The following is a 72089-nucleotide window of genomic DNA, read 5'->3' on the forward strand; positions in this document are numbered from 1 at the left end:
TCTGTCCATAAAGCGGTGGAACCTCACCACTACAGCCCTTGGCGGCCCGTTGGCTTTGGGTCTCCTTGCCAGGACCCGATGAGCCACATCCAGCTCCAGGGGCCTCGAGAAAGCTCCAGCGCCCATCAGCGAATTGAGCATCGTGCTCACGTATGCCCCGGTATCGGACTCCTCAACTCCTTCAGGGAGACCCAGAATCCGAAGATTCTTCCTCCTCGACCTATTCTCCAGGTCCTCGAATTTTTCCACCCACCTCTTGTGCAGCGCCTCGTGCGCCTCCACCTTCACTGCCAGGCCCAAGATCTCGTACTCGTTCTCCGAGGCTTCTCAGATCACTGCCCCTTGGGCCTTCTGGGTCTCCACAAGCATCTCAATCGCCGCATTCATTGGCGCCAGAATTTCTGTCCTCAGCTCCTCAAAGCAGCGTTTAAGAAACTCCTGCTGCTCCTGCCCCCACTGCGCCCACGCTGCTTGGTCTCCACCCGCCGCCATCTTGCTTTTCCTCCCTCGCACTTTTCGCTGCACCAGGATCACTTTTTTAACCGCTCCACTCCTGGTCCAATCCATATAATGTCGGGGGGACCTCGCTGTCACCTTCCCACACTGGAAGCCGTCAAACAATTGCCATTGGGGCCCCTCTGAAGAGCCCAAAAGTCCGTTCCCGGCGGGATCTGCCGAACGTGCGACCTACCTAGGCATAGCCGCAACCGAAGTCCACAGAGCATCTAGTTCTTTAACAAGTAGAATGATTTGTTAACAAATATGTGGAAAGATAACTAACAAACTATAATACATACAACAACAAATAAATTAATTCAGTGAATTCTCCTCGCGCTGCTTCTCGTGCAACTATCCTCTTGTATGACTTACTATCAACTGGCGGGTGTCTTGCGTCACATGGTAGATATCTATCGCCACCAACTGGTTGGAAGTTGCACCGCTAATTATGTACCCTGATAGGCAACCATAATCAAAACTGTGCACAGGCATATCACCACAGTCAACAATAACTGATATGTTGGGAGAGTCAGTAAGAGAAGCAAAACAGTAGCAGTGAATAAGGGAAGTATAAATTAATAAAAGCCATTGGTGTTTATTGTGCCAATTGGGTATTTTTTATTGCCTATATATAAACAATCTATATTGATTTACAGTGGTGTACTTAAAATGCTTGTAGTTCAGTTGCATTTTAAACAATTGCACTTTATCCTGTTGAAAAATTGTTGTAAAACTGTTTCAGAGGTCCTCAGGATTTGAAGAATCAAATTTTTTAAAAAGTAAGTCTTCTGACAGCTTTTAAGATCGAGTTGGGTAGGGCTTATTGACAATGGTGGAGATGTGGTGGAAGGAAAATGGCAGGAAACAACAACAAATCATATGCAGTATGATGATGTAGCTGAAGAGATGCAAAAATAAATACTTTCATTTATATAGTGCCTTTCATATCCTCTAGTTGTTCCCGAACACTTCCTATAAATAAAAGACAGAAAATGCTGGAAATACTCAGCAGTTCAGACAGCACCAGTGGAGAACAGAAGCTTTCAGGTCAGTATTCTTCCATCGAACTGGAAAAAGCTAAAGATACAGCCGGTTTTATCCAAGTGCAGAGGCAGGGAAAGGACAAAAGCGAAAGTCTGTGATCGGGTGGGATTAAACGAGAACAGTGGTGATGGTGCAAGGCGAAAAGAGATGGCAGAGGGAGAAGAAGTAAGATGGTTCTGGAAAGGTGTTGTCTAATATACCTGTCACTCACCACCCATGGCGAATCAGCCACAGACATGGTGAATTGATGCCTTCATTTTTAGAGCCACACAGTACTGAGTTACATTCAAGTCATAGCAATGGGTATGGGTGTCACTCACTAGACTGTGATTTGTCATCCATTCCGAATTGAGCAAGGAAGAATCAACCATGCTGCTGTTCAATAAGAGTCAAAAATTAGTCAGACCATGATTATAGTGACCTGAAGGCTGAAGGGCCACTCGCCCAATGAAACAAGAAAAGTAGTCTCTGCCGTTTGCTGCCTTGTCTGTCCCTGTTCTTTCTCATTGCTTCTAAATGATGATAGATCTGCAGTACCACTGTGTGAAGTGATGTGAAAGCAAAGCCAGCCTTCAGAAGGACAGTAGTCCAAATTGCTCTCAGAATTTTCTTGGGGAGCTAGTGCAGAGTGGGAACTAACTCAAGGGGCGGAATTCTCCGTTTCTGAGACTAAGGGCGGGGTTCTCCTTTTGCCGATGCTGAAATCACGAAACGCGATTGGGCGCAGAACAGTTTACGACGCCAAAATTGCGGTAAGCGCCGGTTTGACTCAGATTTGGGATGCTCTGGCACCCCGAAAATGGAGTAAATGCATCGCTCACCACGCGGGGTAAAGGTACAGTAGGCATATCATTAGCGGGCCTGACACCCTATTTTCCGGGGCCTCCGGATTCACTGCCGCCGATGGGCCGAGTTCCTGATGGCGTGGTTCACTTGTGCTCTCAAAGGACATGAATCTGGTGTTATGGCTGCTGAGCGAGAGAGAGAGGAGGTAGGAAATGGCATGGAGTGACTGCGGGCTGCGTTGGGAGCCCCCCCGCCAGGGCCGGGGAGGGGGGGAACAGACCGAGCAGTCGGGGTGCTCCCCCCCCACAGGACTGGGCGGTGCCCAGGCACCGACTGCCATTACGGCAGCCATCTTGCTGCGCACCCACTGACAACCAACCTCGGCCCCTAGTTCTACATAGTGACACCGGCCATATGGGTGCGCCCAGCCCTCCACCTTTCCACAGTGCCCCCCCCCAAACACCCCGCCCACCCGGCCACCACGCATGGCAGCTCCCAGTGAGGGCACTGCCAGCCAACGGTACCCCTGGTAACAGGATCAGGCGCCAGGACCGGGGGCTGCGACGGTGCCGGATACCGACGGGGCAAGGTGCAGGTGTTGGGGAGGGACATACATTATCGGGGCCCACAGTGCCAACCGGGGCCACCGTGTAGCCCATGGAACCTGGCTGGGCACGGGAGCGTGCGCCATGCTAACATGTTGGCCTTCCCCACCCTGCAGACAATGGCGTTTGCCGTTCAACGAGCAATGCTGGCCACCATGGCGATGGTCGCAGCATTGCGAGATGCCCTTTGGACGCCTGAGCGGGGGACACTCGGAAAGGAGGGGGAAGCTGCAGCAGCGGAATGGACAGCAGCAGAGCGGCCAGCAGTGGAATGGCCAGCAGAGGACCGTGCTGCAGAGGAATGGCTGCAGACGGACAGGCTGCAGAGGGGCAGGTGGCGGCCGCACAGGCCGGAGAGCTGGCCGCCCAACAGGCCGAGGCGGAGGAGGTGCCAAGGAGGCACCGCATGAGGCCTCGTGTGTACTATGACCGCCTGTAATTTGAGGACCTGCCGGACCGGGCATGCTGTCGGAGACTCCGGTTGAGCAGAGATACATATCTGCCAGATGATGGCACACCTGCCACCCTGGAGGTATGGGGGAGGACACCTGCTCCCGGTGACCGTCAAAGTGACAGTCGCACTGAACTTCTTTGCAACGGGGTCCTTCCATCTGGAATCTCACAGACCGTGGCGCACAGGTGCATCCACGCTGCCACGGAGGTCCTATATGCCCAGCCTCAATATGTCCAGTTCCATGTGGACCGAGCCCACCAGGATGCCCAGGCAGGGGGGTTCGCTGCCATCGCCGGGATGCTCAATGTCCAGAGGGCGATAGACGGGATGCGTGTCGCCCTACGGGCACCTGCGGATAACAGGCCGTTCTACACTAACCGAAGGGGGCACCACTCAATGAACCTCCAACTGGTCTATGACCATCAGGTGCGCATCGTGCACCTCTGCGTCCAATATCTGGGTAGTGTGCATGATTCGTTCATCCTGGCACACTAGGTGATTCCTGTCATGTTTGATGGACCCCCCCCTCACCCCTAGCATCATACTGGAGGGCTCTTCCAGAGCGCTCCAGGCTCCTGAACCACATCTTCAGGAGGCCGAAGCACTGCTCGGTTGCCATATGGGCGTCGTTGTAAGAGGTCTCGGGTCGGTCTGTGGCCTCTGGATAGTTGTCATCAGCCATGACCGCAGTGGGTAACCCCTGTTGCCGAGGAGCCAACCCCCCAGGGTCCTTTCAAACATGTCAGGGATCGTCGAGTGTGCCAGGACAAAGGCGTTGTGCACATTGCCCGTGTATTGGGCACAAGAGGTGAATAATGCACGCCTGATGGTCACATAGCAGCTGCAAGTTCATCGAGTGGAACCCCGTGGTTTGTGTAGAGAAGCTTGTCATCTGCATGTGCTCGTAGGGAGACATGCATCCCGTCAATCACCCCCTGGACCAGGGCATGTCGATGATGGCGGCAAACCCTGCCGCCCGGGCAGCCTGGTGGGCTCGGTCCACATTGAAGTGGCTGTATTGTGCCAACTTTGCATATAGGGCCTCCATATTGGTCACCGGCCTCCGTATTGGTGTCATCAGCCGGGACCTTTATCCCCCAAGAGCCAACCTGGTCACTCTGGGGTGTCCCTCAAAGACACTGGGGATCTCCAACATCCCCAGGATGTAACTGTCATGCACACTCCCTGGGAAGTATGCACACACGTGCATTATCTTGACATGGTGGTCGCACATGAGTTGGACGTTTAGGGAGTGGAATCCCTTCCTGTTAATGAAGGGTGCTCCCGGACCGCCCGTGCGTGAAAGGCGACATGCATGTCATCTATTACACCCTGGACCAGGGGCACACCGGCGACGGAAGAGAATCCTGCTGCCTGGTTACCTTGTTGGGCTTGATCGAGGTCAAAGTTTATGTAGCCGGCTGCCCCGATAAACTGGGCATTCACGACTGATGCACCCTGTGGGCTACAGGTTGGGAGATATCACACAGGTCCCTGCTCGAGCCCTGGAATGATCATGAGGCGTAAATGTTCAGGGCTGCAGTGACCTTGATTGCCACCGGGAGGGGCTATCCTCCTCCTCCATGTGGTGCCAGGTCCGCAAGAACATGTGGACAGGTGACATGCCGACTCCTTGTTGAAGCAGAGTCTCCTGAGGCACATGCTGTCCATCGTCTGTTCGAAAGACCAGTGCTGCCTGTACACCTTGGGCCATCGCCGACCACCCCCTCTGGGTCTCTCCCTGGCCTGATGGGTGGCCGGGTCCTCAGGGTGTGGGGCAGAGCCCTGCACATGAGCCAACATCCTGAGCCCCTGTCAACACTGCTGCTGCCGCCTTCTCTGATGTCTGGCTGCCTGGACTGCCAGCAGCACCGCAATGGCAGCTTCCGAGGGGTTCACAGTATCATCCATAATGTGATATCTGTAAGCAATTGGAGAATGTGTGAGACCGACGAACATCTATGGCTCCACCCTGGGTCCCTCAGAACCCTCAGGCATCCTCCAACCTCACATCCCTTGCCAACCCTCGGGCTGCCATTCAAACCACCCTGCACACGCACCCCCAACCGCAGCAGAGTCCTCTGGGCACCGGACCCCAAACCACAGACCTTTGCTGGGATTGTTACCTGTACCAGGCACTGCTTCCCTTCCTGGTTGACAGACCCACCCTCTGGTTGCAGGAGTGCCCCCAGTGCTGTGGCCCAGCTCCTGGCTGTTGGAATGTTGGCTCTGTGATGCTGATGCTTCCGGAGTTCAGGCAAAGTTTGATTGGGCTGCTAGGCAGTAACAACCATCTGCGACATGGCACGTGTACTCACGGGCATCCACTTGGGAGCTATGAAGTTCTCGCATTATGAGAATTGTCAATTCCCCATTAACAATGGCCTTCAGCTGTGCAGCAGAGGCCGCCAGGGTCAATGGGAGTTAAAGTGACCATCACCATATTATCACGGACAAGGCTCTGTCCCGGGTGTGCTCCGTGGTAGTTGGACGTGCTCCCGTTATGGGTCCACCCGATCCAGGGGGGTGAGGTGGCATGATGGGCCCACAGGAGCTGGACACTCATCCCCCCCCCCCGCCCCCGCTCAGGGGCAACTCCCCCACCGATGGCGGCCGCCATGTCAACCAAACCCTCCCCCCCCCCCAGAGGCTCAACCAACACCCCTCTCATCGCACACCGCCTCCAGTGCCCCAGGTTGACTGCCCGATTACAAACATTGCTGCTCACCTCCTAGGATGCCCACAGCAGTTACTCCACCAGCTTCATGTTTTTAAAAGTGCCTGGGTGACTGCTCGATGGGGAGGTGGTTAGATTACGGGGTTCCATGCAATAGGAGCTCCTTCCCGTTAATGGGATGGAGATTGGTCTGAATTGGTGATTATTGGTTTCTCACCATGTCGCGGGGCGACCCTGATCTTGCCAACGGGAGAGGGCTGGTTAGATCAGAAATTGACGCGCCCTGTGCTTGAGTTAACAGTTTCCACCACCCTTTGAGATTGTATACTGCAGGCTTGCTTTGTGATACAATTGGATTGTAAAACCCTTTTGAAGGTCTTCTCCTGGTTTTGGCCGTGAGTGTATCGGGCTTGATGACCTATTTTCAAAAGATTGCACATTTGTTTTATTAATATTGCATATATTTTGTATCATGTGGCAAAACACAGTGACCCGATCCACACAAGCTTGGTTAGCATTAAAATCCTCTGGTCTAGAGGTGGTGTTAGTGGGAATAGCAGAATAAATACCAATAGCTGCTTTCTGATAAAAAAATGTGGCTGAGTTTATAAACTAAAGTTGCTGGGTTCATTGTTGAGTCCAGAGGACTGCAGGTGCCTACTCGAAATATGAGATTCTGGGCTGGGTTCTCCGGTCGCGTTCGCCCGGCGACCGGAGAATCCCGCTCGAGGTCAATGGATTTTTCCATTGCCGGCGTCTCGCCCGTGGCGTTCTTGCGGCGGGAGAATCCAGCCCTTCTCAGGCTTGTGTCGAGTTTTATTTGAACAGTTTGGGAAGCTGAGGATAGAGGGGTCAGAATGGGAGACTTCAAATGACAGGCAACGGGAGCTTGCAGTCACATTTATTGACTGATTGATGATGTTCCAATTTGCAGTCAGTCTTCCCAATGTCGAGGATCCCGCATCATGAGCAGCAATTACAGTCTCTAAAATTGAATGGAGTACAAGTAAATAGCTGTCGCACCCTGGAAGGCGAGTTTGGGATCTGGCCCAGTGGAAAGGAAGAAAGGAAAAGAGTAGCCATTGTATCTCTTGCTTTTTTGCAGGACGATGCCATGGGAAAGGGAAGGGGTGATTGAGGAGTAGACCTGGATGTTTCTTCACTTGGATTAATTTTCAGCAATTGGTACTTTTGTAGGGAAATTCCATTCCATGCGTCCTCTGCCTGAAGGCCAGTCCTCATCTCATTGTGTGCTGATGCTTCATCCTGAGCCACTGTTCTTGGCGGTTTTTGTCAGTGCTGGTTTGCCATTGCCTTGCCCTCTCAGAGGTTGGTTGAGGAGGCAGCTGCCAAGCCTAGCCCAGCCGGAGCTGAAATTGAAACCCACGCTGTTGGTATTGTTCTGAATCACCCTCGAGCCATGCAGTCAACTGAGTTAACTGAGAACTGATTGCTCTCTTCTATCCCCCTTGTAGGGAAATATGGCGGCCAACTAATGCACAGCACAGTCTGACAAATTGATGAATGAATTACAAATTTGTTTTCGTGGTGTGCCTGGAAGGTTGGTCATTGGGCAGACTACAAGGAAAACTCTGCTCATTTTGGAAATAATACCGCACATCTCTTGCACCTGAGAAAACACAGATGACCCGGTTTGACATCTCTGATCTCAAAGATGGCACCAAATAATGTAGTAATCACATAGCACTGCCCTGAGGTCTCAGCCTAGCTTTTGTGCTGCATTCATGGAGTAGAGGTAGAAACTACAACTTTCTGATTCTGAAGAGAGCTACCACTGAACCAAACTGACACTGCAAAAAGGTATATATCTTCCTTTGTTGCAGCTGATCTTCTGTATATAGTCACATAGTGCTTCATATTATTCGACTATTTGTACATTCTGGAATGAGTTTAAATATCTCTTCCAGCATCTTGATTTGAACCAACTCTGATCCTAAAGGACTCTGGGATAGGAAGACATAAACAAAATTGTAAATTTTGTATTGTGGTGATTTGGAATAGGCCATGTATGTTTACAGCCCGTACCTCCCAATAAAGAAAGCAAGCTTAATGTTTGTTATTTTTGTGGATTGCTCGCTTCTATCCTTTTATGTACAGTACGTCTGAGCAGTTGCCTTCTTACTATGATGTATTAGGCTAGAATCTGCCAGAAAGGGAAAATAAAAGACCTGGTGCAAGATTGAAGACTAAATATACATGATTCCTCGGGTCATGATGGATTGGAGGACTTCAAATGCAGTTCAGTGAAGTCTATAAGTAAATTGCAGAGAGGCAGACAGCCTTGACAGAGCCCTTGATGGCTGGCAGCCTTGACTTTATCACCAGTTTTATTACCTCAGACAAAGTGAAAATACTACTTACTTTACCATCTTCCAGAGTCTGACATCATTTGATTTAACAGAGACAACAACCTTCCATCAAAGTGCAAAGAAAATGGAATCTAAAAATGTTTACTTTGGGTTGTCCTTTGTTTGAAAAACAAGGATAAACACCTGCATTTTATTTTTCACTGTCCCTTCACTGTCAAATGCCATTTACCCTCCATATCATCTTTCTCAAAGCAGGAAATGGACCATTTATTTTTGTGTTCATTATAGTCCAGCTCCAAGGTTTGCCCAGTCAGAGAGACATGCTTTAATGCTTGAGATGAGAAGATCATATGTCTTTCCCTATGCAGCTAATCTCACCGCACTTATAATTAATAGCTACGGTTAACACTCTGCGCCAAAATTTGAAGCACTGTTGGCAGAGATAGTATTAATTACATATTTTTAAAATGTGAGAATTGACCGGAATTTATCATTCCAAGAGTGGCCTTATGAATTATTTTAGATGATTTCAGATTGTTTTGTTCTGGAAGGTTGAATGAGCCACTGGGAATCCTGTGAGTGTAGCTGGCTATTATAACAACAAATTGGAATTATATAGTATCTAATGCAATAAAACATTTCAATCTGCTTCAGAGAGGCATTATAAAGTAAAATACGACACCGAGCCATACAAAAGAGATATTAGGGCAGATGATCAAGAGCTTGGCCTTGTAGGTTTTACAGAATGTTCTGAAGGAGACACATGAGGTGGAGTGGCAGAGAGGTTCAAGGAGGGAATTTTAAAGCTCAGAGTCTTGGGAGCTGAAGGCATGACCACCAATAGTGGAGTGCAGCATGGTAGCATGGTGGTTAGCACAATTGCTTCACAGCTCCAGGGTCCCAGGTTCGATTCCCAGCTTGGGTCACTGTCTGTGTGGAGTCTGCACGTTCTCCCCGTGTGTGTGGGTTTCCTCTGGGTGCTCCGGTTTCCTCCCACAGTCCAAAGATGTGCAGGTTAGGTGGATTGGCCATGCTAAATTGCCCTTAGTGTCCAAAATTGCCCTTAGTGTTGGGTGGGGTTACTGGGTTATGGGGATAGGGTGGGGGTGTGGGCTTGGGTAGGGTGCTCTTTCCAAGAGCCGGCGCAGACTCGATGGGCCGAATGGCCTCCTTCTGCACTGTAAGTTCTATGAGTGCTTAAAATCAGGGATGATCAATGGGTTGGAATTCAAGGACTGTAGATAAATTGGAGTGTTTTGGGGCTTTGGATGGTACAGATGTGGGTATGTTTAAGGCCGTGGATTGATTTGAAAACAAGGATGACAATATTTTGATTCAAAATATTGGTTACCGAGGAGCCAGTGTAAGTCAGCAAGCATAGGAGTGAGGATTGAATGGCATTTGGTATGAGTTAGCAGATTTCTGGGTGATCTCAAGTTTAAGGAGGATAAAATCTGGGGAAATTGGTGATAGATGGACTTTTGGCAGGATCTTTCATTGACAGCATAAAGCTGAACCTCCCCTAACTGAAAATTGGGCATCCTGGAGATAAGAATTTTTTAACTAATGGTGTACATAGCGTCTAAGTAGAAAGTCAGAAAAAGTCTTGATTAATACATTTGTATACTGCTTTGGTAAACTTGCTGAAGAAGTAATCCTAATGCAGTGCATTGCTGAATCCTCAACCAGCATTGATTAAATATTAAAAGCCTTTGACGGATATTTTAATCTTCACGTTATAGAGCTTACAAAGAAGCACAGAGTCCTTGCCATAAAACACCAAAAGGAAACAGATAATACTCAAGTAAACCACACAAGAGCACCAGAGAGATAGGAAACTTTACAGAAGACTCAAAAATATTTTTTTCAGATGTCACGACACATTACCTGAATTGTAACAGCAAGTGACAATGCGGAGCAAACAGCTGGCTGTAAATGGAGGAAAGCTATCTGACAAAACCGAAAATAAACAAACCCTGTAAAAGGAAAATTAAATAATATTGGAAAATGTTTGTATCACAATTGAATTGGAAGATGTGGAACTCAAGTTTCAAGCTGAGTGTATACTCTTGAAATTGCATGAGTTACCAAAGCCGCCAAAGAAACAAACTGTTCAAAATCTGCAATAGTAAAAATGTTGAGATGTCCAAGAGGTACAAGAAAGAGACTGTAGAGCTGAATGGTTGGACATTTGGAAGAAAATGTGATAAATCAACAACTACCTATCACCACAACTGTTGAATCAACAAAGAGCAGTTCAATATGAAAGAATGGGAAAAGAGGATAAGAAGATACCCAGATATCAGAACAACTTCCAAACCAGAAGTTTACAATGGCAGACCCTGCCACTCCTCTAACAGTGATGTGAACAAGATATGGGAGGGCGAGAAGGCCTCCAAGCCACCAGAACCTATGACTTCAGAGACTTGAAGGGGGGAAGATGGGGTAGGAATAATGTTGTAAATACACGGGGTAAACTAGAATAGCAAAATACATTGGATAAAGACTTGGGGGAGGTGTAGTATAAGAGTCTGGCACATATAGGGTTAAAGTGGGACTCAGTACATTACTGCCCACACAGTAATGTAAGTGAATACATGACTTGCTCCTAGGGTCAGTCTAGTGTCGGACAGAGCTGTGTGCAAAAGCAAGCATGGAGACAGATCCTAGCTTAAACCCATTACTACATATATGCACATAGTTCTTGTAGTTAATAAATACATACAGTTAACCTACTTAAGACTACAAAAACTTCATGAAGACCTACTGAACGGGATCCAACACCCTACAATAAGTTCATTCATCAAAATTAGCATTGATGGTGGTGGGTGTTCCCAATTCCTGTAACTTTTGCACTCCTATCTATCAAGGATAATTTAGAATTAAATAAAAGAGATGTACCTGCTGTGTGTGTGTTGCTACCAGAGGGAATTGATTTACTTTGAATCTTACAGTCAGAAGGAACTTTGGAGAGAGGTTGGTGGAGTTAATGAAGAGCCTTTGAGATATGGATTTCTTTTGCCTAACTTCTGGATTGATCTGAACATGTCTCTGGCAGACCGAGGACCTGTGGGATTTTCAAGAAGTATTTGCCAAGATGGATTTTGAAAAAGAAGTGAGGGAACTCTTGGAAATCTGTGAGGGCAACGTTGAAATTCCTTTTTTAAGGAACCTTTTGATGGCAGGGAGAGTGATAATCCAATGCGATGATTCTGGTAGAGAATACTAGGGAGCAGAGTAATTGCGTGCAAAGTGTGCGCTGGGCCTTTTGAGTGCAAATGATATATCAGATATGGTAAATTGAGAGTATGGGATAAGGATCTTGAAGTTGACGTATTGGGACACAGTGAACCATTGGAGCTTGGGAAGAATAGATATCAAACATTTTTTATCAATTCACCCCATAATCTGTAAATTGAAACTGTTTACAATATTAATAAATAAATGGTATCCAAAAGGTTTAATTACTGCATCATGATTTGAAAACAACAGTTAATGCATTGTCTCAGACAACTTACTATAATTGTAAAGAAATAAATTAATCTAAAATCATTGAGCACCTCGTCTTTCTTTAACTGGTTTTCCATTTGATTACAGCAGCAGGAACAAACAGCTTGCTTGATTTAATCACAATTACCACCTGCTAGATCATTACACACTGAGGGTTATGTCAAAGGAAACCTAAGTCACATATTCATGATTTAGATTAAAATAAAAAATTGTTAAAATGTACATGTTACTTTGCCAAAATGGACATTTTTAACCTGGGAGCTATATTTCATAGGCTGGGAGTCCCTGCCTCCACCACCAGTGAGCAGTGGATCCATCCTTGCAGGCATTTAATGCTTGGAGGGGTTCTAATTGGTTTAAGGCGGGACTTCCACGAACCCATATGGGGACAAAGCCCCACCTCTAAGAGCTACTGGCCAATTAAATGGCTGGCAGCTCTTTGATCCCAATAGTGCCACCAGGAGCTGGTGAGGGGACCAGGATGGGATGAAGGGGGGGGGGGGGGAACTAGAATAGGGCCTGCAAATGGGCCTAGAGGCCTGTGAAGGAAGCATCTCCCTGCCCCTTTCATTTCTTGAGCAGTGAAAGCTGCCAGGCTGGGTGCTTGGTGTGGGTCTCTCCTGCTTCCAGTTAAATCCCAGCGGGGGTGGAATGAGGCCCTTAAATGGCATTTAATTATGTGGTGGACATCTCCCAGCCGCTGCCCATAGGGAAAAAAGAGTTCGGATCGGCACTCTTATTGCTCCGTTTTACTGGTGTTCCATTTTAAAGTATGCAAGACCACTTCAGACTTGTATTCGTATTTCCCCATTTTAATTTTTTTTCCTACTGGGTGGTAAAATTCTCGCAGGGGCAGGAGTGGAGGGGTAGGTGGTGGACGCGGAATGCATGGCATTTTACACATCCCCTCACCCACAATCCCACTGTCCATAAAATCTGACCCTTTGTCCTGTTGAGCTGTTTATCTTTGGACTACGTTACAGGCATATCTTATACTTTCCTCATGTGATGTAGACTTTTTTTCATCATTGGTACTTTGAAAACGTTTGGCTACTTTTTGTTTTGTCCAGGAGACACAAGACCAACAGTAGCATCCTCTTGTTCACCTGACTATGACGTTCTATCTCATTGTAAATTTAAGAATTGGCCCAGGGATGGTCCTGTGTGTCTCACATTGAGAAGTGTATCTACCTAGGGAGCTAGGGCTTGATTATGCTAATATACAGTTAAATACAAGCAGAGCAATATTATTGAAGTGATTATGTTGTCATGATATTCAAACACACACATCATGATAGACACACCAACAGACAAATCAGAACACACAACACCACAACCAATCACAGAAAGATATAAAAGCACAAACACGACACCGTGTGGTCAGTATTGGCTGGAGACAAGGACAAGGACAGACCTGCTACACGACACACTCAGGGAGACAGCACGTGCAGAGTATCCAGAACGAACTGTATACAAGAGTTAAAATAAAATAGAGTTGTACCACATACAACTGTGTTGGCTCATCTGTGCACCAGAGCACCCAACACCACATGGTACAGGAGTGGATCGATACCTGCCGGCATACCTCAGTGTACAGAGACAACCAGCAGTGCCCAGGCAAAATGATAGAGCTCCCGGTTCCGCAGCCGCTCCAGTGCCACGGCGATCTCCGCGAAAACTGGCGGCGATTCCGGCAAGTATTCGAATTGTTCCTGGTGGCAGCTGAACTCCAAGACCTGGATGATAGCGAAAAAATTGAATTTCTCCTCACCATCGCCAGTGCAAGGGCAAGAGAAATATTCACAAGGTTCAGGTTCTTCAGGAGGCAGCAAAGGTATGATTACCAGGCAGTCCTGGACAAATTCTCCAAGTACTGTGAAGAAAACGCAATCCAATCGGCAAGTAAAGGTAAGAAAAGCGGCAGTACTCACCTCGTGGCCGGGATCCCGAATTCCCAGATGCCGAAATCCCGGGCCTGAGAGAGGGCTGGGTCGAGGTCGGCGGCCATCTTGCTAAAGGTATCACGCTAGCACAGTTGCGCGAGCAGTGTGCAGAACCGGAAGTTTCGTTTGCGCATGCGCGAGATGCTGCGCATGCGCAGTCAAGAAAACGGCCATCGGTAAAGGAACAGCGATCTGCGCATGCGCAGTCGCTTCCTACGTGCTACATACCGAGCGTCAGGATGTCAGAGGCCCCAGACCGCACCAATTTAAAGGGGAAACGTCCCAAATCCAATTAAAAAGGGAAACGTCCCAAATCAAAAAAACAAAAATCGGTTAAAGCTGTAAAACAACCTTTCCTCACCTGGAATGACAGCACATTGCCGCAAATTGACCCAGGAGATGAATTTGACCTCCGAAGAACCCTCCGACAAGCAGTTACCTATGCACAAGCCGATGATTCCGACCTCGAATACTTCGATGACGATCTTTACAGTGTTTCCGGACCTCGCGAGCCCAATGATAGCTCCGTAGTCCTATACGACTATGACTCGGACGAACCTTTCGTGTTGCACATTGGCGGCCCCCACATTGAATCCGACGCAGATGCGGATTCATTTTTCGGATTTGAAGATCTTCAACCCAGCAGATATGACGTCCCAACTTATCAGTGCCGGATGATGCTGCAGCCTGACATTAACAGACAGGGAGCGGTGCAAGCCCACAGAGAGCGGCCTGCTGCCACACAGAGCATGGTCCACGTCCCGCTCAGCGTTCCCGACTCTATGAAAGAAGACATGCAAGACTCCAGAGCACAGTCCTTGCATGAACAAGAAGTGACTCCAGAGTCACAAGCCTCCACAGCAAGCTCGTGGAAAGACTCCACAATTGCAGAAACGCAAGACTCCAGCGCGCAGTCCTTGCATGAACAAGAAGTGACTCCACAGTCACAAGCCTCCACAGCAAGCTCGTGGACAGAATCCACAATTGCAGAAACGCAAGACTCCAGAGCGCAGTCCTTGCACGAACAAGAAGTGACTCCAGTGTCACAAGCCTCCACAGAGAGCTCGTGGACAGCCTCCACGATAGAAGAAACGCTTGACTCCGATGCGCAGTCCTTGCAGGAACAAGACCATGAGGGTCTAGCAACCTCTCCTGACCAACCAACGGCAGATGATGCAAGTCTGCCATGCTCACGTGAACAGCGCGAAGGCTATGACAGCCTACCATGCTCCACTGCACAGCAGCATGACCATGACGGTCTCTCATGCTACAATGAAGGGCACACCGATGACTGTTCAAGCCCAACTGAAGACAAGCCAAAGGAATCTCCTCTTCCAAGCCCGAAGGAAAAAGGTTCATGCGCTGACCTTCAGAATCATTGTAGCCGAACAGAGATTAATAATGCTGCACGGTCACAGAAGCATACTGAGGATTTGCTAAAGAAATTACCTGTATGTTTAACCACACTAACCCCAGTGATTAAGCAGTTATGTGTGGGGAGTATAATGTGGGCAATTGAGAACAGTAAAAGAGAGACTGTGACCATGCCAGTCCCAGCAAAATCAGACCCAGAGACCATGAAGGCATGTACATTAGACAAAGATACATATGAGGTACCTGAGAAGAAAAGTGAAACGGAATGTTCTTTGGAAAATAGTACAATGTCGACAGAAACATTGGATCCTATATTCGAGACCATACATATGGGAGAATTTGGGGGTAATAAACAAGGTTCTGCAATGTCTGGGGGAAGATTTAAAATTCCAAAGAAGAAAAGCCCAAATGAAGGACAACGGCAAGACAATGACAGTCCACCGACATGGTATGCACCACCAGATGAAAACTCTGACAATTTACCCATCCCTAGTGAACAGCAAGCTGCTAATGAGGATCTATCCACGGGATGTGAGACGAGTGACGACAGCATCCCACTTCCCATGCGAAAGGTGCAAGGTGACAGACCTCACCTAGTGCGTACCGAGGCACTCGACGATCACGGTGGGACCACTGACGACTGCGGTGGCGGCGCACCGCTTCCACCCTCGATGGCTCGAGCCTCTCCACTGGTCGGTGCATTCCTGCATGTTCCGACTCCAGAAGTGCAGCTTCAGGGAATCTCGGCTGCCTCCAGTGAACCTGTTGGGACTCCGGACAGGGAGCATCAACGGAAGACAGACCGGACTCCAGATGGGGAGCAGCCAAGCGCCGACTCTGATTCGCCCACGCCAGACCTTGCTCCGGACGGGCGGTGTCGCGGCCTCGGTGATGGCACGCTCAGGGTGACGGCGGATGCCACGGAGACAGGGAATGGATCGCGTGGCAGTCCCACTGGGTCGGCAGTGGCGACCAGCACCGGCGGTCCAAGACGGACACACCAATGCGCACCATCGCCAGACGTTGATGCGAGCAACAATTCTCTCTCCAAGGCGACATGCTACGACGTTTCTCTGCGGAGTCGCCCTTCCGGCACAGCAGGTGGCCGGAACCAGCGTGCACGGTCTCGGCCAACTTCCACATCTGGCACAGTCATCGCCTTGCATGATATTAGTGATGGTGCTTCTTCGATGGCAACGACCCATCAGCTACAAGATGCCGTCCACCACAAACATAAAAAGAAAAAAGACTCCACCTTGTTCCTGGCATGCAGGGCGGATGGATTGGGGCGTAGGCGCAATCAGCGAGCTTTGCGCCACCTTCCACGCTCGCAACTGAACCGTACGCACACGCCGGATCCTCCACTGGTTCCCAAGGATGACTTCGTGGAGATGCCACGGATCATGCCCCTTCCATCGCCACCCGTGACCAGGCCACAGCAGCTAAAATCCTCCCCATGCAGAAGCTAAGGCTGTTTCTGGGACCTTGCCGCCTGTCAAATCCAGGGCAAACTTTATTGAAGCAGACAAGTATTTTCTCCCTTTTGAGTTGGCATGCCAGTCGAAATGTCCCCGCATAGTCAGCACATCATCTGACTGTTTACAGAAATTAATTGATAGAATTATAGAGACAATATGTGGTTGTTCTCAAGGACCACAAACCGACGAAGGTGTTCAGTTGCAGACAATTAAGGCCTTACTAACTACAGTAACATCTCAGCACATAGAAATACACGAAGGAACTGTGTTACAGGCTGTTAGAACACGCCACAATATACACCTGGCCAGCAAAAAAACTTAGTTAACCAAACCACAGCCAAGGCAACACTAACAAAGATGTTGAATGTTATATTTGCACGAATGAAAAACCAAGCACTGCACGAAGTACAACAAATGAAAAAGTAGAGACTTCAGCAACAGCATCACCTCCAACAGTCCAAGGTGAACCAGTGTGAACCCAGATCTCCACAGCTGAACCGGCTTGAGGACCAGCCTATTCTTGAGGCGGTCACCCATTAGACTGGACTTATAACGCTGTTCATACGTTCAAAAAGTCAAACACTTCTGTATTACAACCTGCTGTTGTTTATCGTTCCAGATATCGTCTGACCGGACCACTGTTCAAGTTGTTTTTTTTTCTCGCATTCATGTTTTGTTATGGTACAACCTTGTTAGTGTGACGCACCCGACATCGCCCCATGTAAATAGTTACGTCATATACACAAGCTGTACACAACACACACACACACACTCTTAGATGCACTCACGACACGATCATATTTATAACCACGTAGGCACATATCTTTGTAAAAAGGGGGGATGTCATGATATTCAAACACACACATCATGATAGACACACCAACAGACAAATCAGAACACACAACACCACAACCAATCACAGAAAGATATAAAAGCACAAACACAACACCGTGTGGTCAGTATTGGCTGGAGACAAGGACAAGGACAGACCTGCTACACGACACACTCAGGGAGACAGCACGTGCAGAGTATCCAGAACGAACTGTATACAAGAGTTAAAATAAAATAGAGTTGTACCACATACAACTGTGTTAGCTCATCTGTGCACCAGAGCACCCAACACCACATATGTAACAACAGTTTTTAACCTGGCACTTTTTGATTTAGCGGAGTCAATAATGCAAACTGTGAGTAGTGCATCAGTGAATCCCAATGCATATTATTTGTAATGTGGTCAAGCCTGCAATATTTCTCCCTGTGTGTGCGTGGGTTTCCTCCGGGTGCTCTAGTTTGCTCCCACAGTCCAAAGGTGTGCAGGTTAGGTGGATTGGCTATACTAAATTGCCCCTTAGTGCCCAGGGATGAGCTGGTTAGGTCATGGGGTTACGGGGATAGGGCAGGGTGAGCATAAATGGGTAGCTCATATCAGAGGGTCGGTGCAGATGCGATGGGCCAAATGGCCTCCATCTGCACTATAGGGATTCTATGGATTCTATGATTTCTGATCTGTATACTTCAGGGAATCCATTCTGGGCAGTATATTTGTGAATGAATGCACCAGGAGCTTTGAGTTATCTACTCAAAGAATTTCAGTAGAACTAATAAGTAAAGAATATTTAATTTTGCACTCTCTTGTGGCATCTTTGTTTGAAACTTATTGACATTGTTCAATGCTTTGGTCTCAATTCATAGTTAGTCTTAATGTTTTTTTAAATTTCTTTTATTTTTTTTAATTTTAAATTTTTTTAAGAGTACCCAATTTTTTTTTCCAGTTAAGGGGCAATTTAGTGTGGCCAATCCACCTACCCTGCACATCTTTGGGTTGTGGGGGTGAAACCCATGCAAACACGGGGAGAATGTGCAAACTCCACACGGACAGTGACCTGGAGCCGGGATCGAACCTGGGACCTCGGTGGCTGTGAGGCAGCAATGATAACCACTGTGCCACCGTGCTGCCCTGTTAGCCTTAATGTTGTTGGGAACATGAATTTTCTTATCTTCAATTGCGGCCCTGTGATGCACTGGAATGTTATTCAGGTGTGTGGTAGTCTGCGTAAAGGTATTACGGTACCTGGTAATGCTGGAACACCATTGGTAGATATTGTATGCTTCCTATTGGTCAAGCTGTATGGTAGCTCTGTGCTGCTAGGCGGGGTATAAGAGCCCGTGCCGCCCCAGCAGCCTTCATTCTGTACCTGAGCTGCTGGGGGAAACATCTAGCTTATTAAAGAGTTCAGTTGGACTACAACCTCGCTTTAATGGTCATTGATCGTGCATCAATTTAATAAGCTAGATTTAAAAGGATGGAGCTCCGAATCAAGCCGGAGTGTCTGCAACTCAGCCCCCACGTGGCGAACTCAGCAGCAATCTTCAAGCACTGGCTGGCGTGTTTTAAAGGATATCTCGGAACGGCCGAAAACACACCCACGGGAGAACAGAAAATGCAAGTCCTGCACTCGAGGATGAGCCCGGAAATTAACACCCTCATTGAGGACCCGGAAGACTTCGATGCAGCAATAGAGCTGCTAAAAGGACATTATATTCGCCTGGTAAACCAGGTCAATGCCCGACATCTGCTAGCAACAGGGCGACAAATCCCTGCGGAATCGCTGGAAGAATTCTACTGTGCACTCCTGGTGTTGGGGAGAAACTGCAGCTGCCCGCAGGTTTCGGCGAGCGACCACACAGAACGCTTGATCCGGGACGCTTTTGTGGCAGGTATGCTGTCCTCCCAAATCCGCCAGCGATTGCTGAAAAAAGACACTCTAAGTCTCAAGGAGGCACGGGCCCTTGCAGGCTTCCTGGATGTGGCCTCCAGAAATGCCCGCGCTTACGTTCCTGACCGTGTGGCAGCCCCCTGTGCAGCGTGGAACCTCTCTGCAGCCGACCCCGAGACATCCCCCATCCCCCCACAAGCTTGTGCTGCAAGGCGGCCTGGCAACCCCGGGCGGCCCTGCTGCTACTTTTGCGGGCCAAGCACCCCGCCAGCGCTGCCCGGCCTGCGCATCCACCTGCAAGGGATGCGGTAAAAAGGGTCATTTCGTGGTGGCATGCCTGGCCCGTGCGGTTGCCGCGGTCTCTGGCGGCGAATGCGCACTGCCACCACAAACCTTCAACGGTCCCCGTGCGGCCAGCGGGCGCCGCCATCATCTTACTCCAGGGCCACGTGCGGACCCCGGGCGCTGCCATCTGGTCCCGCGGACGCCATGTTAGATGGATGGGCGCCGCCATTTTGTGCACCCCCAGCCATATGCGACCAATGGGAGCCGCCAACTTGGATTGGACCCCCAGGATCCCAGCTCGGCTGACCACACACTGCCAGAAGAGAACACTCAACTGCTGTGATTAGCCTCGGTGACTCTGGATCAGTCCCGGCCTCGAACACTCTCAACTGCTACAACGACTGTATTTATCAACGGGCACGCGACGTCCTGCCTAATCGTCTCTGGGAGCACGGAGAGATTCATACACCCCGACACGGTCAGGTGCTGTTCTCTCCTCGTCCACCCCGTTAATCAAAAAATCTCCCTGGCCTCCGATTGCCACTCCGTAGACATAAAGGGGTTTTGTGTCGCAAACCTCACAGACCAGGGAAGGGAGTTTAAAAATTATCGGCTCTACGTCCTTCCCCACCTCTGCGCGGCCACACTCCTAGGTTTAAACTTCCAGTGTAATCTCCGAAATATAACTTTCAAATTCGGCGGCCCTATACCCCCCTCACTGTCTGCGGCCTCGCGACCCTTAAGGTCGACCCGCCTTCCCTGTTTGCGAACCTCACCCCAGATTGCAAACCCGTCGCCACCAGGAGCAGACGGTACAGTGCCCAGGATTGGATCTTTATTAGGTCAGAGGTCCAAAGGCTACTGAGGGAAGGATGCATTGAAGCTAGCAAAAGTCCCTGGAGAGCTCAAGTAATGGGGGTAAAGACCGGGGAGAAGAATAGGATGGTCATTGACTACAGTCAGACCATCAACAGGTTTACGCAGCTGGACGCATACCCTCTCCCCCGCATATCCGACCTGGTAAACAGGATCGCGCATTACAAGGTCTTCTCCACGGTGGATCTTAAGTCCGCCTACCACCAGCTCCCCATCCGCACTAGTGACCGCAAATACACTGCTTACGAGGCAGATGGGTGGCTCTATCACTTTTTAAAGGTTCCCTTTGGTGTCACCAACGGGGTCTCGGTCTTCCAGTGCGAGATGGACCGAATGGTTGACCGGTACGGTTTACGGGCAACATTCCCGTATCTCGATAATGTCACCATCTGCGGCCATGACCAGCAGGACCACGACACCAACCTCCGAAAATTCCTCCAGACCGCAAAGATCCTTAACCTTACGTACAACAAGGATAAATGCGTGTTTTACACCGACCGCCTTGCCATCCTCGGCTACGTAGTGCGAAATGGAGTTATAGGCCCCGACCCTGAGCGCATGCACCCCATTATGGAGTTCCCCCTCCCTCACTTCTCCAAGGCCCTGAAGCGCTGCCTAGGGTTTTTCAGTTACTACGCCCAGTGGGTCCCCAACTATGCGGACAAGGCCCGTCCCCTAATCCAATCCACAGCTTTACCCTATCGATAGAGGCCCGCCAGGCCTTCAGCCGCATCAAAACGGACATTGCAAAGGCCACGATGCACGGCATTGACGAGTCCCTCCCCTTCCAGTTCGAGAGCAACGCGTCTGATGTAGCTCTGGCGGCCACCCTCAACCAAGCGGGCAGGCCCGTGGCCTTCTTCTCACGTGCCCTCCATGCCTCCGAAATCCGCCACTCCTGAGTCGAAAAGGAGGCCCAGGCCATAGTAGAAGCTGTGCGACATTGGAGGCATTACCTGGCCGGCAGGAGATTCACTCTCCTCACTGACCAACGGTCGGTTGCTTTCATGTTCGACAATGCACAGCGGGGCAAGATAAAAAACGATAAGATCTTGCGTTGGAGGATCGAACTCTCCACCTACAACTACAAGATCTTGTATTGTCCCGGGAAGCTAAATGAGCCTCCTGATGCCCTGTCCCGCGGTACATGTGCCACCGCACAAGTGGACCGCCTCCGAGCCCTCCACGAGGACCTCTGCCACCCGGGGATCACACGCTTTTTCCACTTTATCGAGAACCGCAACCTGCCCTACTCCATCGAGGAGGCCAGGACAGCCACCAGGGATTGCCAAATCTGCACGGAGTGCAAACCGCACTTCTACCGGCCAGAGAAAGCGCACCTGATAAAGGCTTCCCGTCCCTTTGAACGCCTCAGCATGAACTTCAAAGGCCCCCTCCCTCTACCAACCGCAACACGTACTTCCTGAACGTGATTGACGAGTACTCCCGGTTCCCATTCGCCATCCCCTGCCCCGACATGACCGCAACCACCGTCATCAAGGCCCTCCATAGCATCTTTGCACTGTTCGAGTTCCCCACCTACATACATAGTGATAGGGGTCCTCCTTTATGAGCGACAAACTGCGTCAATTCCTGCTCAGCAAGGGCATCGCCTCGAGCAGGTCTACCAGTTACAACCCCCGGGGTAACGGACAGGTAGAGAGGGAGAACGGAACGGTCTGGAAGACCGTCCCACTGGCCCTACGGTCCAGGAATCTCCCAGTCTCCCGCTGGCAGGAAGTCCTCCCGGATGCCCTCCACTCCATCCGATCACTGCCTTGTACCACAACCAACCAGACACCTCACGAACGTCTCCTTGTCTTCCCCAGGAAGTCCTCCTCTGGGACCTTGCTCCCGACCTGGCTGGCAGCTCCCGGCCCCATTCTGCTTCGAAAACACGTGCGGGCGCACAAGTCGGACCCGTTGGTCGAGAGGGTCCATCTTCTCCACGCTAACCCCCAGTATGCCTATGTGGCGTACCCCGATGGCCGACAAGATACGGTCTTCCTACGAGACCTGGCGCCCACCGGAGCCCCACGCACCCCCCAGCCACCAGTTCCCCCCTCCCCCCCACCAGGGCACCTTACAGGAGGATCGGTCCTTCCACCAGCCCCGTCTAGGCCCCCCCACCCACCGACGCACCCCACAGGCACTCCTTTCCCAGGTCAACCGTTTTCCCCACCAGCGCTGTCGAGGGGTGTCGAAGCTGCCAGAGACCGAGGCCACGCTCCTGGAGTCACATACGCCCGAACCTCCACCGGAGTCACCACCGAAGCTTCGACGATCACAGAGGATGACCAGGGCCCCCGATCGACTGATTGCTTCATTTTAAATTGTAAACTTAAATCATAAATTGTAAATAGTTAATAGAATTGTAAATAGTTACAAAACGCTGTACGGAGGTATTACGGTACCTCCATAACTAGTTCTACCACATTGCCATGTTTGTAGTATCAGGCCACCACCCCCGCCGGACTCTTTTTTAAAAGGGGGTGAATGTGGTAGTCTGTGTAGAGGTATTGTGGTACCTGGTAATGCCGGAACACCATTGGTAGATATTGTATGCTTCTTATTGGTCAAGCTGTATGGTAGCTCCGCCCTGCTAGGCAGGGTATAAGAGCCGGTGCCACCCTAGCAGCCTTCATTCTGTACCTGAGCTGCTAGGGGAAATATCTAGCTTATTAAAGCCTTCAGTTGGACTACAACCTCGCTTTAGTGGTCATTGATCGTGCATCAAGGTGCAACATGCTGTGTTGATTTGGCTGATTTTTCCAACATTGTACTTTGTGGTTATGCTTTCTGAAACACTTGGCAAGGTGCCAAATACTTGTTGCTTGCTGTTTATCATTGTGACTGTTTTCTTCTGGAGTCTGGGGATTTAAGTATAACCTTTAGACGCCCTGTCCCCAGCACAATGGGAAATAGGAAAATTATGTACAAATGTGGCTGGATTTCACTGAGGGATGGGGGAGTGTTGGAAGTGTGTTTATTGCTCTACCTCCAGTTGCAAGAATCATCCAGCACTTGACGCACCTGAAAGAAACTCAGTCCACATCCATAATGCACTTCTCGTCGGCCAAACAAGCAAAGAGTGCGACAACTGCCCTTCACTGGGAGGAAGCCCTGCCCTTGAGAGCTGCTGACCAATCCGATTGGCCAGCAGCATTAGCAGCACCAGAACTCAGCAGGTCCACGCATAAAGAGGACATGAATCCTGGAGAGAGAGAAGTCGGGGTACTGGACAGGAAGGGATTGGGGAACCCAGGAAGGGAGGGGGCAAAGGGGTGGGTTGCAGGTTATGGTGGTTGGGTGGGGAGGAAAATAAAGGTACCATTATCATGGGAGCAGTGTTCCCGATGTGCACAAGACATTGCATGAAGAACGTACCCCACTTCCTTCCCACCTTTTAAGCTGTTTCCCTCGAGGATGGCCTGCCCACTCCCATCTGCCTGCCTAAACTAACTGTTTTATAGTGTGCCACCATATCTTGACTGTTAATTATTCTTATAAAAATGGATGAGTTGCTGATATTGGCAACCTATTGTATTATAGGACACAGCTTGGGGGTGGGCAGGAAGGTGGTGAACTTGCTATTCCTCACATTTTATCTGTGCCCTCGCCTTGCCATAAGATACTCAGAAGGAGCCTATAAAACTCAACCCATTGTGCATTATGGGAAGTAGCGAGACAGATGAGGATTTCGAGGGAACTCAGGCAGACTTATGAAACTAGTGGAAACATGTCCCTTTATTCAGTCAAACAATATGATAAAATATTAATATATTCGCACAATACTGTAGTAAAATGGTGTTTGGCATGGCGAGGGTTAATGTGGGTCTGGAGAAAAGTACCGTCTACAGTATAATGTAGAGAAATACATGAGAGTATACAAGAAGGTGGTGAACTTGCTATTCACAGGACTATATAAGTCTCCAAAAACTGCTGCAAAGTGGATCCACAGGCGTCCAGCAAACGCTGTGGGGTGCTCGGTTTTCTTTTGCCTGCATTTATTGAGGCCATCTACGGGGTCACCCCGGTTATACCCGATTGCACCTAGGACCCGGTATGCATTTCTGCAAGGGTGCCTCCTCCTACATTCTGTGCGTCGGGAAGGGCTGCTACGACTGAAGGGTCTACACTCAAAACTGTGAGCTTTACATGCTCTCGCTCATCCAGGCCGTACATGGCCGCCTGCTGCTTTACTCTGGCAAAGAAGTGGTGGGGGTCTGAGGTGGGGAGGAACGGTGTGATTTTCTCGCACGCGCCCCGTAATTGGGTCACTGTTAAGGGGGTGGTGTACAGAAATTCCGTATGGTCTGATGTGGCTGTGCGGTGGGTGGTGACTGGGTTCATTGGAGCCTGAACTATCTGCTCTGTGGGGGGTTGGGGCACTTTTCTCTTTTGGGGCTTTCCCTGAGCACATGTTCCCTGAACATATCTCTGCGCTGCCTCATTTAAATCTTCCCAATCAGGGCCGTCTTCCTCATCTAATTTTACTCCAAAGGTTTCCTGGAATCCTTTTTGAACTGAAAGCAGAGATTGCAGCTCTGCAATCTGCTTCCGGCACTTTGCGTGGTCTAGTGAGCTTTGTCTTTGCTCCGTGGTGGCAGCATGGAGTGCTCTTAACGCTGCCTTCAGGTCACTACACTGCCTCTGCAATGCTTCTACCTGCTTCTCGGTTTCTTCTCGTACCAGGACTGCACGTTGCGTGTCCTGATAGGCCTTTTCATACTGGGACTGGAAGCTGCTTAGGTGCGCCAGACAAGACTGGTGTGCCCACTTGGCATCATCCACCTCTCCGTCTTTTGCTGCCAACTTCCTCCTTAACTCTACGTTCTCTCTTTCTACCTCACTTACATCGACCGTACTCATTCGATGTATGCCTTCTATCTCTTTCCGGAGCGTCCTAACGACCTCCTCTGTGCCTCGCAATTGTGCCAAGCAGGTCACAATTGCCATCGGCTTGCAAGCTTTTCCTAAGTTCTTCTTGTGAATCTCGCTCAGGTTCTCCCACCAAGTATGTCCTATACTCCCGGGACCTGTTTCCTCATTGCTACAGAATTCGCTGAAAAGGGGCCATCCTTTCCCTTTGAGGTACTTCCTGATTTCTTCTTCCCATACGGGACACTGTCCTACTCTACTGCTGCTGGTCACTGCGATCGCAAATTCTTCTGGGTTCATGAGGCGTTGCATTGCCTGCATTGCTATCTTTCTTATCTGATTGCTTTCTTAAATTTGGAACGAGGGAGCTAAGGCGGTGCTGTAAATACGGGTACGGCTTTCGCTAATTTCTGAAATACAAACTCCCGACAGTTTTGTCGCAACAAAAAAATCTATCAGTTTACCTTATAGCCCTGTTAGTTACGCATGCATTTAACACACTTCCGAATTATGAGGATTGATCAGAACTGCTTGAACACTTGTGGTTTTCTGTTCCCAATTGGATCCTTAATTCAAATTTTTGGGTTCTCCCCGAGTGGTTAAGCCACTTCTAGTTCGGGTCCCGTCAGATGTCGCCAGTAATATGTTGCTAACTTTTGGTTGGTTCAATTGGCTCTGTTTTATAACCTTTGCTCCTAGTCGCCAGGTATCTTTATGATACCGCCACAAGGTTCAAGTTCAAGTAATGATCAATAACTCAATACACCGATTAGTAAGATTCAAATCAAAGCACATTCATTATACACAGTAATCGCTACTCATGCACAAATTCTACGTCTAAGCTACTTCTACGACTAACAGGCCTATACTTAGCTTTGGACTGGCCCACCAGGTCAGGGGAACAAATGGCCTTTCATTCGGGTTCTGAGTCTGCGGGATTCAAAGTTGGTACGTATTGGTAGCTAGGAGCGCCTATCTCATAGCGAGCGTTGACTTAAGACTTACTGGATATCGGCGGCAGCTGCACCGGTCACGGTCAAGGTTGGTTCGCGTTGCTGAGTGACCCGGTCAAGAAGAACGATTTGAACTCGGGGCTTAACTTTATAGTCCCCAGGGGCTTCCCGCCTTTTGGGGCGGACCCTGTACCTGGTTCCAAGTGACTGGACTTCGTTCCAATCGCTTGGTTCGATTTCTCCAATACTGGAGCGGTTCCCTGATCGATGGACGGTCTTGAGGTGTCCGTTGACCTCTTTTGTGTTGGCTCCTGCTGGCGTCGGGGAGTCTGGCTTAGCTTTGTTTGTCCCAAATGTTGCGATTGTTCCCAGGGATCGCTCATCAGTATGTAGATGGCTGCTACATTATTATTGAGATGGATGCTTGTATCGATGCTGTCTGGGTTTTTGCAGAGTTTAATACACAGTAACTTGCACCTGCTAGTTTCTGCCTGTGTTGGCTGAATTTCCCTTCAGCCTTTGCTGTTCTCCATTTTAAATCGGGACTTGGCCAACCCAGGTGGCTACAGCTGTCCTTCCTTTTTACCGGCACGTGCCTGTCCTACACTCCCATCAACTGCTCCCACGTGACAAATATGGATTTACCCTCAAACAGCCTCTCCCAATCAACAGCTTCCAAACCCTGCCTAATCCGGTTGTCGTTAGCCTTCCCCCAATTTAGCTCCTTAACCCTAGGACAACACATGTCCTTTTCTATGAGTAACTGAAAGCTTACGGGATTGTGGTCATTGTTCGCCACATGGTCCCCCACTGCAACTTTGATGACCTGGCTGGGCTCGTTCCCTCATAGTAGGTCCAGTATAATCCCCTCTCTAGTCGGACTATCCAAATATTGTTCCAAAAAAACCTTCTTGGACACACTTCACAAATTCCTCTCCATCCAGGCTCCTTGCCCTGAGGGATTTCCAGTCAACATGAGGAAAAGTAAAGGCTCCCACTACAACAACCCTATTATTTCTACATCTATCCAGAATCTGCTTACATATCTGTTCTTCAACTTCCCGGTTAAGAATTTCTCAAGATTGCCCCCTCTTCAGCACCCACAGTGAAAGTTCAGCGGCTTAAAGTAGTAGCAACTGGGGAAGTACCTCAAGGGTCCCTGAAAGGATTGATTAACCACTTGGTGGAATATCAGTTCTGATTCTCTGTTAATATTACCAGACCTGCTGAGTATTTTCAGCATTCTGTTTCTGTTTCAGATTTCGAGCATCCGTGATGTTTTACTTTTCTTTTGATATATCAAATGTGGAATTAGCTTGCATTACAAGCTGTGAATTTACACCTTGACTCAGATGAATGTGGCCATGTCGAAAGAGGTTAGAAACCAATCTTAATGTCAGGCTCCACAAGTAACGAGAGCAGCAGACAGAATTGTCTGGCATCTTTGAATTTGTCCATATACATGTTTCTGGAACCTACCTCTTCATTCGCCTGAGGAAGGAGCAATGCTCCGGAAGCTAGTGATTCGAAACAAACCTGTTGGACTTCAACCTGGTGTTGTAAGACTTCTTACTGTGCTCACCCCAGTCCAACGCCGGCATCTCCACATCATGGCAGACAGAATCAGCATTTATTTCTAAGCACTGCTGGATTTTACATCCTGAGGGGATTCTGAAAAAAAAAAATTCAGTGAAACCATATTGATAGAACCCTTACTTTCAGCTTCTTTCCCTTTACGCAGCATCGAGTAATGTTTTTCAAGCAATGCGTAGTCTTCTCAATTCGATTATCAGCACTATCTTTGTGTGCTAATCTTAGGTTATTTATTCTCAGTTTTATGATTAACTTTGCAACATTGTCCAGCAATATTTGTTTGCAATATTCACCAAGCCAGGTATTAATGCTTTGTTTCCTGTGCTACATATCTGTGCATTTTGTTGTTTTCCATGCATCCCATTACCTCAAGGTAAGTAGCCTTTAGGCGTGGTAGTATAAAATATTTTTGTACGATACACATGAATTGTAAGCAAACCTAGCAAATTTAATGCATACAAAATATATGTCGGATCACCCTTTTAATCATGAAAATATACGCACAATGGTTCAATTATACAAAATGTTAAACTCCAGTTATTTGCATTGTGATTTCTCATCCATGTGAGAACTAATTTCATGTATAACTTTGTTTTGAAGGATGAAAGATGTGAAGCTTTGGACTTGGCATGTTGTCTTCGCAACAATGACACATCAGTGCAATTATAAGATTAACGTCATTATCTTTCCCCTGTTATAATCAAGAATGTCTTTTAAGATCTCATCAGTTGTGATTATTCCTGAGGGAGATATAATGGTCACCTTTTCTTTTGACTAAAATGTATAATTCCCAAGACAGCATAATTTAATTGCATCCTTATCAGTTCTGATGAAATGTTGTGACAGTTTTGCATAATGGTCACGTTTATGGTAGTAAATTGCACGCGCAGTGTTTCGAGAAACCAAGTCTGTTTTGCATATTCAGTTTGGTAGATTATCTCCCCAAGTTTTGTTTGCTTTGTCTCCTGAAGACACTGAGGTATTTGGATCAGGGATGCTAGTTATTGTTTTTCGCAAATATGCCAAGACATAGAATATTAACAGGTTATTTGGGACAATGGAGCCTGACAGTTTGATCATCCAGTGTGCCTATGAATGCCTATGAGTAGTCTCTTTGAAGGACAAAAATTGTCCAACCATCAGGAAGAATTGTACAGGTTGGGGCTCTTTTCTCCAGGTGGGTGCCCAAATAGAGGTCTCTATAAATAAAAAGGGGTTCAATAGGGTAGAAGTAGGGATCCAGGCAATGTTCCCACCTGTGGGGATTCGAGAACTGGTGGGCATAAATATAAGATAGTCTTTTATAAACCCAGTGAGGAATCCCAGGAATGACTTTTCACCTCGGAGAATGGTGAGAACTTGCGATCACATCCTACTTGATGTGAATAGAAAAGATACATTTACGGCAGAAGTTTATAAATACATGAGTGAGAAAGGAGTAGAAGGAGTGAGAGTAAGTTCACGTGGGTGACAAACACTGGTGCAGTAGGCCTGTTGGGCTGAGTGGTCTGTCAGTATTGTCATGATAATGTGACTTGTGCATGAGAGAAGTCAATCTGTACTTTCAATGGCTGATCAAAAGGACAGTTTGAAAGAAAGAAAAGACGCTGGGCGGGATTCTTCCCTTGCCGATTCCGAAATCGCAAAACGCGATTGGGCGGAGAATAGCTTCCGATGGCAAAATCGGGGTAGGCGCCTGTTTGACGCCAAATCGGGGGCACCAACGGGGCTGGATACCAACGGGGCATGGGTGCAGGGGTGGGGGGGGGGGGATGCATAGGCAGGGCACGCAGTGCCAACCAGGGCCACAGAGTAGCCGTGGGAACCTGGCTGGGCACAGGAGTGTAGGCCATGCTAACCTGTTGCCTTTCCACCCCCTGCAGACAATGGCATTCGGACATCAACCAGCAATGCTGGCCGCTGTGGTGATGGCCGCAGCCCTGCGAGATATCGTGCGGACGCATGAGATGGGGCCGCCCAGCGAGGAGGGGGAAGCCATAGCAGCAGATCGGGCAGCAGAGGGGCAGGTGCGTCTGCACAGGCTGGAGGGCCAGCCGCCCAACAGGCCAAGGAGGAGGAGTTGGCATGGAGGCGCCGCATGAGGCCCCGCGTGTACCGGCGCCGCATGTCATTCGAGGACCTGCCAGACCGGGCATGCAGACGGAGACTGCAGATGAGCAGAGAGACAGTGCAACACATCTGCCAGATGATGGCGCACCTGGCACCGCAGGGGTATGGGGGAGGACACCTGCTCCCGGTGACTGTCAAGGTGACGGTCGCCCTCAACTTTTATGCGATGGGGTCCTTCCAGGTGTCGAGTGGGGACCTGCCCGGGATGTCACAGACATTGGTGCACAGGTGCATCCACGCCATCACGGACGCCTTATAGGCCCAGGCGGATCAGTACATCCAGTTCCATGTGGACTGAGCCCACCAGAATTCCCGGGCAGCGGGGTTCGCTGCCATCGCTGGGATGCCCCTGGTCCAGGGGGTGATCGCAGAATGCATGTTGCCCTATGAACACCTGCAGTTAACAGGCTGCTCTCCATCAACCGAAAGAGTTTCACCAGCTGTGCATCATGCACGTCTGCGCCCGAAACCTGGGCAGTGTACATGACTCTTTCATCCTGGCACACTCGATGATCCCTGACATGTTCGAGGGGCAACCCCCTCCCCGGCTGCGGGATTGGCTCCTGGGCAACAAGAGTTACCCGCCGCAGTCATGGCTGATGACGCCACAGAGCGACGCAAAGACCCGCTACAATGACACCCTTACAGGTACCAGGAGTGTGGTCGAGTGGTGCTTCGGCATCCTCAAGATGTGCTTCAGGTGTATGCGCAGTTCTGGAGGGCCCCTCCAGTACGAGGCTAGGAGGGTCGCCCGCATTGTTGTGGCCTGCTGTGTCCGCCAAAACATTGCAAAGCAGAGGGTGATGTGCTGGAGGAGGAGGATAAGGAGGAAGGGCAGACCTCGTCCGACGCAGAGGATGTGGGGGAGGGGGATGACGAGCAGGACATGGGGCCCAGGCAGGCACGGGAGGCTGCACAGCTCCATCACCAGGGCCAGCGCGCACGGGATGCTCTGATCGCGACATGGTTCACTGACTAGGAAGGGAGGGTTGCTGGCCAGGGGCACGGACACCACATCCCGGACCCATATCCACTCACCTCCAACACCACCAAACCGCCCCCATGCACACCCCCCCCCCATTACACATACCTGCAGAGCTATGAGCTGAGGGCCCTGGGTTTGCAGTAACATTGGGTCCGGTCCACGGGATGGAGGATGATGACAACCCGCTCTGTGATGAGCTCTGGTGCTCCACATCGTATGACAATGTCTGACTCATGCACACAGTAGCACCTTCCACCTGCATGCGAGCTGGCCAGTCAATCACACGATCCAGTCGAATCCCTGGGTGGGGGTGCTGGGAATGGTCGGGGCGCGGGGGGGAAGGGGAAGGTGGGGGGAGGAGGGGGAGGAGGGGGGGGGGACAGTCCACCCATGGGCACTGCACTCACCCCTCCATATCCCTCTGGCCATCACTGACCGCCCCACCCCCACACACAGCAGACAGAGTACCGAGGCAGGTTCTAACGGTGGTTACAGGTGTTTATTGTGAAGAAATATTGTGAGAAAACAGTCTGTGCCGTGCACCTGCGCCAACTTAACTGGTGTCTGACCTTACGGGCCCTAGCACTATGCTTAGGTGGTTCCCCAGACTGTACAGCAGGAGTGGAGGCGGCCTACTGTGACTCCTGCACTGCGACAAGGGTCACCGATGGAGCATGTCTCCTGGGGCAACCCGGCCTGGATGAGCCCAGCTGCTACTCGGGTGTTCTGGGTGGCGTGATGCCGTCCCATTCTTCCCGCTGCTTACCAGATGCACCAGGGACAAGAGGGGGAGGGGTGTCCAAGGTGCTGTGCTGTTCCGGCACCTCCCCTGGGGGAGTCACCGGCACGGACCCCATCACCTCCTCCTCCCTCGGGGTGCCCGATGGCCCCCGGACTACTCCATTGGGGGGGGGTGCGAGTGGAGCCATTCTCCGAGGCCCCCCAGCCACCTGGCGCTGCCAGTCCTGGAGGCGTGCTCTGGTCTCAACCAGGGTCTGCATGTTCGCAGCCACGGAGCACAGGAAGTGGACCATCTCTGTCTGGGACTGCCCCACATCACGCTGCGACTGGGCCACCATCCTGAGGGTCTATGTCACATCAGTCAGTGACTGGGCCATCTCCCTCTGTGTCTGCGCAACGCTGGACAGCGCCTGGGCAATGCCGCCGACATTCTCAGCCATGGCCTGCAGTGACTAGGCCAAGCTGAGAAGCGCCGTTGCAATTTCCAAGTGGCCCTAGGACACGGCTGTCTTTGAGAGGGCAGCCGTGTCCTGGGCCTCGATCCCCGCCTGCACAGAATGCCCCAGGCCTTTGCCACTGACCCATACTCGACACCATCACCCTCATTGCCTCCACCGTGTGGTGTCGGCCTGGGTGGCACGCATGACCGGCACCATTCCTTGCTCCTGCACAGGAATGGACTCCTCCAACCGTGCCTGCAGGTGCTGGATGCCTGCCTTCATCCCCTCCTGTGGTCCCCGGGTCTCTGACTGCACCTGCACTGTGGCTAGCACTGGATGTTCCAGGAGCCCGGGACCGTCTGGGCGGCAGCTGGTTCCTGGGGTTGGCCTGCCCCCCAACCGCCCGGCCCCTCGGCTGCTCCTACCTCCAACTGCTGTACCGGATGCGATGTGCGGTGCGCATCAGTAAGTGTCCAAGGAGCTTCACTAATGTGCCCAACCAAGGTGATGGTCTCTGGGATGCTGGTGGGCGGTGGAGACAGCTGTGACGGAAAGTCAGTGGCATCCTCCGACCCGAGATCCGGGTGCCCTGAGCCTTGTGTGGTGGGCTGGGGTTGGACTGCTCTACCCGTCAGTGCGCAGATGTCTGGGGGGCGCTGGCTGGTGGCGGGGAGCTCAGGATGGACCGGCCCCATTTCCAACAGGTCCTGTAAGACATAAGCCAGCATGTATGATTAGACAGCTGGCCCGGGGGGGCGGTGGGGGGGGGGGGGGGGGGGGGCGGCGGAGGGGTTCGGGAGGGGGGTGAAGGGGGTGTGGGCCAAGGGTGGAGCGGGTTGGGGGTTGAGGGGGATGAGGGGTGAGTGAGGTGTGGGGTGAGGGAGTGGGTGAGAGGTGTGGGATGAGGTGTCCACATGTGTCATGGGGATCCGAAACTAAGCAGAGTCTCACTTGCTTGCCCGCCACCGATCTCCACGTCGGTGATCTCCCTTTTCTCCAGGCCGCCGACCGCGTCCAGTGCCTTCTACTCGGGCATGGTGAAGGGCCACATGTCTGGTGGTCCCCCTCCGATCTTCTCCCGCTCCCGGCGGTTGTGTACAGCCTTCTTCTGGCGGGGAGGGGGCAAACACAAACAACGACACTGCTGGCATGTGGGGCAGGGTGTGGATTTGGCCGTCTCCCGGGAGGGAGGGGCCGGGTTATGGGTGTGTGGGGGCGGGGTTAGTGCCAGGGGCACAGCGCTGCCTACTCAACCTGGCTGCCCTGAGAAGGTTGTGGAGTTTCGACCGGCACTGCTCGCCAGTCCGGGCGACGTTGCCCACGCCGCTGACTGCCTCTGCGCCCAGGCACAGAAAACGGCGTCGCCTGGCGACCTTCGTCCTGGGCCGGGGTACAGGTTCATCTGCCTCTGCTCCACGGTGTCCAGGAGAGTCTCCAGCTCAGCGTCCCTGAACCATGGCGCTGCTCTCCTTCCAGCCTGTTGGTTGGGACGGGATGTGTGTGGGGGAATGGACCGTTCAAGTGCGACCGCGGCATGTGCGCCAATCACGGACCCAACGAATCCGGGGCCGTCTTGCATGGAATCGATTGCGTTCCATGTGGCGAAGGTGCTAGCCCATTTATAGTTGCTGAATCGCTGCAGCTGTTGCATGGTTTTTCCTGTCATAAAACACCACTGTTCCCACGCCGGATCAGCACTTAGTCTCAAAATCGGAGAATCCAGCACACTGTCTTAAGATGGCTGCCACATGTCACCTGACACATGGGGCTGGATTCTCCGATTCTGGGGCTATGTCCCCACGCCGGCGTGGGAACGGTGGCGTTTTGCGCCAGAAAAAATGGCGTAAAATGGCCACCGATTCCACGTATCCCCCACCGTTGGGAATTCGTCTGGTCGGGGGTGGAGCATTGGAGGGCGGGTCTCAGGCAATTTCCTGAGGCTGTCGATACGTGGCATGGCGTACGCTTAAGAGCACGCCGCAAGGCAGCACGGTGGCGCCGTGGGTTAGCCCTGCAGTCTTGCAGCGCCGAGGTCCCAGATTCGATCCTGGCTCTGGGTCTCTGTCCGTGTGGAGTTTGCACATTCTCCCCGTGTTTGCGTGGGTTTCGCCCCCACAATCCAAAATGTGCAGGATAGGTGAATTGGCCACGCTAAACTATCCCTTAATTAGAGAAAATGAATTGGTCACTCTAAATTTATTTAAAAAAAGAGTACGCCGCTTTGGAGGGGGTGGAGCATCTCGAAAGCACGCTGCTCCCGATTTAGTCGGGAACTTTGATTCTCCGACCAATCGCCGAACGCGATTTCGGCATCGGCATCAGACATGCCATGACATTTTGTTCTGGAATTTCATACATGTTCATGTCAATAAATCTTCAAAGGGATTTACTGAGAACTATACTGGGCACATTTGTAAAGCTACCTCTCAATGGAGAGGGAAAGTCTCCTACGGTGTCCATGGAAAGATTTTTTGCCTATCTCATCAAGACGGATCATGGATATTCAAGGATTAATGGCTGGGACATTACAGAATCTAATCACCCCAGCCATGAAACAAAAGCCATGGTTGTTTCAGACCTCAACAGAGCAAATACCTTCTGAAATTATTATGGCGAGCGACGGTCATGTGACTGGAGTAACCATTTTGAAACCTCTTTTGAATACAGCATACAGATTATTAAAACAGTAGTCTGGAAAAGCTGTCAATGAACCAGTAACAAGCTCCTGTCTCTCCTCTCTCAAATCAAGGCCCTTGCTGTGTTAGTTTATAAATCCAGCACAGATATAGTGAACGTCCATTGAAAGCAACCTTTGGTGCTAGAAAACCTTGTTCCCAGCAATTGCAGTTATTTATGAGTTTCCACTCATGATTATTGAGGAGAAAAAATCTACCGCAATCAAGGACTCAAATAGTGAATTTTCTTTTTTTTTAGCTTTCAGAACTGAATTTTAATTTTGTAATTAGACAATAAAAAAGTAATCGCCTACTGCATAGCTTATAATTCTGCGTGCTTGCTAAAGTGCTTGCTAAATGTTACAAAGGTCGATATCTGTACCTGGGAGAACTTATAGCTCAATGAAAACTAGCCTTTTTTTGTTTTAAACTCACGGAAGCCTGCCAGACTAGTTTCTTTGCAATCTGCATGTACATCATTAAGCACAGACAGTGAAACCTTCATCCTTCTAAATTTACAAAAATCCTTATTACGATCAGTCTCGGAGCGGTATGACAGAGGAATAATTTTTGCCTCTTGTGTGGCTCTAACACTATGGTGAAAAGATTTATGTAAGGCAAGCATTCTCCTCAAATCATTGAAATTCAGCAGCCTTTTACACAATCCTATATCAATGATGTGTTCCATTGCTACTGCCATTTCTGTCCCATTCCTGCTATTACCTTGGTCTTTCATTTCTCCAAGCATAACAGTCTTGCCCGGGTGCTTTCCTTCTCCCCTGACCACATGTATTGGCATTCACTTTTTAATCTTGACTGAGCATCATTGTCATAGGGGGCGATTTTGCACCTGTGTTTGCCATCAGCGAGAATGGCGATACGGGTTCCAAATCCTGCCGTCGAGATCGTGTTTCCTGATTTTTGACGTCCCTCGCCTATGACGTAACAAGGTTCCTGCCCACAAAGGGCAAGAACCGCATTGTAATATATTTGAATAATTTTAATTAACGAGACTTCCCACCTCATGCCCTCCCTCCTCACTTCCTACCTCACCAGTGGAACAGGTAGAAACAGGTGTGAATCAGTCGAGAGGATCCTCTGGGTCGTGCAGAGGTAAGTATAGCACCCAATGGGAGAACAACATGCACCCCTGGCACAGGTTAGCACTACCCCCTGGCACAACATGGCAATTTCCAATGTCACAGTGACAACCTGGGGCAGTGCCAACCTGCCAATACCAACATGGCAGTGCCAGCCTCTGTCAAGGGGCACTGCCAGGGAAGACCTTCTGGGGAGCCCCATGGGGCAAGGGGAAGGGGGCAGGGAAGGGGGGTGGTGGTGAAGGGAGGCCTCTCCTCTGTGTCCATGGTCAGGGTCTGTGGGGAGTTTTTCTCTAGTTCAGATCGGGGCTCCCTTTAAAATGCCGTCAGGTTCCATGCCCATCGCACTGTGCTTGAACACTGCGGGAGGCAACACCCAGGGGGTAGACACAGCTCCAGGGACATGTCCATGTTCGGAGGGTGGGTGAGTGGGGGGGTGGGGGGCGTTGGGGAGGCACCACCGGGAGTGGGGTAGTGTACAGCACATCAAACTCTTTTTTTCATCACCATTATGATGCCTCTGTCACTTCCTTCCGCAATGTGAGCTGACCCCCGGGCCCTGGGTGGGGGAGGAGGTGTTGCTTCCTGCTGTATTCTGACTCCTCAAAGACTGATGACATATTTGTGTCCGTGCTTTGTATGTGTACAGCTTCCAAGTTTTACAGGTTTATTGTAAAGTCTACATAATTGATTACATTTTACACCTCCTTGCTCTCAACTTAAATGCATTGCAAATGCAGTTTCCAAAAAGATCAACAATGTGATATCATGATGTAGATATTACCCAGATTTCTTTACTGGTGATATTTAGAAGTACTTTAATCCATAGCATTGTCCTTTTAGTATTTCTGGATCAGTCAATGGTAATTGCAGGTATATGGTTCATTTGGAACTGAGCGTTGCAGCTACTGTAAACTCTGAACTGCCTCACAATCTTCATTGAGAAAGGTTATAGTTGGTTAAGTCAGCTTCAGCACCAGGTTTCACAGTTAGTACAGGTGATGAAATATTGCTCTTGTTGTAGCAGCAGTTGTATTTTCAGTTAGATACCTACCCGCAAAGCCAATTGGTTCCGTTTCTAGCAGCTCTGTCTCTGCCCCAGATTCAGCAGCTCTCTTCAATTTTGCAATCTTGATTCTGGCAATTTGCCACATGTTCCCTTCTTCTATAAATTCAATTCACTCATCCTGATCACACTTGTGACAGCCTTCACCTCGCATTCTTGACTCCCTCGACTCTCTCCTCCCCCCTATGATTCTGACAGCTCTATCTCTTCTTATTGCTGATTCTGACAGCTCCGCTCCCATTCCTGACTCCGACAGTTCTTGTTCCTTCCATGCCTGATTCTGAGAGTTTTCTCTCCTCCCATTCCTGATTCCGAGAGTTCTATCTCCTCCCATTCCTAATTCCGAGAGTTCTGTCTCCACCCATTCCTGATTCCGACAGCTGTCTCCCAATTCCTGATTCTGATAGCACCCTCTCCTCCTATTCCTGATTCTGAGGGTTCTATCTCATCCCGTTCCTAATTCTGACAGCTCTCCCTTCCCATTCCTGATTCCAAAGGTTCGCTCTCGTCCAATTCCTGATTCTCAGAGTTCTCTCTCCTCCCTTTCCTGATTTTGACAGCTCTCGCCTCCCATTCCTGATTCCGACAGCTCTCTCCTCCCATTCTTAATTCTGAGAGTTCTCGCTCCTCCCATTCCTGATTCCGACAACTCTCTCTCCTCCCATTCCTGATTCCGACAACTCTTCCTCTCCTTCCATTCCTGATTCCCACACCTCTCTCCTCCACTCCTGACGCCGTCAGCCCCGTCTCCTTCTCAACCGCGGCCTTTCTTTTTTCCATTCTTTTCCTTTGTTCAACTTATAAATTCCTCCGCTTCCTTCCTACAGGTGTCATCAGCTACAGCTACCTTTGATGGGAGTAATTCATCCTCGATTACATCATCCACCTTTTCAACCTTGGTGTGTGTCTCTTGGGACTATTTTAAGTTGTAGAAAATCACAATTTTGAATAATTCAATCATTAACCAATGCACATTCAATATCTGACAATTATTGATGCACAGACAATTTAAATCTCTTTAAATGGAAGTTATGCCTTCTTGTTAGTCCTTATATCTCCCAGCCAGAATGTCAGGAGCTCAAGCACCACTCTAGAGACTGGTGCACATAATCTGTTGTGACACGTAAGCCTTCCAGATGAAATTTTAATATGAGACCCCAGTCACCTCGGGAGTGACAGTATCTGAAAAAGTCTGGGCAGTGTCACCCAATGACCTGCACTAAATTTATCTTTCAGCCAAAGATGGATTGTCAGGTATTTATTCAACTGCTTTTCTGGTATCTTGCTTTGCACTAATTGGCATTATTATATAGAACAGGGCATGGAAGACACAACATAAAAATACTCCTCCCTTTGCTTTCCTTTCTTGCTTTCCTCACACCATTTGACTCATCAGTCACTGAGGATTGAGCCTGAGTTTTTCCAAGGCTATAATTCTCACATGTGATATTTGCAGAAACGACACCTGGGCCCAGATTTTATGGGGCCTCAGGGAGAATGCTGAGAGGTAGGGGAGCAAAAGATTGGGTGGGATTCTGCAGGGTGGTGCGCCTGCTGCCTTCCTGCTTCTGCTGGCATTTTACCAGCAACGGGGAGAATGACTGGTGGTCTTTCTGCCGATTAAGGGCACTTAAGGGTAACATTGAGCTGCCACTGGTAGAATACCATCAGAGAGGTGGGGCGGGGGGGGGTGGGGGGATGTGGTGGCATATGCCATGCAAGGAGTAAAACCTGGTGGGGTCTTGCGGGCTCAAGGTGGGGGAATCACTCCTGATTGGGCTCCAGCTTCTTCACCCTTCAGGAAAGGGCTGCACTACATTGCCCCCCCCCCACCCCCCAACATGCTGGGGTCTGGCAAACTGGTCCTGACGAGCCAAACACACTTACCTATGTTACAGGACCTCCACCCTCCGGATGGAGATTGGGTCTGAAGAGCTGTCATTCCTCTGATTCGTGGCTACTCTCTGAGTTAGGGCCTTTGCCCTTATAGGGAAGGAAGACGCGGCACCAGGTAGTTAATTGCTTGATTGACATGCAATTGCATCGGGGATCCGGAAGTAGATGCCCCTGGCTTTACGCTGGTGGATGGGTCACCATTGGAGACATTAGATTCAGCCCACGGACACTTCTAGAATGGAAAATGTGATGTATTTACTGGACTGAACAAAGGAATAGAGTCACAAAACGCTGGGGTGGGATTTTCCAGTCCCGCCGGAGGTGGCCCCCACGGAGAGACAAGCGAGCCCCTAACATTTTGTCTTATGTATTAAAGTCTTAAGCTGACACCCAACAACCACATGTGGGTGTCATAATATCCACTCTTGTATATAATGAGATGCAGACAGGCAGTGATTGACACACAGGATAACCAATGAACACACACGACACAGAACAACCAATCGCCAGACAGGACACCTCCACTGTAAAACAGGGCATTAAGACTCTTTCTTTCTCTACAGGACACAGCTACTGAGGGAGGTTGGTCAGCCCCAGCTATTGTCATCAGGCAGGCTGCCCCCAGGTCCTTCGCTGTCAAAATGGCTGATGGCTTCATTCTACGGAGCAACAGGAGGGCGCTACGAAAAGTTTCCTGCCCATCGCCTGGCCGCACTTCTCCTCATGTCATCATGCCTCCTCCGGACATCTCGCTCCACGAGGCCACCGATCTGGCAGCGATCCCGCCTGTCCAAGTGCCGGCATCCCCCCCTCCACCTCTGAGGCAATCGACAAGAATTTGTCGCCCGTCACAAAAACTGAATCTATAGACTTAAATCTTGTAAATTTTGTTCAGTTTGCTCTGTATCTGCACGATAGACACCTTCCCATGTACATATGTTCATTCACTCACCACTTGTATATAATCATGCATATATATATATATCGCAACGTTCCAAAATTTACTTCAAAAAGGGGAGATGTCATAATATCCACTCATGTATATAATGAGTTGCAGACAGGCAGTGATTGACACACAGGATAACCAATGAACACACACGACACATAACAACCAATCACCAGACAGGACACCACCACTATAAAGCACACAGGGCATTAAGACTCTCCGTCTCTCACAGGAGACAGCTACTGAGATAGTAAAAGGGCACACGCCAGTGAGCACTATCACCATGAGGTAAAGAGTTAGTCTGGTCAAGCCAGTAGGAGGTTATCAGTTAGATTGATAGAGTGTCAACTCACAGCAGACTATGTACAGCAATCAGGAAGTTCAATAAAACAGTGTTGGACCATCTCCTGTGTCGGAAGCCTGTTTCTAGTTTCACTGCCTCCAGTTGCAGTCAATGTTGAACCAACTTACTTCACACATCAGTGTGTACAATTGCCACCTTTTAAAATTCATTTTGTTGCTGGTTCGGCCAGCATTTATTGCCCATCCCTGGTAGGCTTCAGAAGGTGGTGGTGACCTGCATTCTTCAACTGCTGCATTCACTGAGGTGCTGTTTGGGAGGGAATTCCGGGATTTTGACCCAGCAACAGTGAAGGCGATGTATTTCCAAATCAGGGTGGTGAGTGACTGGGAGGGGAACTTCCAGGTGGTGGTGTTCCCAGGCATCTGCTGCCCTTCTCCTTCTAGATGGTAATGGTATGGGTTTGGAAGATGCTGCCTAAAGAACCTTGTGAATTCCTGCAGTGCATCTTGCAGATGGTACACACAGCTGTTCATTGGTGGTGAAGGATTTGAATGTTTGTGGCAGGAGGAGCAATCAAATGGGCATCTTGATGGTGTCAAGCTTCTTATTGTTGGAGCTGCACTCATCCAGACAAATGGAAAGTATTTCATTACACTCCTGACTTGTGCCTTGTAGATGGTGGACAGGCTTTGGGGAGTCAGGAGGTGAGTACTCACTGTAGGATTCCTAGCCTTTGACCTGCTCTGATAGCCATAGTATTAATATGGCCAGTCCAGTTCAGTATCTGGTCAATGGTAATCACCAAGATGTTGATATTGGGGGATTCAGTGATAGTAATGCCATTAAATGTCAATGGGTGATGGTTTAGATCCTCTTTGTTGGAGGTGGTCATTGCCTGGCACTTGTGTGGCACAAATGTAACTTGCCACTTGTCAGCCCAAGCCTGGATATTGTCCAGGCCTTGCTGCATTTGGACAAGGACTACTTCAGTATCTGAGGAGTTGTGAATGGTGCTAAACATTGTGCAGACATCTGTGAACATCCCCACTTCTGACCATATGATGGAAAGAAGATCATTGATGGAGCAGCTGAAGATGATTGGGCCTAGGACACTATCCTGAGGAACTTCTGCAGTGGTAGCCTGGGACTGCGATGACTGACCTCCAACCACCACAACCATCTTCCTTTGTGTTGGGTATGACTCCAACCAGCGGTGAATTTTCCTCCTGATGCCCATTGACTCCAGTTTTGTTAGGGCTCCTTGATGCCATACTTGGTCGAATGCTGCCTTGATGTCAAGGGCAGTCACTCTCACCTCACCTCTGGAATTCAGCTTGTTTATCCATGTTTAAACCAAAGTTGTAATGAGGCTAGGAGGTAAGTGACCCTGGCAGAACCTAAACTGAGCATCCGTGAGCTATTTCTGGATAAATGCTGCTTGATAGCATTGTTGATGATCCCTTCCATCGCTTCACTGATAATTTGAGAGTAGACGGCTAGGGTGCTAATTGGCCGGGTTGGATTTATGCTGCTTTTTGGGTACAGGACACACCTGGGCAATTTTCCACATTGCTGGGTAGATGCCAGTGTTGTAGCTGTACTGGAAAAGTTTGGCTGGGGGCACGTTAAGTTCTGGAGCAAAACCCTTCAGGACTACTGCTGGAATATTGTCAGGGCCCATATCCATTGCAGTATCCAGTGCCTTCAACTGTTTCTTGATATCACATGAAGTGAATTTAATTGGCTGAAGACTGACATCTGTGATGCTGGGAACCTCTGGAGGCAGCCGAAATGTATCCTCCACTCAGCACTTCTGGTTGAAGATTGTTGTGAATGCTTTAGCCTTATCTTTTGCACAGATGTGCTGAACTCCTCCATCATTGAGGATGAGGATATTTGCGGAGATCCCTCTTCTAGTGAATTGCCTAATTGTCCACCACCATTCACGGCTGGATGTGATAGGACTGCAGAACTTAGATCTAATGCGTTAATTGTGGAATCGCTTAGCTCTGTCTAATACTTGCAGCTTATGCTGTTTGGATGCAAGTAGTCCTGAGTTGTAGCTTCCCAGGTTGACACCTCATGTTTTGGTATACCTGGTGCTGCTCTTTTTAAAAAATGTTAAAAATATTTTTATTAAAGGTTTTTAACAACACAATTTTTCCCCCTTACAAACAATAACTCCCCCCGCCCCCGTAACAAAATAACGCAAAATCACCCTGAGCAAGATATATACATGGCAAGATGGTATATTTACATAGCTTTATACATTGGCTCTTGGCCGCACGTGCCATTTCTCCCCACCCTCCATGCCATCTCCCGCTCGTCCATCCCCTCAAACAATCTCTCGTTCCCCCCTCCCTCCTCCGCCCGCCCCCCCCCCCCCCCCCCCCCCAGGGTTGCTGCTGCTGCTGACCGACCTTCCTCTAACGCTCCGCGAGATAGTCTAGGAATGGTTGCCACCGCCTGTAGAACCCCTGCGCAGACCCTCTCAAAGCGAACTTAATCCTCTCCAGCTTTATGAACCCAGCCATGTCGTTTATCCAGGCCTCCAGGCTAGGGGGCTTCGCCTCCTTCCACAATAGCAAGACCCTTCGCCGGGTACTAGGGACGCAAAGACCAGAATTCCGGCCTCTTTCGCCTCCTGTACTCCCGGCTCATCCACTACTCCAAATATTGCTAGCCCCCAGCTTGGCTTGACCCGGACTTTCACCACCTGGGATATTACTCCCGCCACTCCTCTCCAGTACCCCTCCAATGCCGGGCATGACCAAAACATATGGACATGGTTCGCCGGGTTCCCTGAACATCTTTCACATCTATCCTCTACCCCAAAGAACCTACTCCGCCTCGCCGTCGTCAAATGCGCTCTGTGGACCACCTTAAATTGCATCAGACTGAGCCTGGCACACGAGGAGGAGGTATTAACCCTACCCAGGGCATCAGCCCATAGCTCTTCCTCAATCTCCTCCCCCAGCTTCTCCTCCCATTTACCTTTCAACTCTTCTACTAGCGCATCCCCCTCTTCTTTCATCTCTTGGTGTATTTCCGACACCTTGCCCTCCCGACCCATACCCCCGAGATCACCCTATCTTGAACTTCTTGTGCCGGGAGCAACGGAAATTCCCTCACCTGTCGCCTCACAAAAGCCCTCACCTGCATATATCTAAAGGCATTTCCCAGGGGTAACTCAAACTTCTCCTCCAGTGCCCCTAGGCTCACAAATGTCCCGTCAATGAACAGGTCCCCCATTCTTCTAATCCCCGCCCGATGCCAGCCTTGGAACCCCCCGTCCATCTTCCCCGGGACAAACCGGTGGTTATCCCTGATCGGGGACCACACCGATGCTCCCGTTGCACCCCTGTGCCTTCTCCACTGGCCCCAGATCCTTAGTGTTGCCGCCACCACCGGGCTTGTGGTGTATTTTGTCGGCGAGAGCGGCAGCGGCGCCGTTACCAACGTCCCCAGGCTCGTTCCTTTACAGGACGCCTTCTCCATCCTCTTCCATGCCGCCCCTTCTCCCTCCATGACCCACTTGCGGATCATCGCCATGTTTGCTGCCCAGTAGTAGCTCCCTAGGTTTGGCAAAGCCAATCCTCCTCGGTCCCTATTGCGTTCCAGGAACCCTCTCCTAACCCTCGGGGTCTTATTTGCCCACACAAACCCCATAATACTCCTACCTACTCTCTTGAAAAAGCCCTTAGTGATCACGATGGGGAGGCACTGAAACACAAACAAAAACCTCGGAAGGACCACCATTTTGACCGACTGCACCCAACCCGCCAGCAAGAGCCTGAGCATGTCCCATCTTTTAAAATCCTCCTCCATTTGCTCCACCAACCTCGTCAAACTCAGTTTATGTAGGGCCCCCCAACTCCTGGCTATCTGGATCCCCAGATACCGAAAACTCCTCTCCTCCCTCCTCAGCGGTAGGTCCCCTATCTCTCTTTCTTGGTCCGCTGCCTATAATACAAAAAGTTCACTCTTCCCTACATTAAGCTTGTAGCCCGAGAACTCCCCAAACTCCTTCAGAGTCTGCATGACCTCCACCATCCCCTCCATTGGGTCCGCCACGTATAGCAGCAGGTCATCCGCGTAGAGCGATACCCGATGCTCTTCTCCCCCGCGGACTATCCCCCTCCATTTATTAGACTCCCTAAGTGATATGGCCAAGGGTTCGATCGCCAATGCAAACAACAGGGGGGACAGGGGGCACCCCTGCCTCGTCCCTCGGTACAGCCGAAAGTACTCCGACCTCCGCCGGTTCGCCACTACGCTCGCCACCGGGGCGCTGTAAAGGAGTCTAATACATCTGATAAACCCTCCCCCAAACCCAAACCTGCGCAATACCTCCCAGAGGTACTTCCACGCCACTCGGTCAAAGGCTTTTTCCGCGTCCATAGCTGCCACTATCTCCGCCTCTCCCACCTCCGATGTCATCATTATCACGTTCAAGAACCGCCGCACATTGGTATTTAACTGCCTGCCCTTTACGAATCCCGTTTGGTCCTCATGAATCACCCCCGGGACACAGTCCTCAATCCTGGTGGCCAATACTTTTACCAATAGCTTAGCATCCACATTGAGGAGCGAAATCGGCCTGTACGATCCACATTGCAGTGGATCCTTGTCTCGCTTTAGAATCAAGGAGATTGCCGCCTCCGACATTGTCTGGGGCAGGGTTCCCTCCTCTCTTGCCTCGTTAAAGGTCCTCACTAGTAGCGGGGCCAGCAGGTCCACATATTTTCTATAGAACTCCACCGGGAACCCGTCCGGCCCCGGGGCCTTCCCTGCCTGCATGCTCCCCAAACCTTTACTCAACTCCTCCAACCCAATTGGTGCCCCCAAACCAACCGCCTCTTGCTCCTCCACCCTCGGGAACCTCAGTTGGTCCAGGAATCGTCTCATCCCCCCTTCCCCCCCTGGGGGCTGGGATCTATACAGCTCTTCATAGAAGGCCTTGAATACTTTATTTATTTTCGTTGCACTTAGAACCGTGGCTCCCCTTCCATCTTTGATTCTCCCTATTTCCCTCGCTGCCGCCCTCTTACGGAGCTGGTGCGCCAGCATCCAAACTAGCCTTTTCCCCGTACTCGTAGGTCGCCCCCTGCGCCTTCCTCCACTGTGCCTCCGCCTTGCCCGTGGTCAGCAGGTCAAACTCCGTCTGGAGCCGTCGCCTTTCCCCAAGTAATATTTCCTCCGGGGCCTCTGCGTATCTCCTGTCCACTCGCAAGATCTCCCCCACTAACCTCTCCCTTTCCATGCTCTCTGTTTTCTCCCTATGAGCCCTGATGGAGATCAGCTCTCCCCTAATCACCACCTTCAACGCCTCCCATACCACCCCCACTCGCACCTCCCCGTTGTCGTTGGCCTCCAAGTACCTTTCAATACACCCCCTCATCTTCCCACACACCACCTCATCAGCCAGCAGTCCCACATCCAGCCGCCACAGCGGGCGTTGGTCCCTCTCCTCTACCAGCTCCAGTTCCACCCAGTGCGGGGCATGGTCCGAAATGGCTATAGCCGAATATTCCGTCTCCTCCACCCTCGGGATGAGCGCCCTGCCCAGAACAAAGAAACCTATCCGGGAGTAGGCTTTGTGTACATGGGAGAAGAAAGAAAATTCCCTGGCCTTCGGCCTTGCAAACCTCCATGGGTCCACTCCCCCCATCTGGTCCATAAAACCCCTGAGCACCTTGGCCGCCGCCGGCCTCTTTCCCGTCCTTGATCTGGAGCGTCCAGTGCTGGGTCCATCACTGTATTGAAGTCCCCTCCCATTATCAGTCCTCCTACCTCCAGGTCCGGAATGCGCCCCAACATGCGCTTCATAAATCCAGCATCATCCCAGTTCGGGGCGTATACATTTACCAACACCACCCACGTCCCTTGCAACCTACCACTCACCATCACATATCTCCCTCCATTATCCGCTACGATAGTCTTGGCCTCAAATGACACGTGCTTTCCCACCAGAATTGCCACCCCTCTATTTTTCGCGTCCAATCCCGAGTGAAATACCTGTCCTACCCATCCCTTTCTTAACCTGACCTGGTCCGCCACCTTCAGGTGTGTCTCTTGGAGCATTGCCATGTCTGCCTTCAGTCCCTTCAAGTGCGCGAACACTCGAGCCCTCTTTACCGGCCCATTCAGGCCCCTCACGTTCCACGTTATCAGCCGGATTGGAGGGAAACCCCCCCCCCCCCCCCCCCCCCCCCCCGCCGACTAGCCATCTCCTTTTCTGGGCCAGTCCCTTGTCCGCGTCTCCCTCACTCTTCAGTCCCCCAAACGGAGGACCCTCGTCCCAACCCCCTCTTCTGTGTCCCATTCTCTTTCGGCCAGTGCAGCAGCAACCCTTTCCCCCCCCCCTTCCCCCCCTCCCTCCTCTCCCTCCCCTTCCCCCCCCCCCTCCCCCCCGCTAGATCCCCGTCTAGCTTTTTTGCTCCCCCCATATCCCTCCCGTAAGTCAGCTGACACCTGCTGACCCCGGCTTCCCCCGCCATCCCTTTGACCCCCCCCCCCCCCCCCGTGTGGGAGTCTCCCAATCAATGTACATTCCTTCGTTCCCCTTCCCGCCTTTCTTGCCGCGCGCGGGGAAAAAACCCGCGCTTTCCAGAGCCTGCCCCGCCCCCTCTGGCGCAGCTCCTGTCGTGGCCTTGTCTCTCTCCCCCAGCCCATATAGCATTTCCTGCGCATGGTTGACCCCCTATATACAACAACCATCATACTTCAACCCTCAAACACCCCCCTCCCACACAAACCCTCAATTAGAGTCCAACTTTTCAGTTTGTATAAAGGTCCACGCCTCTTCGGGCGTTTCGAAGTAGTGGTGTTGGCCATTATGTGTAACCCACAGTCGCGCTGGCTGCAACATTCCAAATTTCACTCCTTTCCGATGCAGCACCGCTTTGGCCCGGTTGAAACCCGCTCTCCGCTTAGCGACCTCCGTGCTCCAGTCCGGGTATATTCTGATCTCTGCATTGTCCCACTTGCTGCTCCGTTCCTTCTTGGCCCATTTCAGGACCCTCTCTCTGTCCGTAAACCGGTGAAATCTCACCACCATCGCCCTTGGCGGCTCATTTGCCTTGGATTTCCTCGCCAGCACTCGGTGCGCCCCTTCCAGCTCCAGCAATCCTGGGGGGGGGCCTCCGCACCCATCAGCGTCCCGATCATTGTGCCCGCATATGCCGCAGCATCAGCCCCCTCCACTCCTTCTGGGAGACCCAGGATCCTCAAATTGTTTCTCCTCGACCTGTTCTCCAGGTCTTCGAGTCTTCCCGCCCACATCCTGTGTAGCGCCTCGTGCCGCTCCACTCTCTCCGCCAGGCCCACAAGCTCGTCGTCGTTCTCACTCACTTTTTCCTGGATCTTCACCTCTTGGGCTTTCTGGGTTGCTCCAAGTCCTTCAATTATTGCCAGCATAGGCGCCACCATCTCCTTGCGCAGCTCCTCGAAGCAGCGCTTGATGAACTCCTGCATTTACTCTTTGTCCGTGGGCGCCGCCATTTTGCTTTTTTTCTCTTTCTTCTCCCGCTGCTCCGGGCCACTTTCTTTGCCGTTTCGCTGCAGGTCCGGTCCATGCAGGTTAGTAGGGGACCTCTCTCCTTCCTTCCCCACGGGTTGTCTGTATCAAAGGTTCCGTTGGGGCTCCGTTAGCGAGCCCAAAAGTCCGTCTTCGCGGGAGCTGCCGAATCGTGCGGCTTAGCTCCGCATCGCCGCAACCGGAAGTCACCTGGTGTTGCTCTTGACATGCTCTCCTGCACCTCTCATTGAACCAGGGTTGATCCCCTGGTTTGGTGGTAATGGCAGAATGAGGTTACAGATTGTGGTTGAATACAATTATTCTGCTGCTGATGGCAGCCTTGAGTTGTTAGGTCTGTTCGAAGTTCAGGGCAGCACGGTGGCCTAGTGGATAGCACAGCTGCCTCACAGCGCTGAGGTCCCAGGTTCAATCCTGGCTCTGAGCCACTATCCGTGTGGGGTTTGCACATTCTCCCCGTGTCTGCGTAGGTTTCGCCCCCACAACCCAAAAATGTGCAGATTAGGTGGATTGGCCACACTAAATTGCCCCTTCATTGGAAAAAATAATTGGGTAATCTAAATTTATTTAAAAAAAGGTCTGTTCGAAGTTGATCCCATTTAACATGGTGGTAATGTCACATAACACAAAGTAGGCTATCCTTAATGTGAAGATGGGCCTTCGCCTCCACAAGGATTGTGTGGTACTGTCATGGTCAGATGCATCTGCGGCAGACAGATTGGTGAGGATGAGGTCAAGTATGTTTTCCCTCTTGTTTGTTCCCTCATCACTTGCTGCAGTCCCAGTCTAGCAGCTATTATTCTTAGGATTCGGTCAGCTCTATGCTACTGAGCCACAGGACATTGAAGTCTCCCACATTCTGCGCCCTTGCCACCCTCAGTGCTTCCTCCAAGTGGTGTTCAAGATGGAGGAGTACTGATTCATCAGCTGAGGGGGAACAGTACGTGGTAATCAGCAGGAGATTTCCTGTTTGACCTGGTGCCATGAGACTTTGTGGAGTCCAGAGACAATGTTGAGGACTCCCAGGGCAATTCCCTACTGACTGTGTATCACTCTGCTGCCACCTCTGCTGGGTAATAGTGGCATCTGGAATATTATCTGAGTATGACAAGCTGTTGCTTGACTAGTCTGTGAGACAGCACTCCCAATCTTGGCACAAGCCGGCAGAAGTTAGCAAGGAGAACTTTGCAGGGTTGACAAGGTTGGGTTTGCCATTGTCGTTTCCAATGCCTAGGTTGATGTTGGGTGATCCATCCGGTCTCATTCATTTGTATTTTCTTTGTTTTCAACTGATTTGTTCGGCCATTTCAGAGGGCATTTAATAATTAACTACACTGCTGTGGGTCTGGAGTCACATGTAGTCCAGAGCAGGTAAGGATGGCAGATTTCCTTCCCGGAAGAGTATTAGTGAACCAGATGGGCTTAGCAATGGTTTCATGGTCATCATTTAATGACTTCTAATTCCAGAGCTTAAATTCCACTATATGCCCTGGTGGGATATGAACCCAGGTCTCTGGATTACTAATCCAGCAACAATACTACTGTGCCTCCACCTCCCCATTACTTCTAATATATAAGGTGATCAGCTTCATTGGCTTGAAGTTTGTAGGATGCTTTCATGACAATTTACTGGAGCAATATGCTGTGGAACTAATTAGGGATAAAGCTATTTTAGATCAAGCATTTTACAATGAGGTAAAGTTAATTAGTAATGCCATAGTAAAAGATCCACTGGGAAGCAGTGATTATAATAAAACTGAATTCCACGTTAAGTTTGAAAACAATATACTCCAATCATAAACATGGGCCGGAATTTTCTGACCTATCACTCCGGCGGGATCTTGCCGTCCTGCCAGCATTGCACACCTGCCGCGGGTTCCCTGGCAGCAAGGGGTGTATTCAATGGGAAACCCACTGTTTGCCAATAGTGGGCTGTCTCCCCACAGCGAAACATGCAGTGGATTGCGCGGGAAATCCCACCTGTGAATCTTAAAACCTAAGTGTGGTAGTATCAGGTATTGCAGTACCCGAGAGGCTGTAGACCATTGGGTAAGCCTAGCAGCTTACCATTGGCTGGTTGGTATGTGGCTCCGCCCTGACAGGGGGGGTATAAGAACAGGTGCCAATCCAGCAGCCCTCATTCTGTACCGAAGCTGCTGGGGAACAGATCTAGTCTATTAAAGCCTTCAGTTATGATACAACCTCGTCTTTGAGTTTAATTGATCGTGCATCACTAAGCAAAGCCAATTACAGAGGTATGAGGCAAGAGCTAGCTACGGTTGATTGGGGAAAATAGACTGTAAGATATGGGGGTAAATAAACAGCAGGAAAGATTTAAATAAGCTATTCAAAAGGTTCAGCAAAAATACATTCATTGAGAAACAAACTCAATGAGAATGTTTTATCTATAGCTTATTATGGAGGTTAATGTACTCTTAGATTAAAAGAAGCTTATAACGTTTTTAATAAATAGTAGCAAGTCTGAGGGTTGGGAGTGTTGTAGACTCCCCTATAATGATAACTAAAAATAGTCATAATTGCAATAGAGAAGTAAAAAGACTTTTTTTGATAGTGACTGGCATGTTTTATGGTGAGTGTGCCCGTTTAGAAGCTCAAAAGTGTCTTTAGCCTATATCTGAAAGAGATACCTTAAGTTTTAAAAGCTCATGAAATGATTTAAAAATCAGTCTTTCAAAAGCAGTCAATTTCACCGGTTTCTGATTGACATGATTTAGTTTCCTGTTTGATGCTGCTGTGACCTCATCAGTTTCCCTGCCTTCCTTAGATCTTACGAGTGCTGAATACTCTGCATTTTGGAATATTTACTTCAACAACCAGAATATGGCCTTGTGTCGAACAAGAAAATGACTCCATTGCAGCTGCATAAAATGTTTTTTCTGGGTCCCTCTCAATTTTGCTGAACGAAAAGGTAGATTTTTAATGGGAGATGAATATCTCTCCCTTGCAATGCTATTGTTATGAACTTCTTTCATCTGTTGTGTTTGGTCTTCTGTACCTTGCAAAGGAATCTATCAAACATCTTGACTTGTCCAAACCAGGATCTTTATTGAGTATCGTGTGGTAAGATATCAATTTGTTACAGAGCACGTTATCATGGAGTCTCCTTAATACTCCTCTGGAACTACGTCTAGCACCGACCATTCACCTGTATGTCTTACTACTATCTGCAACCCTCCCTAGATGGCCGGACGTGTCTCCACTGAAAAGGGAGTCCCTGGTCACCTGACCACAGTCTTAAGGCCGCATGGTGTGTCTGCACCGCCAACTGCTGGTTGGAGGTTGCACACCTTCCATCTGTGATATTACTTACAGGCATATCACCACATCATCCAAATGCAAAAAACTGTCCATTGTTTTCAAACCTTTAATTTTGTAACATTTGCCCTTGTGAAACAACTGGATTTTTGAAAGCAATCCAGATAATCTGTATTACTCTGAATGTAATTGTTTTGAATCCTTTATTGACTGATTGCATTGCGTGCAATGTTCATGTGCCCAACATGCTGATTCTAAAAGAATTTTTAATTAATAAATAAGCGGTTGACAATCAGTGGGCTGGTTTGATCACACGGTCTCTTTGGTTCGTTTACTCTATTTAGAAGTGAAGGTTTCTAGAAGTAACTAACCAGTAAGCCATAAAATATAGCAGTGAATTATGCTTGCGCTTTTGTGATGAAGTCAAATTATAATTTTATAATTTGGGATGCGCTCGGGTTGGAAAGATAGAACTCAGGTAATTCGGTCAGTGACTTTTTTAAAACTCTAACTAATATCGTCTGAAGCAAATATATAATCTACATACGTATTGCATGCCATGATTGTGAATTAGTTGGAGTAATTTTCCCCTTAGACAATAGACATGCTACCTGATTCCTGATTGAAATGTTTTGTTGAGGGACGTCAGGTAATAGATTCTTCGCCTACCTCCTCAACAGTAAGAGAGAAGCGGCAGCGTGCTGCATCCAGGGTAAACCAATGTGGTAAAGGCAGCTTCAGACGGGTGCTCCATATTTGCTTATCCAGAGGACCTAATGTTTGTTGGATGTTTTGGCTGCAGAGTCCTCTGGATGGATACACCAACTTGTATTTCTGGTGTAGGATGCATATAGGCATATCCCCTGCCAACCTGGATGCTTTCGTTGAAGAAAATCAATCATCAATTTCTTGTAGCCTTTGTGCATTGGTGCAGTTTGTACATGAGTATAATTTTTTTTCCCATGGAAAAAATGCTTTGACACGAACTTCATGTTTAAACTAAGGTCAGTTTTCTCATCTATCCTCATGCACTGCAAACCATTGTGTACAGTGGGTATACAGCAGAATCAAGCCAGTCCAGGGGCATACAAATAGAAACCTCAAAAGTTTTGTTGCCAGATGTTAACAGCAACCAGCTGTGGCCTGTCATTTATACATGACATGTATAGTGTATGCTAGTATTTTATGTGGCATATGGCAGTTTACACAAGTTAATGAACAACCTTAGAGCCAACATCAAACATTTTGTTTAGCCATCATTTACAGAGTGTGTGTAAATCACAGATATAATTCATAATGGTTTTCTGGGGAAAGCCGCACCTGAAACTAACTGAACATTAGTGTTACTTCTTTGTTAAGAGGAAAAATAATGTTTTCTTCAGCAGAGAATGGATATGCCTTGCAATCATTTGTACTTAATTTGCATAAAGAGAAACTTAGTTAAGCACAGTTAATTATATACATGTAGCACAAGGGATTTTGTTTGGCTAATTGTGATAATGATTCACTTGAAAGAAGTGCCTTATGTTGGCAATTTATTCAAATCCGTAAAGTAATTGGTGTAGTGGGTATGTTTAGATGACACTGAGGTCATTTGTGAGAATGGTCTCTTGAGTATGTTCGGCAAGTGTTGCTAATCAGACGAGATGAATAAAATATAAACTCAATAATGGTGATGTTCAACTGGGAATGGAGATGGAGCAGGTAGAACATGTAAAACTGGTGTAAGCTCTTCAAGCAGGTATAGTTTTGTGATTTGCAGTAAATGCACACATCTATTCTTTAGTATCATAAATCCTCTACTGATTGTTAGATTATTGCTGTTTCCCTGACCCAAAGGTAATCTTAATGCACATCGGCACATGTTGTGCTGTGCAGAGCTCAGTCGTTAATGGAACCTTCATGATATGGACATTTGCTGAGATAATAATAAATCTCCTGTACATCCTTCAACTTTGTTCGGAACTCCCCAACAAAACCTGGCCCAGTTCTTATTTAGTAGCTTTAATTTGATGGGTTGAATCGACGGCAGGCACTATAATTTTGACTGCTAAACGCAAAATTAAAGACTGGGTGAAGTGGGTGAGTGGATCCCTATTCATCTTTTTCTGTGCCGATCATATTTTAACTAATTTTCCTAAAAGCAGTTGTCACATAATAACAATAACTTGCATTTATCTAATACCATCCATGTAAATAAACATTGTAAAATACTTCACTTTGGAAATAGAGCAAGGGGCCAAGCAATGAAAGGAATGATCAGGAATGGTGACTAGAAACATGGAGTTTAAGTATGAAGTTTTGAGAAGGCTTTTTAAGGAAAAATGAGAAGTGGACAGGTGCAGGGATTGAGGCGGGAGTTTAAAATAGAGGAGAAATGGTGGAACTGGCCTCTATCTCTAATGGTCGGCCTAAGGAAGCAAGGCTTGCAGCTGATGTGGGAAAGGTCACTTAGAGGACCAAAGGGTGTGGATGGTGTGGGAGTATAAGATTGGATGAGATTGCAGAGAGAAGCGAGGCATGGCTGCAAAGGGATTTGAAGGGAGCCAAATTGTTCTGTAGTAATGTGAGTGATGGGTGAGTGGGACAAGTTGAAGTTTGAGAATGAAAGCACCAGAATGGAGGACGTTGGAATCAGTGAGTCAAATGGTAACATCAGTATGAAGGAAAGGCATTTGCCTACTGTATAGAACCTTAGTTCGGCCACACTTGGAATGTAGCTTTCAATTCTGGTCCCAACTCTAGCAGAAGAATGTGGAGGCTTTGGAGAGGTTTACCAGGATGTTGCCTAGTATGGAGGGCATTAGCTATGAGGAGAGGTTGGATAAACTCAGTTTGTTCTCACTGGAAAAATGGAGGTTGAGGGGCGACCTGACAGAAGTCTACAAAATTATGAGGAGCATATACAGAGCAGATAGTCAGAAGCTTTTTCCCAGGGTGAACATAGGTTTAAGGTGTGAGGGGCAAAGTTTAGAGGAGATATATGAGGGAAGTTTTTTTACAAAGAGGGTATTGGGTGCCTCAATCTCGCTGCCGGATGGAATCAGATACGATAGTATTGTTTAAGGAGGGTCTTGACAAATACATGAATAGGATGGGAATCAAGGGATACGGGACCTGGAAGTGTAAAATGTTTTAGGTGAGACCGGGAACATAGTCGGCGCAGGCTTGGAGGAACAAAGCACCTGAGCCTATGCTGTATTTTTCTTTGTTCTTTGTTCACTGTAGTGTATTATGTTGGATTGTTTTAGCTTCTTTTTGAAAAGACTCACATGATAGAAAGGATTCTGGTTGTACGAAGCAAATCTCAGCGAGTCACTCAGCCATCAGGAATGAGCTCAGGGTGTCTGGGGACAAAGGAGATTATGCTAGTGGTAACCGCAATGTCTTTGTACCCTCATTGGTGATGAACAAGGTTACAGGTTGTTTGTCAGCCTAAAATGCATGTGGTTAGTACTGTTGCTTCACAGTGCCAGGGTTCCGGGTTCAATTCCCGGCTTGGGTCACTGTCTGTGTGGAGTCTGCACGTTCTCTTCGTGTCTGCGTGGGTTTCCTCCGGGTGCTCCGGTTTCCTCCCACATGTCCCGAAAGATGTGCTGTTAGGTAATTTGGACATTTTTTATTCTCCCTCTGTGTACACAAACAGGCGCCGGAGTGTAGCGACTGGTAGGTTTTCACAGTGACTCAATTGCAGTGTTAATGTAAACCTACTTGTGACAATAATTAAGATTATTATTATTACAACCAAAAATCAGATTTGTGGCCAAAATAGATTCAAAGAAAAGATCTGGTTGGGGCAGGGAACAGAACAACAAGTATGCCGAGCAGAAAAAATGGAAAGAATGGATGGGGGTGTTAGACAAAGTGAAAGTGAGGCAAATTCCTGAATCAGAGATTTGACGAAAATGGTAAACAATTGACAGCAAATGGAATGGGACAAGCCAGAAGCCAGGTCAGTATAGGAATAGGCAATTCTGTGAAAGGTGGAACAAGAATTGAGGAAAAGTTTTAATTTCCACTGAATGGAAACAGTTGACTTCCAGTTTCATGAAGGTGAGAAAAAAGACTAAGGAATAGAATTGAGGAGAGTGGAGAAAAATGAAAAGCACAGAACCACTGTAGTGCAACTCTTGGTGTGATCTGTTGGCATAAGATGCATGGGATCAGGATAATGGCGTAACTCTCTGTAAATTTATCACAGGTGGAATTTTATGGCAGTGTCACGGCAGGGGTGGGACAGTAAAGTGCAGCTAGCCTTTCAAAATTCCTTTGTCTTCGCCGGGACCATAAAATCTCACTGGCGTGAAATTTTGCCCCACTAAAAAAAATCACAAAATATTTACTCTGCATGATCATGTGTTACCACATAATTTGCGAAACATTCCAAAGCTCGTCATTATGAATTACTTAATGTTGCAAACAGGATCCCATTAAATTATTTAACAAAGGGGAGAAATGTAACACAACACATCAAGAAACATCCATCCTCGCCTCCAGCCAACAATATTAAATTACCTCTCTTGTGACTTTTCACTATTTTTGACCTTGTGTTCCCTCAGGTTATGCTCCATTCTCAACCTGAGATGCAGCTAGACGTCATGTTCTATTACCTCTCTCAGTACTCCTCTGTGATTTGCCAGGAGGCACATGACTGGTCCATGTGACTGATATTGTAATGTACCCGCTGAGAGCTTTTGTTCAGCTTTTGAATGTAGCTGCTCTGAACGCATCTCCCTCACAAAGTTCTGTCAAATCTTGACCCTGTTTGGACCCCGCCAGAAACTTTGTGGTTTCAGTAACAAAAGAAAACAAGCAGATAAATTTGGGGCCTGTGATGCGTTTTCTAAAAATAGCCCATTTGTTAATTTGCTTGTTTTTTTTAATGGAGTAGTAGGTTATTCATATTATATATTATATTGATGTTGCCTCATTTAATGTTTAGATCTTACCTAAAATTTGGTTTTGTTTTAGTATAAGAGAATATTGTTTTCAGATCTCAGTTAATTTGAACTTGGTTAGCACAGCTTTAAAAACATAAGAGTAAATAACTCTCCGTTCTCTAATGTACAATGATTTGCATAATTATAAAGGTGGTTTTGGGGATGACACCACATGTTGGAAAAGAAAATTCTGTGTAAGTAAAATTTAAAGAGTTAGTGGCAATGAATGAGGAGTGTCACTTGTGAGAGATGCTTCAGGAGAACAAGGGAGCCTTAATAAGCTCCACCAATCAGCAGCTAAATCAAAGAGGGATTATAAATGCAGGGCAAGGTGAAGTAAAGCTGACCCCTAGGTGCAAGCATGAGACTGTGCAGACCAGCTCAAAATCAAAATTTTGCTGCACCAATGTCACTGATCAGCACCACAACACATCTGCAAGAAAATGCAACCAAGTTTCAGGCCAAAGCTCAATGATACTGACCCATACATGAGGAATCACTATGCTGCAAATTTATTACAGGGGCCTTCAGAACTTGGCATTTGCCCATTGTCTGACCCATACTCATGATACCAGGATACCATAGCCATTACCAGATATGTTTGCCAAGACCTACAGGAATGATGGATGTCATTTTTGCAGGCATGGCCAAAATGCAGTGCTGCCTCCTGATAACCCTGGCATGCTTTCTTTCAAAATCTATCAATGCATATGTGCCGCATGCGGCAATTGGAGTGGGGTGCAAGAGGCTGCCAGCAGAATAGTTAGTCTGGACTTCTTGGGCGAGATTCTCCGACCCCCTGCCGGGTCGGAGAATCGCCGGGGAAGCGGCATGAATCCCGCCCCCGCCGGCCGCCAAATTCTCCGGCACCGAAAATTCGGCGGGGTCGGGAATCGCCTCCCGCCGGTCGGCGGCCCCCCCCCTGGCAATTTTCCGGCCCGCGATGGGCCGAAGTCCCGCTGCTGTCATGTCAATCTCGCCGGTGTGAATCAAACCACCTACCTTCCCGGCGGGACTGGCGGCGTGGGCGGGCTCCGGGGTCCTGGGGGGGCGCGGGGCGATCTGGCCCTGGGGGCTGCCCCCACGGTGCCTGGCACGCGATCGGGGCCCACCGGGCCTATGCCGTGGGGGCACTCTTTTCCTTCTGCCTCGGCCGCAGCCTCTGCGATGGCCGATGCGAAAGTGACCCCCCCCCGCGCATGCGCGTGGATGACATCAGCAGCCACTGACGCTCCCACGCATGTGCGGACGTCCGCCGCCCGGCGCAGTCCCTTCGGCCTCGGCTGACGTGGCGCCAAAGGCCTTTCCCGCAGGCAGGCGTCGCGCCAACCACTCCAGCGCGGGCCTAGCCCCTCAAGGTGAAGGCTTGGCCCCTAAAGGTGCGGAGAAATCTGCACCTTTAGGGCGGCCCGACGCTGGAGTGGTTCCCGCCACTCCATCCCGCCGGGTCCCCCGCCCCACCGGGTAGGGGCGAATCCCTGCCCAAATCGCAAAATGTTCCCAACAGGGTCAACTGCCTTGGAATGAGGGGCATCCCTGATGCGATATGCAACCTCTCCTTGCAGATGCAGGTTTAAATATTCATTGAAACATAGAACCTACAACAATAGCGGACTGTTTCAGTAGTACCTTGAACAGTTAAGTTAGATTATGTATTTAGTTGGAGTGGGCATTGAAGGTAAAGACAGTTCTGTGAACCGAGAAATAGTCAGCAGTTGTTGCCTTTAGGAGGAGAATTTTGACAAACCTGTTAGCATCACAGAAATCTGGACCTCCACAATTATGTTGAGCCAATGGATGCTGCTTATAACTTACAATTTTTAAAAAAATGATGAATCACTTGCAATGCTTATGGCTCAAAATGCTTATGACAAAACTATTTGCTCTTTGCAGAGTAGTCTTCCTGTTAAAGGAGAACATGCTAAAGCTACTCAGTGACGTATGTGGAGAGAGAAACAGCGTTAATGAGTGGAATTCTCCCATGCCCCCTGCCGGCGGGTTCGATGGGGGCCGGGGCAATAACATTTGGCAGGCAGTCCAAAAATGAGCTTTATGCTGGCAAGAATTCCCCGTGGGATCTTCCACTGGTACCCTATATGGTGAATCAGGAAACCCCCTGGTGGCTGGCATGAAACTAATTTGCATCCTGCTAATGAGATGCAAATGAAGGCCTGGCTGGTCCCAGACCCCATACCCAATTTTACTGCTGTCTTTGGAACTCTGATGACATGAGCAAATTAGGATACTGAGTTCAAACTAACCCGTAGTGGGACAGGCTCAGCAATATTATTAATGGTGAACTTTGGGCTGACTGTATAATGAAGGATGGTGGCTGGGAGGTGGATGCTGCTGAATCATCGGGCAGGCAGCTTCAGAGCCTCAGCAGCTTCACTTGGAGAGATGGGCACTGCTGAAGCAGCGAAGTAAACATGGGTGCCTTCAACTGGAGGTGCCCTCAGAAGGGTGACATTAATTAAATCTCCTTTTTTGGCTAAGCAGACAGGCCCCCGTGAATAGAAGGGGAATCCCTCCAGATGGCCCATTAGAGCCACAGCGGTGGCCTTTCCTGCCCTTGGCTCCCTCTTGGGACATGGGGCCTCCAGTTTCAATGCCCCTTACAGCTGCAGGAAGGCCATCTCCATGAAGCTGGTGGCCTCCCCATGTGACGGGGGCCTGCTCCGCTACTGCAAAATTCCAATGGGCTGGGAAAATCCCCTTCAATTGGGCCTTTAATTATTGAACTTGGCTGTCCGCTTTGGTGTGGTGGGCAGTTGATCTGGCTCCCAGTCCACCATTGCAAAGCTACCCCATCAGAGGGAATGTGTCAGGCAGCCATCCGGCCCCACACCCCTGCCCCACCCGCTCCCAGCCTGGCACCTTGAGACCTGTTGAATTAGGCCTACCAACTCTGTTGGAAGGCCTAATTCTGTTGGTAGGCCTAACTACCTGATCTGTCAAGTGTTTCCAACAATTTCAGTTTTTATTTCAGATTTACAGCATCCCCAATATTTTCCATTTATATAACATATTTTAAACTTGGTTAGAAATGCAGAATCTTATAAACAATAAAGTAGGAAATTAACTTAGAGTTGCAAAGGATCGATCCATTATTCTGAGTCTCCAACTGGAAAATAAGCTTTCTAATTTCCTGCTAGAACCTCAAACAAAGGAAGTTGAAATGCCAAGTGAAATTTAGGGCACGATTTAATGGAAAAGCTTCGAAGTGTGATAGCAAGCAGAAGCTGCCACAAGCTTCCCAACGCTTGGCCCAGCGAAGCCACCATAACTATAAAACGTTAATTAGACCACTTAACGAGCCCCCATGGGCTTCACGCCGCAAATGACTTTCCCAATGTCTGATTTGTTGGGACCGCGCTTGCCACCCCTGTTAACAAGGGATAACAGTACTTAAACAGCTCCTGCACAACTAACTGCACACAGCTCGCAGTCATGCCACCGGGGAGACCAGCCCCATGATTTGGGGATGCCCACTTGGCCAGACTGTTGGGCCCGGGCCTATTCCCGAGGGTCTCGGAGGATCAGCTGCAAGGTCGCCAGGGTTGCCTAGAAGGAAGTGGCAGTGGCCGTCAGCTTGTGGGGACTTGAACCCTGTGCCCCCAGAGGATGCTCGCCAAGGGCATTGAAGGCCACGGAACGCAGCAGGTTTCCTCCACCTCCGCTGTGCATCCTTGGGACACACCTAGGTGCAGCGGTAGAACATGGAAAGCTCAGCAGGTCGAGGATCGCTGAGAGTGTCCCACCCCATAGCCTGAGGATCCGGCTGACCATCAGGCCAGGGAGAGACCAAGAGGGGGGGCCGGTGATGGCCCAAGGCATACAGGCGTCGCTAGTCTTTCGAACAGATGACGGAAAGTGTGTGCCGCAGGAGGCTCCGCCTCAACAAGGGGATGATACGGCAGTTGTGCCATGTCCTTACGGACTTGGCACCAAGAGGAGGAGGATACCGGCTACCGGTGGCTGTCAAAGTCACCACAGCCCTGAACGTTTATACCTCAGGATCATTCCAGGGCTTGAGTGGCAACTTATGTGTCACTTCACAAGCTGCAGCCCACAAGTGCATCCGTGTAGTAATGGATGCCCTGTTTGTCAAGGCAGCTAACTGTGTAAACATTGACCAGGGCCAGGTCCAACAAGATGCCCGGGCAGCAGGATTTTCCGCCATCTCGGGATGCCAAAGGTCCAGGGGGTAATAGATGTCATGCATGCTGCCTTGCATGCATCGGTGTGTCAGGGAGTGCCCTTCATCAACAGGAAGGGGTTCCACTCCCTGAAAGTTCAACTCATGTGCGGCCACCACCTCTGGATCATGAACTTGTGTGCACACTTCCCAGGCAGTATACACGGCAGCTACATCCTGGACACTTGGAGATCCTTGGCTTCTTCGAGGACCACCCCAGGATGGCCGGTTGGCTCTTGAAGGATAAGGGGGACCCGCTGAGGACCTGGTTAATGACTCCAATACTGAGGCCGGTGACCGATGCGGAGACCTGATACATCAAGGCCCTTGTGACCACCCGGGCTGTCATTGACCAGTGCATGGACTGCTCAAAATGTGGTTCCAATGACTCGTCCAGTCTGGTGGTTTACCACAGTTCACCTCCAAGAGGGTCACCCGCTTTGTGGTGATCTGCTGTGCCCTCCACAACCTGGTACAGCAGCAGGGCAATGTGCTAGAGATGGAGAGGGAGGAACATGTGGCCACCTCTGAGGAGGAGGACGAGGAGGTGCTGGACCAGGAGTGGCTGGAGGATGAGCCAGGTGAACATCCGCAGGACCAGCCGGAGAATGGAGGATAGGTGGCAGTGACCAGAGTCGGGGATGCCCGCAGGACCAGGGAAGCCTTCATTGTCGCCCACTTCGCTTGGATGTGGCTTTGTCCGACATCTTACCCTCCCCTTCCCACCCACTGTCCCACCATGGCAATTACCCCATCCCTAACCAGGTCCACGTCAATGCCCCCCCATCTTACCCATTCCCCCTCTCCATTCCCCGGCACCCAATCTGCCCTCCCCCTCCCCGCCACCACCCTCCCCAACCACCCTGTTCCACTCTCCCAGGTTCTGTGTTACATCACTCCAGGGTGATGGGCCTGTATTGGCACTGACTGCATGCCATTGTCAAAGGCGAGGGGAGGGGGCTTGAGCTGAGCACTGGTGCTCCTCAATCTATGCCATGGTCTGACTCCTGCCTGTCTGCTGAGTGTGCGTTCACACACATCGCCTGTATGTGGTATACCTATGGGCGGGAGGGTGGAGGCGCGGAATCCAGGACCACCATGCCAGGGGTTCCGGGGGCTGAGGTAGGGACTTGGAAGTCGGTCTGCATTGTCGAATAACGTGCCAGAGGCTTCACATATCTTGGGCACAACATGTTTCAAAGATGTACATTTGTGATCCCAGCTGCCCCTAGTCCCCGATGGTACTGCCCCCCCCTTCCCCACCCCCCCACTTTCCCTCCACTTCACCCCAGTGCCCTCTCAGTGATCCTCGCCCTGCTCAGCCTTCCATGCTTTACCTCTGTCTCGAGGTGTATCCCTATGGATGCAAATTAGAGGTGGAGGCAGCCAGCTGCTAACCTAATCCCGTAGCCTTTGATGCGTCTGGCGGGCATCCTCGGGGGGCCCTGGGGCTAGAGGGCGTTGGCCCACGTGCCAGCGGCACATGCCTCGCCATGTTACGCTGTTCCAGAGGCTGATTCCGAGATGTGCCATTGTCAGGGAGGAGGAACGCCCTGAGCCACACGCACACAAAGACAAACACTCACACACAGAAGCACTCAAACTCAAACACAGCCACACGCACACAATAACACCCACCCGGGGGGAGCTTGCGGCTATCGTCACCACCCCTTAGGGAGGCTCCGGAGGGCGGCATGTGGCTGTGATTTGCACTGGGACTACAGCGCTGAGGTACTGGGTTCGCATCCCGGCCCTGCATCACTGTCCATGTGGAGTTTGCACATTCTCCCCATATCTGCGTGCGTTTCACCCCTTGATGCACTATCAACTACGACGAGATGAGAGTAGAATGTAATCGAGGCTTTATTACACAGAGATGTGTGGCCTCCTACAGCAGCTTACGAAATGGCTGTAGGGGTCCTGAGGTGGGTAAGATGGTGGCGCCCACAGGCCGCACGTGTCCTGGGGCAGGCAAGATGGCGGCGGCCACGGGCCGCACGTGTTGTGAGTGGAGCAAGATGCAGGTGCCCACGGGCTGCACGTGGTCTGAGGAGAGGAAGATGGCGGCGCCCACTGGCCGCACGTGGGGGGTTCCAGGACAATAGTGGCGATTGAGCGGGCCTGGCACACTGCAGCAAAATCTACCTTCTTGCCACAGGCCTTGCAGAGGGCGCTCCGCGCCGGGCAGCACTGCCGGGGTTTTTAAATCTCCCCACAGAAGTAGCACTTGGGTCCCCCGGGGTTGGTTGGTGGCCGCGCGGCACAGGCGTGGGGTTGGCTGAGGGCGGTCGCTGATGGGGCCCACGATGGGGTGGCTGCTGGCGGGGTCCACGATGCCCAGGGGGGGTGGGCCGTGCGGTCGGGAGCATAAGCCTGTACATTGTGTGAGGTGACCGTGAGCGAGTGCGCTCGTTTTTTGGTCGCCGTGAGGTGAAGCGTGGCCCCTTCTACGAAGTGCTGGCGGATGTAGTCAGACCCTATGCCCGTAACGAACACGTCTCATTAGCAGGTTTGAATGTTCAGTGGCCGAAATGGCCTGGCAGTCATAGTCCCTCACCAGGGCGAGCAGGGCATGCCAGAAATCTTCCACAGACTCACCGGGTAGTTGGTGTTGCGTGGATCAGAGGTGACTGGCATAGATTATGTTGGTCTGCTGAGCATAATTCTCCTTCAGTAGCGCCATGGCCTCTGCGTAGGTAGGCGCGTACTGGATGAGGGGAAAAACGTTGGAGCTCAGCCGCGTGTACAGAAACTGGAGCTTCTGTGCTTCTGAGATTGGGTCTGGCACAGACCCGATGTATGCTTCAAAGCAAGCCAACCAATGTTGGAAGTCCTTTTTGGCGTTGTCTGCTTGAGAATGCAACTGCAGGCGATCCGGCTTGATGCGGAGTTCCATCTCTGAAAAATCTCTGTGTAATAAATTGATGCACCATCAATTACGACGAGATGAGAGTAGAATGTAATCGAGGCTTTATTACACAGAGATGTGTGGCCTCCTACAGCAGCTTACAAAATGGCTGCTGTTTGGAGAGCACACACATTTATACTCTGCCTCCTGGGCGGAGCCAGCAGGCAGGGATCTACCCCCGTACCTGTAGTACAGGGGCCTTACCATGATACCCATATATACAATATAATACAACAGTGGTGTCTACCACTCCCCTACAACCCAATGATGTGCAGGTTAGGTGGATTGGCCACGCTAAATTGCCCCTTAATTGGAAAATAAATAATTGGGTACTTGATATACCCTCAATTATGACACGAGAGAGTGTACTCGTAAAATGAAGGCTTTAATAAATAGAGAACTTCACCAGCCGGGGAGATGAGTGCTCACTGAGCGCCACCCACAGGACGTCACCTTATATCCAAACCCTGGGAGGTGGCCAGAAGGCGGAGTCCCCCAGGGTTCCAAACCCGGTCTTAAAGGGACATTACATGCATAATCTTAAAGGCACATTACCCATTCATCACAGTACTCTAAGTTTAGAAAAAAAAAGGGAGGCTCCGGGTTGTCACCCAGCGTCCCCTCCTCCCAGTCAGTGCCCGTAGAGCCTTGAGGGTCACCTCGGGATGGATGGGCAGCTGGATTGAACTCCAGATGCCCCTGCATCATCTGCCACTGCTAGACCTGGTGGCTCCCCGATGTCTGCACCATGGTGTTGACATCCTCAGCAATGCTCCTCAGTGGCTGGGACATGCTCTGCAGTGCCTCGGCAATGACCACCTGGGAATGGGATATGTCCCCCAGTGACTCAGACATGATGCAGTGGCCCTCAACCATGGCCATCACTGAGGCGGCACGGTGGCGCAGTGGTTAGCACTGATGCCTGAGGATCCGGGTTCAATCCCAACCCCGGGTCATTGTCTGTGTGGAGTTTGCACATTCTCCTGTGTCTGCGTGGGTCTCACCCCCACAACCCAAAGATGTGCAGGTTAGGTGGATTGGCCACGCTAAATTGCCCCTTAATTGGAAAAAAAATAATTGGGTACTCTAAATTAAAAAAAAAGCCATGGCCATCAGTGACTGAGCTACGCCTTGTACACCAGGTGGGGTCGTTGCCAACTCAACCGCGTGGCCCGGCGGAGGTCGTTGATCTTCTTACGGCAATGTGTGCCGATCCTGCTTGTGACGCTCCATGAGCTGACAGCTGCTGCCTCTTCCTCCCAAGCGACACTGGCTGCCCTGTGGCTGACCCTCTGAGTTCCTCGGGGAACAGGGCAACCTGTCTTGACTCGACTGCGTCCAATATTCTGGCCAGGTCGGCCTGCTCAAATCATGCTGGTCTCCTCGGTCGCACAGCTGGGAGCTGTCTGAGATTTGCTCTGCGGGATTGGTTTAAGTGCTGCTCCCCCCCCGGTTAGCAGGGAGCTAGCGGACGCAGTCCCAGCGAATCCACTGGCAGGACAAACATTTGCGGCGTGAAGCCCGTGGGGCCTTGTTAAGTGACCCAATTAACATTTGTTACTGGTGACGGCCTCGCGGGTCAACTGTTGGGAAGCTCGCAGCAGTCCCCACTCGCTATCACACTTTGAAACGTATGCGTTAAATCGTGCCTATTGTGTGACAGTCAAAGGCTTAGCTGTGTTTCAAACTCTGTGAAAATGCTGAACAACACAAATTTTTATTTCAACTGAATGAAATAGAGTGAACCTAGATCCGTAAGGATATGAGCATTTTGAAAGCCCCAGTGACCCATGTCTTTGGTCTAATCTTTGAAACCCTGTAGGCTTTACATCTTGTAATGATAATTGCACAAGTTTCAAGGAACGGTGTCAAAACCAGGCAGATAATCTTACCCTTCAGGCTTTCCAAGCCAATATTTTAGCAAAGACCTAAGATATTTCACATAAGACTAAAATTAATGGGCCAAGCAAAGCAATCAGGTAGGAAGCTAATATTCCACTGAAGCAGAGGAAAGAACCAAATGATTTGGTTGGTTCGGTGTATTTTTAAATCTGACAAAGAAACTCATGGAAGACAGGAATGTACTTAATGCTTTGTGAGGGCCAAAAGTGTCACAGGTTCAGTTCCTAGCAAAAAATAGGGGTGTTTAATGATGTGTTGGGTGCTCTGCTACACAGCCGAACCAACAGGGTTGCGAATGGTACAATTCAGTTTTATTACTAACATTTATTTACAGTGGTAAACTGGTTACTGAGGTTCGATCATAACCCTTGAATCTGTGGACCTATTCCTAACACTATCTTGGAGTGGCACTCAGCACATGGTGGATGTCTGAGTGGCTTGCTGTGAGCTCTGTGCCCTGAGCTGTCTCCTGCTGGAATCTTCGGGAAGTGTTGTGTTCCCTGTTTTATAGTGTGTATGCTCTTGCCTGTGATTGGCTGTGGTGTTGTGTGTGTATTGATTGGTCCGTTGATCTGTCCATCAGTATGTATGTATGTTTGCACCATGATGTTTACCTGAATATCATGACATTTAATATGCTATATCTACTGAAAGCTGAATTTTTGTGTAAATCTGTCAAGTAACATTCTTGATAATTGGCAGGTCAAAATGTTAATTTGCAGGAGACACAAAATAGATTGAGATAATCAACCTATGTGATGAAAACATGACTGATTGTTATGCTATTATAATTGTGATAGAATTACCTAATAGTCTAATGCTATTTGTTTTAATATATATTCAGAATATGTTGAATGATCTATCTGTATCTGCATTTATATTGGCCAATCTGACTCGAAAATTAGCAGTGAGACTACACTAGATTTGACTCCATTTTATCATAAGAAGTGAGTGAGTTTCAAGCATCAATGTTATATTGAGTGGTATTGTGGAAGAAGTATATTTATTGCTTAAATATTTTGAGGTGAATAGTAAAGTTGTAAAGAATTGTTTGCTCTTGGTGGTCTTCATTTATCCATTCATTAATTCTTTCAATGTTCAAGTCTGTTGCTTGAAACTTTCTGTGAAATACTATGTACATTAATGTGGATCTCAATGCATTATATGGTATGCACATATTTTCCAGTAAGCTAACAAGTAATAACGAGGATCCTCTTTCTGTCTGATCTTTGGGTCTCATTGCATTTACCTAGGCTTTGGGCAGACTGGAACGCGCTCTGGCACACTAGATGTAATGTAGGCTTATTGGAGGAGGTATTGATGTTGAACTGAAGTATCTGCATTTTAGAAAAACAAACAAAATGTAGAAGTGATTGGTTATGCTTGGTATGGAAGCCTCTCAGAGCTAAGCAGCTTATACTTGAGAAAAGACTATGGACAGAATCAAGTCCAGGACTGAGGCACTGTGGGTAGAAATTCAAGAAAGTGAATTATTCCTTTAGTATGAGCATTGTTTTTGGAATGACAGTGGCTGTGGAGAGGATTAAGTTGAATCAGGCCTGATCCCTAGGGCTGCTAAAACTGAGAGGACTTGTCTCCGGTGAGGCAGTTGTGTAGTGGTATTGTCACTGAACCAGTAATCCAGAGATCCAGGGTAATGCTCTGGGGGCCTAGGTTTGAATCTCTCCACAGCAGATGGTGAAATTTGAATTCAAAACGTAATCTGGAACTAAAAGTCTAATAAGACCATTGTTGATTATAATTAAAAACCCATCTGATTCCCTTTAGGGAGGGAAATCTACCATCCTTACCTGGTCTGGCCTACATGTTACTCCAGTCCACAGCAGTGTGGTTGATTCTTAAATGCTGTCAGAAATGGCCACACAAGTCACTCAGTTCAAGGTCAATAAATGCTGGCCTAGCCAGCGACCCCCACATCCCATGGATAAATGATTTTAAAAAAATGAATACAGCCAATAATAAATAAAGTACACAAATAAATATCCTTTCTTCTGCACCTGAATTATGATATGCTGGTCTGCATATTCCTATGTATACCTTTTTTTTTCTTCTTTTTTTTTCTGGAGGGGACGGGGGGCTGGAGGGTACGGGGGCTGGAGGGGACGGGGGGGGGGCTAGAGGGGACGGGGGGCTGGAGGGGACGAGGGGCTGGAGGAGACGGGGGGGCTGGAGGGTACGGGGGGCTGGAGGGGACGGGGAGCTGGAGGGGACAGGGGGGCTGGAGGGGATGGGGTCTGGAGGGGATGGGGGGCTGGAGGGAACGGGGGCTGGAGTGGACGGGGGGCTGGAGGGGATGGGGGGAGGGGAGGGGGAGAGGAGGGGGAGGGGTGAGGAGGGGGAGGAGGAGAGGAGGGGGAGATGAAGGGGAGAAGAGGGTGGAGAGGAGGGGGAGAAGGGAGGGGTGAGGGGAGAGGGAGAAGGGAGGGGAGAGAGGGGAAGGGGCGTGGAGGGGGAGGGGGGTGGTGGGGAGGGGGAGTGGAGGGGGGAGAGGAGGGAGGGGGTGGAGGGGGTGGAGGGAGGAGGGGGAGAGAAGGGGGTGGAGGGGGGAGGGAGAGGGAGTGGAGGGGGAGAGGAGGGAGGGGGTGGAGGGAGGAGGGGCAGAGAAGGGGGTGGAGGGGGGAGGGAGAGGGAGTGGAGGGGGTGGAGGGGTGGGGAGGGGGGAGAGGAAGTGGGAGGGGGGGAGGTGAGGGGAGAGGGCTGGAGACGATGGGGGGGGGCTGGAGGCGACGGGGAGGGGGGGGGCTGGAGGCAACGGGGTGGGGGGGCCATGTATACATTTAAAAAAATAAATTTAGAATACCCATTTCATTTTTTCCAATTAAGGGGCAATTTAGCATGGCCAATCCACCTCACGTGCACATCTTTGTGTTGTGGGGGCGAAACACACACAAATACGGGGAGAATGTGTAAACTCCACACGGACAGTGACCCAGTGCTGGGATCGAACCTGGGACCTTGGCGCCGCGAGGCAGCTGTGCTAACTACTGCACCACGATTCTGTGCAATTCCTATGTATACCTGACCTTATTGTTACAATAGATGTCAAAAAAAATCAATGACGCATTTCATTCCACAGCCCTGACATTCTTCATGTGTAAAATCGGGGGCCATGCCAGGGTCATTCCTGTGTCTCGCCCACCTGCCTGCTTCACTCCTGCTGCAATTTTACCAGTGGTGTGAGGGTATCAGGAGGCTACTAGATGCTCACCTTAAGGGCCTTAAGTGCTCTTCAGAGGAATCCCTCCAAGCTAGCCCCCTTCCCATTTGTCCTCCCTTGTCAGCCTGATCCTAGTGAGACCCCAGACTTAATGTCCAGCTCCATTGTGACATGCCTCATGCTTCCCTCAGGGACAGCTGCAGTCCCATTGGTGGCCACTGATGGGACTTCCTTCCCATGGGAGTGGAAGGCCCACCGAAAGCAAATAAATGGCCCCATGGCCATTAAATGGTTGTGGAGTGAGAATGTGCAGAGAAAATGTATCAACGATTATTAAAAGTGAACATCGACAGACAAGCCTTGAGGCTAAGGCTAGACCCTGATGTTTATGCCAAAGTTTTGGGGTGGGGGGGAGGCTGGCTAATGTTGCTATTTATAATTTAAGAAGCATCTTGACGGTCTAGGGGAAAAAGCATTTTTCCAGCAAATTAGCACTTTTGCCCAAATTATTCTCCTTCTCCTGCCAGCTGCAGATATTTAAATACAGAAGTGAAGACCTCTTTGTAGTAATCTGCTCATACATTTTGGAATAACCTATCCATCACAATGTTTTCACTTTAATATGATTTAATACTGCATATAGGGCAGTAAACTCTGAGCATCATGTTTAGCTTTGACAAATGCAACTTATTATCAGGCCTTAGCCTAAGTAATATTCTCACTGAACCTCTTTTCAAATTGATGAGTAAAGACAGAACACCGATTTAAATTAGAATAATTTTTAATATTTAAACTAGAGAAGTGCTGCATGAAAATAATTTTTTTACTGAAGCCTTTAATAAAACTGGTATGGACTTCCGGTTGCGGCTAAGTCGCACATTCGGCGGCTCCTGCAAAAACTGACTTTTGGGCTCTTTTCAGGGCCCCCAACGGCACTTTTTCGACGTTTCCCGGTGTGGGAAGGAGTCTATAACAATTCCCCGTCAGTATATGGCTTCAACTAGGAGCGGGGCGACAAAAAAGGTGGTGGTGGACCCGAAGAAGGTGCGAGGGAAGAAGGACAAAATGGCGGCGGGCGGAGACCAGGCAGCGTGGATGCAGTGGGCGGAGGAGCAGCAGGAGGGTATCCAGCGCTGTTTCAGAGAGATTAAAACGGACCTGCTAGAGCCGATGAAGGCTTCTATTGATAAGCTGCTGGAGACACAGACGGCCCAGGGGGTGGCGATCCGCGAGGCTCGACAAAAGATCTCTGACAATGAGGACGAGATCTTAGGCCTGGTGGTAAAGGTGGAGGCGCACGAGGCGCTCCACAAGAAATGGCAGGAGCGGTTCGAGGAGATGGAGAATCGGTCGAGGCGAAAGTATCTGTGGATTCTGGGCCTCCCGGAGGGGCTGGAGGGGCCGGACGTGGGCGCCTATGTGGTCACCATGTTGAACTCGCTGGTGGGAGCGGGGTCCTTCCAGGGGCCCCTGGAGCTGGAAGGGGCCCATAGAGTGTTGGCGAGGAGGCCCAAGGCTAACGAGCCTCCGCGGGCGGTGCTGGTGTGGTTCCATCGGTTCGTCGATCGGGAGTGTGTGCTCAGCTGGGCCAAGAAGGAGAGGAGCAGCAGGTGGGAGAACGCGGAGGTTCGGATATACCAGGACTGGAGTGCGGAGATGGCGAAGAGGAGGGCCATGTACAATCGAGCAAAGGCGGTGCTGCACAGGAAGGGGGTGAAGTTTGGCATGTTGCAGCCGGCGCGACTGTGGGTTACCGACAAGGACCGGCACCATTATTTTGAGTCTCCGGAGGAGGCGTGGGCCTTTGTTCAGGCCCAGAAGTTGGACACATATTGAGAGTCGGGGTGGGCGATTCGGGACTGCGGTTGATATGTTATGTTTATTTTTGTTACTGGGGAGGAGCCTTTGTATTACTCCGGGTTTCTTTTTCTCTGTGTTTTTCTCTTTCGGGTCGGTGAGGGTGGCTGGGGCGGGTTGGCCACTGTTTTGGTTGGGTTGGTCGGGGGGGCTCTTGGAGGGGGGTAGGTAAACGGAACAGGGGGGGGTGGACGGCGGTGAGATGGGGCCCCGCGGGGGAGGGGGAGGCCCGAGTCAGGGGTGAGGGGACCGGGCCTGTAAAAGGAGCTGCGTCAGAGGTGGCGGGGCCTGGTAGGTGGAAAGTGCGGGTGTTTTCCTGCGCTGAAGACTGGAGAGGGTGGGGCCAGGGCGGGGTAGCGAGGGTTGTTTCCCGCGCTTAGAAAGGAAGGGGGAGGGGGCGACCCTATTGATGGGGATGGGAGAGGCGGGTGTGCCACACAATGGGAGGAGTCGAAGGAGAGGTGGGAGTGGCCGGTGCCAGCAGGAGTCAGCTGACTTGCGGAAGTGCAATGGGGGGAGTAAATCAGCTAGGATGGGTCCTAGCCTGGGGGGGGGGGGGGGGGGGGGTGGTGGTGGATGGGGGGTTGGGTCGGGGGGAATCGAGTTGCTGCTGCTATGGTCAAGGAGGAGCTGGAGCGAGTGGGAAGGGGGGTCGAGACGGGGGGGTGCCGCTGTGGGGAACGGGCCGGGTGTGGGGTGCGGGCGCGTGGCTGGCCAAGGAGGGATCATGGCTAGTCGGCGGGGGAGGGGAGCGGGTAGCCCCCTGATCCGGCTGATAACCTGGAATGTAAGGGGACTGAATGGGCCGGTTAAGCGGGCCCGTGTGTTCGCGCACCTGAAGGGGCTCAAGGCGGATGTGGTTATGCTCCAGGAGACACACCTGAAGGTGGCAGACCAGGTAAGATTGAGGAAAGGGTGGGTAGGTCAGGTGTTTCACTCGGGGCTGGATGCCAAAAATCGAGGGGTGGCGATCTTGGTGGGAAAGAAGGTGTCATTCGAGGCGTCGAGCATTGTGGCAGATAATGGCGGTAGGTACATAATGGTAAGTGGTAAGTTGCAGGGAGAGAGGGTGGTACTGGTCAATGTGTATGCTCCGAACTGGGACGATGCGGGTTTTATGCGGCGCATGTTGGGTCGGATCCCAGACTTGGAAGTCGGGGGGCCTGATAATGGGGGGAGACTTTAACACGGCACTGGATCGCTCCAGGTCTAGGACGGGTAGGAAGCAGGCGGCGGCTAGAGTGCTGAGGGGGTTTATGGACCAGATGAGAGGGGTGGACCCTTGGAGATTTGCAAGGCCGGGGGCTAGGAAATTTTCATTCTTCTCACATGTCCGTAAGGCTTATTCCCGAATCGACTTTTTCATTTTGAGTAGGGCACTAATAGCGAGAGTAGAGGATACTGAGTATTCGGCAATAACCATTTCGGACCATGCCCCGCATTGGGTGGACTTGGAGATGGGGGAGGAGAGGGACCAGCGCCCGCTGTGGCACTTGGAGGTGGGGCTGCTGGCGGACGAGGAGGTGAGCGAGCGGGTCCGAGGAAGTATAGAGAGGTACTTGGAGACCAACGACAACGGGGAGGTCCGAGTGGGGATGGTATGGGAGGCACTGAAGGCGGTGGTGAGGGGAGAGCTGATCTCCATTAGGGCCCACAAGGAGCGGAGGGAGCGGGGGGAGAGGGAGAGGCTGGTGGGGGAGATGGTGAGGGTAGACAGGAGGTATGCGGAGGAGCCCGAGGAAGGATTGTTGAGGAAGAGGTCTAGCCTCCAGGCCGAATTCGACCTGGTGACCACCAGGAGGGCAGAGGTGCAGTGGAGGAAGGCCCAGGGGGCGATTTACGAGTATTGGGAAAAGGCAAGCCGGGGTTTAGGACTGGCATTTAAACATCCAGGGATTCACAACCTATCGAAAAGACAGAGAGGTGGGCAAAGGGGGCGGGGTTGCCTTGTTAATTAGGAATGAAATTAAATCAATAGCACTAAACGACATGGGATCAGATGATGT

Source organism: Scyliorhinus torazame, chromosome 13 (genome assembly GCF_047496885.1).
Source record: "Scyliorhinus torazame isolate Kashiwa2021f chromosome 13, sScyTor2.1, whole genome shotgun sequence".
Classification (NCBI taxonomy): Eukaryota; Metazoa; Chordata; class Chondrichthyes; order Carcharhiniformes; family Scyliorhinidae; genus Scyliorhinus; species Scyliorhinus torazame.